Source organism: Lotus japonicus, chromosome 5 (assembly GCF_012489685.1).
Source record: "Lotus japonicus ecotype B-129 chromosome 5, LjGifu_v1.2".
Lineage (NCBI taxonomy): Eukaryota > Viridiplantae > Streptophyta > Magnoliopsida > Fabales > Fabaceae > Lotus > Lotus japonicus.
In genome coordinates this window covers 24,973,188-25,045,276 of record NC_080045.1, presented here as the reverse complement: position 1 = coordinate 25,045,276, position 72,089 = coordinate 24,973,188, and the positions used below count along the sequence as shown (strand labels likewise).

The 72,089-nt window shown below is 37.5% G+C and overlaps 4 protein-coding genes, 1 long non-coding RNA gene and 1 pseudogene across 6 annotated transcripts; 4 read left to right on the top strand and 2 right to left on the bottom strand.

Annotated features, from left to right (window-relative positions):
- Positions 1 to 9,066: 9,066 nt before the first annotated feature.
- LOC130721409 (kirola-like) lies at positions 9,067 to 10,225 on the bottom strand. The gene is made up of 2 exons (XM_057572210.1): positions 9,986 to 10,225; positions 9,067 to 9,552 (listed from the first exon to the last, which is right to left on the bottom strand). The coding sequence occupies exons 1-2, from the start codon at positions 10,167 to 10,169 to the stop codon at positions 9,281 to 9,283; spliced, it is 456 nt and encodes a 151-aa protein (XP_057428193.1). The 5' UTR covers positions 10,170 to 10,225; the 3' UTR covers positions 9,067 to 9,280.
- Positions 10,226 to 23,168: 12,943 nt separating this feature from the next.
- On the bottom strand, positions 23,169 to 24,716 carry LOC130721378 (kirola-like). Its single transcript, XM_057572171.1, has 2 exons — positions 24,468 to 24,716; positions 23,169 to 23,647 (listed from the first exon to the last, which is right to left on the bottom strand). Exons 1-2 carry the CDS (start codon positions 24,649 to 24,651, stop codon positions 23,376 to 23,378), a joined length of 456 nt encoding a protein of 151 aa, XP_057428154.1. The 5' UTR covers positions 24,652 to 24,716; the 3' UTR covers positions 23,169 to 23,375.
- Positions 24,717 to 26,251: 1,535 nt separating this feature from the next.
- Positions 26,252 to 28,729, top strand: LOC130721244 (uncharacterized). Its single transcript, XM_057572005.1, has 7 exons — positions 26,252 to 26,293; positions 26,945 to 27,092; positions 27,347 to 27,488; positions 27,605 to 27,759; positions 27,850 to 27,967; positions 28,063 to 28,251; positions 28,347 to 28,729. The coding sequence occupies exons 2-6, from the start codon at positions 27,067 to 27,069 to the stop codon at positions 28,195 to 28,197; spliced, it is 576 nt and encodes a 191-aa protein (XP_057427988.1). The 5' UTR covers positions 26,252 to 26,293; positions 26,945 to 27,066; the 3' UTR covers positions 28,198 to 28,251; positions 28,347 to 28,729.
- A 6,720-nt stretch (positions 28,730 to 35,449) lies between these two features.
- On the top strand, positions 35,450 to 38,837 carry LOC130720150 (uncharacterized). 2 transcript variants are annotated; one of them, XR_009012954.1, is made up of 7 exons: positions 35,450 to 35,626; positions 35,710 to 35,946; positions 36,399 to 36,488; positions 36,763 to 36,825; positions 36,920 to 36,991; positions 38,113 to 38,190; positions 38,556 to 38,837. It is a non-coding gene; the product is annotated as an uncharacterized LOC130720150 (long non-coding RNA). The 2 variants fall into 2 exon arrangements; XR_009012955.1 differs by having other exon boundaries at positions 38,102 to 38,190.
- A 4,461-nt stretch (positions 38,838 to 43,298) lies between these two features.
- Positions 43,299 to 45,786, top strand: LOC130721125 (putative pentatricopeptide repeat-containing protein At4g17915). The gene has a single exon (XM_057571860.1). The coding sequence runs from the start codon at positions 43,373 to 43,375 to the stop codon at positions 44,891 to 44,893; it is 1,521 nt and encodes a 506-aa protein (XP_057427843.1). The 5' UTR covers positions 43,299 to 43,372; the 3' UTR covers positions 44,894 to 45,786.
- A 13,078-nt stretch (positions 45,787 to 58,864) lies between these two features.
- On the top strand, positions 58,865 to 63,567 carry LOC130719372 (uncharacterized; annotated as a pseudogene).
- The last annotated feature ends 8,522 nt before the right edge of the window (positions 63,568 to 72,089 follow it).

Sequence of the window (72,089 nt, the reverse complement as noted above, 5' to 3'; positions counted from 1 at the left end):
GATCAGCCAGGTTGTCGAAGTCCACTCTTGCTTCGTTGCACACAACCAGTTCTTCAGCTTTCTTGACGCAGGTTACCACATTGGGTGTGTTAAGAATTTCTTGTGCTTCTTCAAATCTCTGAGTTTCTTGGTCTTTGGCAGTTTGTTTGGAGACAGCAGTAACATTTGTCTTTGATTTCCTTGATTTGCCCATGATTCTCAGGTAGTGAGGTTTAGGGTTCAGAGAGAGAGGGGAATATTGGAGAGAGGAGTATGAATGAATGCAATGCACACAAAGAGTTTGAAAAACCGTCTGTGTAAGTGTGTGGAAGATCGTGTGTGAAAAGTGCGTATAGTGGATTTAATGGTAACCGTTGCGATTTTAAGAGGTAAAAAGTAAAAGCAAAATCAACGGTTGTAAAATAGATAGTCTGAAAATAGCATAGTGGAGGAGAGTAGGCATCATCATTATAGCAGATACACCACGCGACTTAAGGAACTATGTCACAAATGAAGTGACACGTGTATTGTTGCCTACCACAGAAGTTTAACCAGTGGGTTAAGTGCTTCTGATCGAGTACCTTCTGAAAAGGGTAACATTTGATGACTTCAGAGGTACCAAAGTCAGAAGTTCTGAGGAAAACCTTACTCTGGACAAAAGTCCATGTTCAGGTTTTCAAGAATAAATAAAAACCTATCTTCTGCTAAAGGCTTAGTGAAAATATCTGCCCACTGATGGTCAGTATCAACATACTCTAATGATAGAGTGCCCTTCTGAACATGATCACGAATATAATGATAATTTACCTCTATATGCTTTGCTCTTGAGTGAAGAATGAGATTCTTGCTGAGTGAGATAGCAGCTGTGTTGTCACAGTAAATAGGAACATTCTTCAGAGACAAACCATAGTCCTCCAGATGATTCTTCATCCATATGGTTTGTGTACAGCACGTGGCAGCTGAGACATACTCTGCTTCTGCAGTTGATAGAGCAATTGTGTTCTGTCTCTTGCTTGACCAAGTGACAAGATTTGCTCCAAGGAAATGGCAGCTTCCAGAGGTGTTTTTCCTTTCCACTCTGTCTCCAGCAAAGTCAGCATCACAAAAACCTGAAAGTGTATACTCTAATGTTTTTCTATACATCAAGCCAAGGTTAGTGGTTCCTTTCAGATATTTGAGGATCCTCTTAACAGCAGTTAAGTGAGTCTCTCTAGGATCTGATTGGAATCTAGCACAGAGATGCACACTAAACAATATATCAGGTCTGGAGGCAGTTAAGTAAAGAAGAGAGCCTATCATTCCACGATAGAGCTTCTGACAAACCTTAGAGGAAACTTCCTCTTTCTCAAGAATGCATGTTGGATGCATTGGAGTCTTAGAGATGTTGCAGTCACTCATGTTAAACTTCTTCAGAAGTTCCAAGGTGTACTTCTTCTGATGGATATAGGTGACTCCTGGTCGTTGATCTATTTGAAGTCCCAGGAAGTATTTGAGTTCTCCCATCATGCTCATTTCGAATTCAGCCTGCATCAACTTAGAAAATTCCTTGCACAGAGAGGGATTAGCGGAACCAAAAATGATATCATCAACATAAATCTGAACTATAAGAATATCATTCTTATAGGTTCTGCAGAAAAGGGTATTGTCACCTTTACCCCTTACAAACTCATTCTGTAGAAGAAAGGAGCTGAGCCTTTCGTACCACGCTCTGGGAGCTTGTTTCAGTCCATAGAGTGACTTCTTGAGCTTGTAGACATGCTCTGGATGTTTGTCATCTTCAAAGCCAGGAGGTTGCTTGACATACACTTCTTCAGAAATGTAACCATTGAGGAAGGCACTCTTGACATCCATTTGATGGAGAATGATGTTGTGATTCACTGAGAAGGAGATCAGTAGCCTTATAGCTTCAAGCCTTGCTACAGGAGCAAAGGTCTCAGTGTAATCAATCCCCTCTTGTTGACTGTAGCCTTGAGCCACCAGTCTTGCCTTGTTTGTTGTTACTTCTCCTTTTTCATTCAGCTTGTTTCTGAATACCCACTTGGTTCCTATGACATGGAAACCTTTGGGTTTAGGCATTAAGGTCCATACATCATTCTTGGTGAACTGATCTATATCTTCTTGCATTGCCAGAATCCAGCCTTTGTCTTCAAGAGCTTCATCAACTGATTTGGGCTCAATGAGAGAAACAAGTCCCTTCAGACTCAGAAGAGTCTCTTCTGAAGGTTTGAGCATAGACCTGGTTCTGACGGGAGCATCTTTGTTGCCAATAATCAGTTCTTCTGGATGAGAGGCAGCTATTCTTTTCTTCTTCTGAAGCTGATCAGAAGTTGTTGGAGCAACTTCAGATGCTTCTGCCTCTGGAGCAACATCCTCTGAGCTGTTCTTTGGTTGATTTGCTTCCGAATAATCAATGCTTAAATCTGCAAATCTTTCAAACAGCTTTGACTTTTCTGAGCCAAGCTTAACATCAAATCTAATTTGGATAGATTCCTCAACAGTTTGATGAATAATATTATAAATTCTAAAACCTTTAGATCTTTCAGAATAACCAAGAAAATAGCATTTTAAAGCTTTAGAATCGAATTTACCCAATTGCTCCTTAGTGTTGAGCATGTAGCAAGTACTTCCAAATGGATGGAAGTAAGAGATATCAGGTTGTCTTCCTTTGCATAGCTCATAAGGAGTCTTCTCCAGAATTGGTCTGATGGAGATTCTATTCTGGATATAGCAAGCAGTGTTGATTGCTTCTGCCCAGAAGTGCTTGCCATACTTGATTCTTGCATCATGGTGCGAGCCATCTCCTGAAGAGTTCTGTTCTTTCTTTCAACAACTCCATTTTGTTGGGGAGTGCGAGGACAGGAGAAGTTGTGAGAGATTCCTTGGGAGTTGAACAATTCTTCAAAAGCTTTGTTCTCAAATTCTCCACCATGATCACTTCTGACAGTAATCACTGAAGTCTGGAACTCCTTCTGAGCTTGAGTGATGAAGTTGGTAAACACAGTGTGTGTTTCATCTTTGTGCCTTAGGAACTTTACCCATGTCCACCTGCTGTAGTCATCTACAATGACTAACCCATACTTCTTTCCTCCAATGGATTCAGTTTTCACTGGTCCAAAGAGATCAATGTGAAGTAGCTCAAGGGGTCTTGTTGTAGATACCACATTCTTTGCTTTAAAGGGCTTCTTGGTGAATTTTCCTTTCTGACAGGCTTCACACAGAGCCTCTGATGAATACTTCAGACGAGGAAATCCTCTGACGAGATTTAGCTTGCTGAGTTGAGAGATCTTCCTGAGGCTGGCATGCCCTAGGCGTCTGTGCCAGATCCATTGCTCATCATTAACTGACATGAGACACTTGACCTTCTGAGATAGCAGTTCAGAGGATTTGATTTTGTAAATATCATTTCTTCTCTTCCCAGAAAACAGAACAGATCCATCTGATTGACTGACAGCTTTGCATCCGGTTTGATTGAAGATCACATCGTAACCTTTGTCAGCAATTTGACTTATGGAGAGCAAGTTATGAAATAATCCTTCCACCAGAAGTACATCATTGATAACTGGAATTTTTCCATCTCCTATGGAACCTTTTCCAATGATTTTTCCCTTCTGGTTTCCTCAAAAGCCAACGTCTCCTCCTGACTTAAGCGGTACTAGCTTTTGGAATATAGACTTTATGCTCGTCATGTGTCGCGAGCATCCACTGTCCAGGTACCATGACAGGTGTCTTAACTGAGCTGCATAAGATGTCTTCAACAGGAATAATTTTTGTCTTAGGTACCCTTATCTTGGGTCCTTTCTTGTTAGTTTTCCCAGAAGTTCTTGGAACTTTGGGTGCAACAGGAGGATAATACATAGGAACCTGATTATAATATTTAGACATGTCAAGTTTCAACTTTCCCTTTGTTTTTACCACCTTTGGTGTAACCTTTTCTGGAATGACAGTGCCAGCGAGAACGAAATGCTTATGCAATGGTTCGCGTTTGGGCTCAGATGACTCATCTCTCATGGATTGAGAGTAGCCAAGGCCACTGTTCCCATTTCTGCTTATGCCATAGATCATTGAAGCCATGAGACTTATGTCTATGCCCTTGGCTAGGAACCTTTGAAACGCTTTCTCATATAATGTCTCATGCTTAACATCAGATGATGCAAGTTGATCTTCTAGCATGACATTTTTAGCACGAAGAAAAGAGTTGTCATTTTTAAGAGAATAATTCTCTTCTGTGAGTTCAGAGGCTGACTTCTCATGAACCTCTGATGAACTGGTTTTAACAACATACTTTCTTTTAAGCTCTTTATGTTTATTTACTAGAACATCATGTTTCTCCATTATTTCAGATAAAGCAGTTCTTAGCTCAGATGGAGAAAAATTAGAGAATACCTCATCGTCATTCTCAGAGTCTGAGCCATCTTCTGAAGCTTCAGCACCTCTGCTGGTGGTAGCCATCAGAGCCTCCACAGCTTCATCTTCTTCTGACTCAGCTTCATCAGAGTCAGTAGCATCGAAGGTCACGAGAGCTTTCTTCTTGAAGACTTTTCTTGGTCTCTTGTCCTTCTTTAGCTTGGGACAGTCACTCTTGTAGTGCCCAGATTCCTTGCACTCGAAGCAAGTGACTTCCTTTCCAGATGATTTCTTCTGACCAGATGAAGATTCATATCTTCCTGAACTTTTCTTTGGTCCTTTGCCCTTGCTATGTATGTTCTTCCAGAGTTTGCTTAATCTCTTTGTGAAAAGAGATAGCTCTTCATCACCAGACGCATCTGATAGCTCTTCAGAGGAATCTTCCTCTTCTGCCTGATAAGCTTTCGCTTTGTCAGACTTTGACTTAAGAGCAATAGATTTGTCTTTCTTTTGAGGCTTGTCCTCTTTGAGTTCAATCTCATGGCTTCCGAGATGACTCACGAGCTCTTCTAACTTCAACGAGTTCAGATTCCTGGTGAGTTTCAGTGCAGTGACAAAAGCCCTCCACTCCTTAGGCAAACTTCTGATGATCTTTTTGACATGATCACCAGTAGAGTAACCCTTGTTTAGCACCCTGATTCCAGCAATCAGAGTTTGAAACCTTGAGTACATCTCCTCGATGGTTTCACCAGATTCCATTTTAAACTGCTCATACTGTTGTATGAGAGCAAGAGCCTTGGTTTCCTTGACCTCTTCATTTCCTTCATGCGTCATGACCAAGGAGTCATAGATGGATTTTGCTGTTTCTTTGTCAGAAATCTTCTCATACTCAATATATGATATTGAGCTGAATAGCATAGACTTCGCCTTGTGATGATCCTTGAAGCGCTTCTTCTGAGCGTCAGTCATTTCAGAACGGGAGATCTTCACTCCTGAAGCATCTACTGGATCAGTATAGCCTTCCACGACCATATCCCAGAGATCTGGGTCAGTGCCAAGGAAATAACTCTCTATTCTATCTTTCCAATACTCAAACTTTTCACCATCAAAGATTGGTGCTCTGAGTTGCTTGTTGTTGTTGTTGTCAGCGGAAGTATTGGCTTGGGCCATCGTTTGTTTTTCACACTAGGTTCTGGATCACTGAACACTGTTAGGTGTTTAAATCAGAACCGGAGCTCTGATGCCAATTGAAGGTGCGAAAAACACTAGAAAGAGGGGGTTTGAATAGAGTTTTTGAATAAAGGATATACTTTTTGAACTTTTTCCAAACTCAAAAATAAGAACTAGGTGCTGAAGGATAAGAAGTGAAGCACGCAAATATTTTATCCTGGTTCACTTGAGATAAAAGCTCAAGCTAGTCCAGTCCACCCGTGAAGGTGATTTCTTCCTTCTTCTGATGAAGGCAATTCACTAAAATTAATGAGTGTTACAACTGCACTTTGCTACCTGCTAAGTGACTAACAATGCACTGATTTTCTCACTAGTATCCTCTTAAGAAGCTGATCTACCGATCCTCTTAAGACTAGCTAAACACTAAATCAACCTTGATTCAGTCCTCTCAAGATCCGACCAACCTTGGTCTCTTAAGGAACTTTACAAAGTAATGTAAAAGGTTTCGGGTTTACAAGAAATGCTTCTAAAAAGCTGATAGTAAACTCAGATGTTTGAGAACAGTGAAGAAATAATGCTAAGAGATTGGTTCGTATAAGTTGAATGATTTAAGCAAAGTTTCTTAGCTTCTTTCTTCTATCTTCAGCCTTTAAATACTCCAAGGCATATGATGTAGCTGTTGCTAGGGTTTTGTCCGTTGGAGTGACAATCTTGTAAAATCAGATTGCTAGGCTGCACGAGGTAGGTGGCGGACAGACTGAGGCTTGTACGATTTTGTACTATGACAGCGACCTGTCCTTTCACCAGCTGACTTGAGATCTAGAATGCTTCAGATGAACGCTGGTGAAGCTTCTGATCATAGTCAGACGGAAGCTTGGATCCTCTGACCTTGCAACTTCTGCTTCTGAACAAGTTCCTCAGAACTTCTGAACGTCAGGGCTAGAATAGCTTTGGTCTTCAGATGCCAACTTCTTTCAGGTCTTCAGAACTTGAGTCTTCTACTTCTGGACCATTCCGCTGGAACATCTGGTCTTCAGAACTTCTGACTCCAGTTCTTCAGTACCTCTTGAGAGCTTCCATCTTCAGAACTTCTGAAGGATTTGCCACTGTTCTGACGAACATGATAATCTTTAGAGCTCTCTTTGGTTCTACTTATTCTAAATGAATAGGCTTGGGTCAGATTCAGAACCTGTTTGTCACAACTTAAAAAGACAAACGTTAGGGTACCACAATTGTTCATCATCACAAACCTTAATTGTAATCATCAAAATATAAAGATGCAACCACTGATCAAACCTTGATCTTACAGTTAACATTTTAGTATGAACAATTATGGTACTCTAACGTGTTTTCTGAGTGTGCTCTTAACAGGCTCTGACCTTAATTTAATCTCACACAAATCAGAAGCACTTTGCTTAAAGAGTGACCCTAGCAACACTTTCGCAATCTCTATGTTCAAACTGAACAGTAGAAAAACTTCAGAAGATCTGAAGTGAATCAAGCTCTGACGTGGACTCAACTCACTTGAAGTTCTGAAGATCCAGACGTTCTGATAACCCAGACACTCTGAAGGTTCAGAAGTTCTGATGGTGCAGAAGACTCTAAAGATCCAGAAGCTGAAAAGTGAAAACTCTGAAGTCCAGAAGCAAAATGGCTCTGAAGACCAAGTACTTCTCCTCTGAGTTCAGAATCAGAAGGTACAACGGTCAGAGGATCCATGCTTCCCTCTGACTCTAATCAACAAGCTTCACAAGTTCCAACACGAAGCATTCCTCTTATCAGAAGTCAACTAGGTTAAAGGTCACGTCACTATCCAAAGTACAAAAGCAAGTGTACTATCCTGACGACCTAACCTAACATTCTCAGCCACAGCAGAAGCTGGAAATCCCAGATCTGCCCTCCAACGGTAGCATTCCCATGCAATGTTCAAACCCTAATCCTTGGAGTATATATAAAGGCTAAAGAGTGAATGATGTTGTTAGAAGAAACTTACACGTGCAAGCAATATTCAAATCTTCTAAGCATTCTTTCTTCATAGAACTTATTGTGTTTACTACAAGCTTTTCAGAAGCAATTTCTTTGTAAACAATACTCTTTAAACAGTTGTTTAGTTTACCTTTAGGAGATCAAGGTTGATCGGATCCTAGAGAAGACTAAGAGAGTGAATCTTAGTGTGAGCTAAGTCAGTGTATTGTTAGTCACTTGTAGGTTTCAAGTGCAGTTGTAACAAATCTCTGATTAGTGAATTGCCTTCATTCTAAGAAGGAAGAAATCACCTTCACGGGTGGACTGGACTAGCTTGAGTGATTCATCAAGTGAACCAGGATAAAATCCTTGTGTGCTTTTCTCATCTCTTATCTTAAGCACCTTACTTGTGTCTCGACATATTTGTTAAAATCTTAAGTGGGAAGTTTTTATTCTGAAAACGCTATTCAAACCCCCCCCCTTTCTATCGTTTTTCATACCTTCAGAGGGGGGGTTGGAGGGATGAGCATAGTATTATTCTAGCTAGGTCGATTCTTGCTTGTTGTGGGTGTCTCATGGGCTTATATGGCAGAAGTAAAAGCCATTCTTAATGCCCTTCTCTTCTGCAAAAATCATGGCTTCAAAAAACATAACTGTGGAGAGTGATTCCACCCTTGCTGTAGGGTGGGTGCTGACTAGAAGGAATCGTCCTTGGAAGCTCCTTAACGAACTGAATTTGATTGACCAACTTATGGTCGATGTCGATTGCTGTGGTGTCTACCATATATTCAGAGAAGCTAATACTTTAGCCGACACCTTAGCCAAAGAAGGTTGTGATCGCAGCACCCCCCCTCTCAGAGATTATCCCATCAAGTCTGGGAATGACATAAATACTGCTAACAGTTTTGGATTTTGTTCTTGTGGGGCTTTTGTCTTGGTGCGCCGTGTGCTGACCCCTTCTTGCTGTTGGATCCTGGCATGCTAGAGCTGCTGCAAGGTTCCAGATTTTTGCTGCAGAACGAGCTGCCCTGTTTTCCTCTGGAGCATTTGATTTTTCTGTGCTGCTGTTTCTGCTTTTTTTCCTGTTTTGCCTTTTGTTTTTTGGCTGTTGCAAGGGGTTTATACCCGCACTTGCTATTTCTTTTTGTATGACATTCCTTTTTTTATATATATATGATTCAGTTTTCTAAAAAAATATAAACAGTCGACTATACGTATTGTTGGGGTTGTCTAAATGACCCATGAGGAAGTTTGAGTTAAATAATCCATCATCCAATCACATTGGAGATAAGTGAGTTGGAAATAAATTAATAAATAAAATATTGAAATTCTAACACACTTATCTTCAATGTGATTGGATAATGAGTTATTTAACACAAACTTTTCTTGGATCATTTAGACAACCTCGTATTGTTCCTTTTATTTTTTGGTCAATGATACGTATTGTTCCTTGAGTGAAGAATAATACAATTAGTTTTCTCCCTTGTAGTATCTTGCATTTACTGTTATTGTTCTATCTTCTTCATCATATTGAATGAAGATTATTTGTAGTTGTAGGTTATGGGAGATTAATTGAGACAGTTCTACTATCCGGTTTTCCTAATAGAGTACACACAAATATCCATTTCTTCATTGCATTAATATTATGGCGAGCCTCTTAACATAATTCAATACATCTTTAAGCCATCACCGAGATGCATCTTTATTCCGTACAAACAAACGATCAGCAGAAACAAACACCAATTATATAAATAAGCACTTATCCTCAAACCAAAGCCATTTATTACTTAATTATTTGTTTTTTCCCTCATGACTAGTGGAGCTATGGCTTGATAAGATGAGCATCAACATCTCTAGTGAGCTTATTAAAGTAGTCCATGTAGCCATTTGGAGGTTCAATGTCCTCACGGAGCTTCTCATATTCAACAGTCCATTTAACAGCATCATGACCATCATTGTTCTCAATCACTTGAAAGATGAGCGTAAACTTCTTATAGTGCGAACTGACATCTCCACCAAACAGGGTATATTTGTTTGTTTTGTTCTGTTCATCAATGGCTTCAATTCGCTCCAGGCATGTGATCACCTTGCCATCTGTTGTTTCACATATTAAGATCAAAAACAGAAATGAACTTTGTTAGAAATAGAGAAAAAAATAGAGGGGATCGATTCCACCAAACAAATAAATAAGTTAATTAAATTCATAACTTGGGGTAGGTAAGTTGGTCATGCATGCAGAGTGAGTGTGCGTAAAGAACTTTTGAGTTTGATCCTTCACAATACATTTAGAAAAGGGATGAAGAGTATTAACTGTGATTACTATCAAATCCGGAATAGTCAACATTTAAAGGGTGTCCAAGAAACCGGGTGTTTATACAAATTAAATTAAAAAAATGTATATCAAATTTTGAAAACTAGAAGCATAAGATACACCAACTATTTTGACGTTATACCTTAAGAAAAAATAGTCAAATGATCACTTATTTTCTTTTGTATATTGATTTAATTAGAAAATGATCTTAAGTACCTACGACATAAGTCCATTGTTTAACGGAGCCAATGCCATGCCAATCGCCTTCATGAACCTTGGTTTCATGCACACTGTCGGAGATCTTTTGAGCATCATGAAGCTGCTTTGCGAAGAGGTTATAGAACTTGACAGCTGGGGATTTGAGCTCAATTTCAGTAATAAGCTTACCAGCAAGTACCATGACTGGAGAAAAATAAGTAATGGAAGGAAGAAATGGAACAAAGAAGGATGAGAGATGAGGAAGGTTATGCAGCCTTATATAGAAAAAGAAAATGTTGAAAAAGGTATTAGGATGTGTTTGGTTCAACAGATGTGGGGTGGTATATTAGAAAAACAATTTTATTTAATAACAAGATAATTATCAAATATAGTGAAAATGTGGGGTGGTTTTGTATTATGTTATGTAGTCTATTTGTAGTCCCACATTGCTTAGAATTAGAAAGAGTTTGTCTTACTCTTGCTATATATATAAACACCTCATTGTAATCACTATTTGCACCAAAGAGAAATATTACTACCTAGTGTAGTCGTGGACGTAGGTACACACATTGTGTTCTGAACCACGTTAAAAATTCTCGTGTGCTATTTCTTTCTCTCTTCTCTCTTTTCTATTATTTCTTCCAACAAATGGCATCTAGAGCTTCAGGTTCGTGGGATAGATCCTCAGTTTAGAGGAAGAAGTGAGAGCAATGGCAATGGAAGAAGGGAAGGTGAAGATTGAGAGGTTCGATGGCAGAGACTTCGGGTTTTGGAAGATGCAGATGGAGGACTATCTGTACCAAAAGAAGTTGTATCAACCCTTGACAGGGAAGAAGCCAGACGACGTGAAGCAGGAAGACTGGAAATTGTTAGATCGACAGGCCCTTGGTGTGATCAGATTGACATTATCCAAAAATGTTGCGTTCAACATAGTGAATGAGAAGACTACTGCAGATCTGATGAAGGCATTATCAAATATGTACAAGAAGCCATCTGCCGCCAATAAAGTACATCTGATATGACGACTATTCCATCTCAGAATGGGAGAAGGTAACTCTGTAACTGATCACATTAATAGTTTTAATACAATTATTTCGCAGCTATCGTCGGTGAAAATTACCTTTGACGACGAATTGATGGCCTTGAGTCTATTACAATCCTTACCGGATATTTGGGCTGCAACTGTCACTGCGGTTAGTAACTCTTCAAGGGATAACAAGCTGAAGTTTGATGACATCAGAGACCTGATCTTAAGCGAGGATATTCGCAGGAAAGATTCAGGAGAGTCTTCAAACACTTTCGATTCAACATTGAATACTGAAAGTAGAGGAAGAAGTAGCCAGAAGAGTCACAATCAAGCCCAAGGCCGAGGCAGATTAAAATCAAGAGGAAGAAGTCAGACAAGAGTCAAAAATGACATCACTAGCTGGAATTGCGACAAGAAAGGTCACTTCACCAATCAATGTAAAACCCCAAGGAAGAAGAAGAATTACCAAAAGAGACAAGATGATGATGAATCTGCTAATGCAGCAACTGAGGAAGTAGCAGACGCATTAATTTGTAGCTTGGATAGTCTTGTTAATTCATGGGTTATAGATTCAGGTGCATCTTTTCATACTATTCCTTCAAAAGAATTATTATCTAACTATATCTATGGAAAGTTTGGAAAGGTTTATCTTGCATATGGAAAACCACTTGATATTGTGGGAAGAGGTGATATTGATAGCAGATCCTCTAATGGAACTCTCTGGACATTGCATAATGTCAGACATGTCCCTGGAATAAAGAGAAATTTGATCTCCATAGGCTAGTTGGATGATGAGGGTTATCTGTAACACCCCGATTTCGGTGGCGTCACTTTAGTAACCAAAATAAACTTAATGCGGAAAAACGTAAATATTTTTTTTTGATGACAACTAAGACTGAAATAAATAAAACCCAAATGCGAAAGGTAACAGAACTAATACACAATACATATAACATTCCCCGCTGTAAGTAACGACCTCGTCACGAGTAACCTCCAGTGACGGAAAGTAGAAAAGTGTAACGCCCGTAGGCAAAATGTACAATCTCCAAAGTGATAGGTCAAGTGTCAGCAACACAAGCCCTCCAAAAATAAGAATAAGTCAGAGCTAGGACACTAACACCCAACCTTAGTAGACTCTAAACACCCATCCCCCATACTTCCATCATCGACTCTCATCTGGTCATGCATGAAGTCCGGGTCCACGTCAAAGGCTCAGTAGTAGTCATTTCGCTCCGGGTCTTCCCCGCACGACGAAGAATCACGAAAGAATCCATCGACGACATCTGACAAAAAGGGCATACATAGCCCCCCAAACACAGGTAGCACGTGCAAGGGTCAACTTACGGAATATAGTGTAGAGAATACAAGACAACAGGTAAAGTATAAGGGGTATATATATATATGTTATATATATACATATAAGTTCTGCATTGTCTACCCTAAGGTTTAAACATAGCATGTTATCAAAACTCTAGTACAATTCCATCATCAAAGCACATAACGATATTTATCAACATCTACTCATCAAAACACATAACGATATTTATCAACATCTACTCATCAAAACACATAACGATATTTATCAACATCTACTCATCAAAACACATAACGATGTTTATCAACATCAACTCCTCAAAACACATAACGATACAATTAGAGTGCATGATATGTCAATGCAACGTCACTCTCGACGGTTCCAGAAGAAGTAGGCTGGGCACGATCGAGTCGGTCCTAACACTGGCATTGTGTCGACCATAACCCTCGACTGTCACTTACCACCTTAACATAGCCGGATCAGTCCTAACCCTGCGGGTCGACTTTTCCCACCGCTATGCCCGACAATCAACAGGTCGATCCTAACCTCACGGTCGATCATACCCCCGTCGATGTCCGAATTACCCGAAGGTATAAACTGTACCCGAAGGCATATACTGTACCCGAAGGTATAAACTGTACCCGAAGGCATAAACTGTACCCGAAGGCATATACTGTACCCGAAGGTATAAACTGTACCCGAAGGCATAAACTGTACCCGAAGGCATAAACTGTACCCGAAGGCATAAACTGTACCCGAAGGCATATACTGTACCCGAAGGCATATACTGTACCCGAAGGTATAAACTGTACCCGAAGGCATATACTGTACCCGAAGGTATAAACTGTACCCGAAGGCATAAACTGTACCCGAAGGCATATACTGTACCCGAAGGTATAAACTGTACCCGAAGGCATATACTGTACCCGAAGGCATATACTGTACCCGAAGGCATATACTGTACCCGAAGGTATAAACTGTACCCGAAGGCATAAACTGTACCCGAAGGCATATACTGTACCCGAAGGCATATACTGTACCCGAAGGTATAAACTGTATCTCATGATGATCTCCAAATCATCCGACTCATCTCCATCCGATGGTCAAAAACTGCTCAGCGAGCAAAGAGTATCGACATACTCGGGAACTATCAATTTCCCGGCTTATCCCTCGGATAGCCCAACGACATAACTGCTCCCACAGCACAAGAGTATCAACATACTCAAAACTTCTCAACTTTCTCAACACTTGGATCCGACGACACTTCCCGTTTTCCAAAACTAAGATCTTCATCCTAAGCTTCCTTTCGAGTTTATTATCATTATTTGAAGATTTAGAGGTTGTATAATGTCTTATGAGTTTTCTTTACAAAATAATATCCTTTTAATCTTATCGCGAATCTTATAAGTTCCCGGGATCTCCAAATCCCAAATGACTCCAGAGAATGTCTCGATCCATGAAAAACCATAACAAGGCCCGAATCTCATTCGTCCTATCAAACTTTCTCAAAACTCTCAAAATAAAATCGGCATGACCTGCCCGCTATTCTCACTACTCAGAATCACAGATATGAGTACAAGACATAGTTTAAATCATCACCGTCATCAAACATGTCATATAACAATACATCTCAGAATAAACACGTAGCACTTAGCATATAAATCATGCACCACACATCCTAGATTACCCACATAGCACATAGCATGTAATTCACTCTCAAAAACATTCAGTAGATGAATCATCTACATTGTCAGCCGAAGCCTCAGAAAACATTTTACCAGTCAAACACAAACAAGTGCATAAACAATAAATCAAGTCGAATTCATCGACACCTAAAGCATTAACTAGCAAGGTAAGTTGCCCTTACCTCTAGTTATTCCAGCGTTCTCCTCAAACGTTCCTTCACAATGAGCTCCTTGATCTTCAGGAAATTCCTCAAAAGCACCTTTAAAGTAAAACCACAGAATTCTATCAAAATCTATCGGAAACTAAGCTACCAATACTTACTAAGGTTACCCGAAGTAGTACATACTCCGAGGTACGATAATCTAGCGCGAAAGGACAAGTTTTCGAAAAAAGAATTTTCCTCCTCCTCCCCTATAGGGCTCGGCCACTTTTCACAATTGTGGGATTCGATTTTTCTTCGATCAAACTTGGTTCCTATGCTATCATTAGCCGTAACTAAGGGTATTCTAAACTCGGAAAAATTATCGGATCAAAAACTGTCGCAGGGGTATTTTGGTCATGATTTTTAACTTAGAAATTTCAAAACTGAAATCCCAAAAAGCAAATTTGACAGGGACGTTACTAACGACGTTTATGACAACTAATCCTACTAGCACTAAGCTAAGGCGATAGTTTTCAGCCTAAAGGTTGAAGCTTTACTCCAAAAACTCCAAAAATGGGTATTTAACGCTAAAATTGATTCCGGCGGAAATCCGGCGGCATAACGGAAAATCTAATCCGGCAGAAGTGATCTTGGGCATGTAAGGAAGATGTTTCGAATCAAAAATGAAATATTCAGGATAGTTTTGCAAAAACCTCAAAACTATCAGCTCAGAAAAGTCTACAGAAAAGCTATGGAAAAAGCGATCAGAGGTAAGGATTAGCGACTATACCTCGAAACCTTGAAGTAGCAATTGATTGATCGACGATCAAGCAAGAAATGAAGAAAATCTCTCCTCCTCCTCTCCTATGCAAACTCGCGGCCTTGAATGGGTTTTTGGGTGAGTTTTGTGATTTTTTTCTCATTTCTTGGCTATATATAGAGGTTGGCAAAACGCGGTAAAATGAAAGTTTCGCGAATCTGATTTTTCCGGCGTCATTCTCCGTGAATTCTAAGATAGGTTTTGGCGAAAGAATTCCAAAACTAAAATGAGGTCTCCTTGTATTTTTGGCGACTAATGCATAATCGGTATAAAACTATTTTACCCGATAAGTTGCTTTTTGCATCGGATGTCGGAATAGAAAACTTCCTTCTGAAGAAAGATTAAAATCATCAAGAGAAATGGGTGTACGCGTGTGGAATCTTCATTTGAAGCTCTGAATAGAAAAAGTCTTCATTGTCGAGAAATTCTAGGGTTTTGAAATACCAGGGTTTCGGTTTCGGCAAACTTCCGATGATTGGAATCGGACGTTCGTAGATTCTAGAGTTTCGCCTCAAAACGATTGTGATATATGGAAAAAGAGAAGTTCTAACATTTCTCTGAAGATTTTTGGAATTAACTTCCATCGTGCCTAAAAGTGAAAACTAGCTATATTCTAGGGTTTCTGACCTAGGTTTAAACGTATAACGATCGTGCTATAACTTTTATCGATCATAATGCAATCCTTGAACTTTTCCTGAACTTTCTCCTTCATAAATTTATTTCATTTGGTAAACTCTTGTTCAGGTTTCCCTTCACCATACATCAAACCTACTTGTGAATAAGAATTTATTCACTTGGTATAAACTGAAAACTTGGGCCTTACATTATCACACCACTTTTGGGGGTGGAGCTTGGAAGGTGATGAAAGGCAATCTGGTTATAGCTCGTGGAAAGAAACGATGCTCCCTTTATATGGTTGCAGAGGAGAACATGATAGCAGTAACTGAAGCTGTCAATAGCTCATCTATATGGCATCAAAGACTTGGACACATGAGTGAAAAAGGAATGAAGATCATGACATCAAAGGGTAAGATGTCAAATTTGAAGCATGTTGATATTGGTGTTTGTGAGCATTACATTTTGGGAAAACAGAGAAAGGTTAGCTTCTCAAAAGCAGGCAGGAAATCATAATCAGAAAAGCTTGAACTGGTGCATACAGATGTGTGGGGTCCTGCCCCAGTGAAATCTCTTGGAGGCTCACGCTATTATGTCACCTTTATAGATGACTCAACAAGAAAGGTATGGGTTTATTTTCTCAAAAATAAATCTGATGTGTTTTATGTATTTAAAAGGTGGAAAACAGAAGTTGAAAATCAGACAGGCTTGAAGATTAAGAGTCTGAAATCTGATGATGGCGGGGAGTATGACAGCCAGGAGTTCAAAGAGTTTTGTTCATAAAACAGGATCAGAAGGATCAAGACAATACCAGGTACACCTGAGCAAAATGGTGTCGCGGAAAGAATGAACCGGGTCTTGAACGAAAGGGCTAGATGTATGCAGATCCAGTCCGGGTTGCCAAAAATGTTTTGGGCAGATGCCATTAATACAGCAGCTTACCTGATAAATTGGGGACCATATGTTCCTTTGGATTATCAGTTGCCTGAACAGGTATGGTTTGGAAAGGAGGTAAGTCTTTCACATTTGAAAGTCTTTGGTTGTGTCTCTAATGTTCTTATAGACTCCGATAGGAGAGACAAATTGGACCCCAAGGCCATAAAATGTTTCTTTATTGGTTATGGGTCTGATATGTATGGCTACAGATTTTGGGATGAACAAAACAAGAAAACCATTAAAAGCATAAATGTCACTTTTAATGAAAGTGTGCTTTATAAAGACAAGTCTTCTGCAGAATCTGAGTTCAAGTAAACAGCTGGAACTTTCTGAAAGAGTGGCATTGGAAGAAATTTCAGAAAGTGATGTAGTCCAAAGGAACCAGATTAATCCCGAGAACGAGGATGATGGGGTAGAAGTTGAGCTAGAACCAGAACCAACAACAGTAATTGAAACTCATATAACTCAAGTGAGGAGATCTACAAGAACGTCGAAAGTACCACAAAGGTATTCTCCTTTGTTGAATTATTTGTTGTTAACTGATACTAGAGAGCCAGAATATTTTGGTGAAGCCATGTAGGGGAATGACTATATCAAGTGGGAGTTAGCAATGAAAGACGAGATGACGTCCCTTCAGAAGAATGGAACATGGTCTCTGACCAAGTTACCAGAAGGAAAGAAAGCTCTGCAAAATAGATGGGTCTATGATGACCCTAGTTTAGTAGTGTTTTTAGGGTCATTTCTTAGTTTGTTTTGAGTCTTTTTGTTGAGTCTCATGTAGTGTTTCATGCATTCTCATGCATTTTTATCTTTATTTGTGTTTTTACTTTGTTTTGGTAATTTCATAGTTTTATAGGGACCTTTCATGCATTTTAAGTTAGTTTAGGACTTGCATATATTTTCTACTTGAATTGAGGGTCTTTTGTACTAATAATCTCTTGGAGTTCCTAGATATTTTTCCTTGCTTTGTTCCTAAGTAATCAGGTCTGAAACTGCTGAAGAAAGAAGGTCAAGAGGCTTGGAGAATTGAAGGGAGACATAAAGAGGAGTTAAGAAGAAGTTCAAGAACCTTTCTAGCACGTAGAGAGCGCTCAGGCGCTCGTGTTGAGCGCCTGTGCGCCAATTGGGTCGCTGTATATTTCATGCTAGAGAGGAATTGGCGCCCAGGCGCTGGGAATTGGCGCCTAGGCGCCAATTGCCTTCCAGGGGCCATATTTTGAGCTGGAATTGGCGCTCAGGCGCTCTGAATTGGCGCCTGAGCGCCCAGACTCGACTGTTTTGCCTATAAATTGGTTTTTAGACATTTCTCTTGGAACCTTTTGTCATTTTATCATATTTTCATAAGTTAGAAGAGAGGGTTTGAGTTCTGGAGCTTGAGGAGCTTTCTCTAAGCCTTATGCTCCAGGTTTCATCTTTACTTTCTTGTATGGATTTCATAGCCATGATTGGCTAAATCCCTTTTGCTTTGGGTTCTTTGTAAGACTTATGATGTTTTAATCTTAATTCCTATTTCTTTCATGAATCCTCTGAGTAAACCCTTGAATCCCATATCCAAGCTTTATGTTTCAAGTTAGAACATGTGCTAGCTTTATACTTTTCTATAATAGAACGGAAGTTTGTTATAGATTAGGGACTTGTTGTGGGATTACCTCTTCTATACTTGCTACTAGGAATAGAGGAAGGGTTGGGGTTTGTTGGCCTGAATTGCATGCTTAATGCCTTTAGCAAATGTTTAGGTTATCAAGGAATTGTGCCTATCTTTTGGCTTGAAAGGATTGTCTATGCGAGGCATCGATAGATGATTGATTAGGCTAGAACATCAAGGAGAGACTCAGAGTTTTGTGGATAGAATAGGTTGATTAGAACTGAATTAGTCAAGTGAGAACCCAAGGCATGCTCACCATTGTCCTCACACACTTATATTTCAATTGCTTGTTAATTAATCACCAAAACAATCAACCTTTAAAACTGAATTTTACTCGCTTTCCTACCGTGAACTTGAGGCTTAAACTGAATTGCCACACCAATTCCCTGTGGTTCGATAAATTAAAACCGGGTAGATTCTGTACACTTGCAGATTGACCAACAGTCTATAGACTAAAGGAAGAATCTTATGGCAGCGGAAGGTACAAGGCAAGGCTTGTAGTGAAAGGGTTTCAGAAGAAACTGAGAATTGACTTCACAGAGATTTTTTCTCCAATTGTCAAAATGACCACTATAAGAGTTATCCTGAGTATTATAGTTGCAGAGAATCTTCACTTGGAGCAGTTAGATGTTAAAACTGCATTCCTACATGGGGATTTGGAAGAAGATATTTATATGATGCAACCTTAAGGTTTTGAAGTTCCAGGCATGAAGAATCTTGTATACAAAAGCTTGTACGGTCTGAAACAGGCACCGAAACAGTGGTACAATAAGTTTAATGAGTTTATGAGCAACTCAGGTTTTAATAGATGTGACCTGGATCATTGTTGCTATGTTAAGAAATTTGCTGACAGTTATATTATTCTTGCTTTGTATGTTGATGACATGTTGATAGCAGGATCAAATATGACTGAAATTAACAAGTTGAAGCAACATATGTCATAAAACTTTGAGATGAAGGATCTTGGTCCAGCCAAACAAATCTTTGGTATGAGGATTTCCAGAAATAGATCATAAGGTATTCTGAAGCTGTCCCAAGAGAAATATGTTGAAAAATTACTTGATAGATTCAATGTTGGAGATGTCAATACCAGAAGCACTCCTTTGGGAAATCACTTAAAGTTTTCAAAGAAGCAGTCCCCACAAATAGATGAAGAAGAAAGTCACATGTCAACAGTTCCATATGCATCTGCAGTAGGGAGCTTGATGCATGCTATGGTTTGTACCAGACCTGATATAGCACATGCATTGGGAGTTGTCAGCAAATTCATGTCAAACCCTAGGAAGGAGCATTGGAAAGGTGTAAAGTGGATACTGAGATATCTGAAGGGTTCTTCAAGAATGTGTCTATGCTTTAGAAGAAATGATCTCACATTACAGGGATTTTCTGATGCAGATCTAGGAGGAGACTCAGATGGTGGAAAAAGCACCACAAGTTATATTTTCACCTTAGGAGGAACTGTTGTGAGTTTGAAGTCTAAACTTCAAAATAGAGTTGCTCTCTCAACCACTGAATCAGAATATGTCGTCATTTCAGAAGCGGCCAAGGAGATGATATGGCTGAAGAATTTTCTCAAAGAATTGGGAAAAGAATAAGATGTTCCTCCATTGTTTAGTGATAGTCAAAGTGCTATCTGCCTTGCAAAAATCATGTCTTCCACTCCAGATGCAAGCACATACAGATGAAGTATCACTTCATCAGAGAACTTATAGATGATGAAGAACTATCTTTCCTGAAGATCTTAGGATCAGAAAACCCAGCTAAAATGTTGACCAAGACTGTTACAGCTGGTAAGCTGAGGCTTTGCATTGCAGCTGGACTTCGAGGATAGTTGATGGCGAAGGCGCTACACTAGGTGAAGAGCAGAAGAGCTTACTGTTTACTAGAAGTTACTACAATTAGACTCCAAGTGGGAGAATTATTATGTTATGTAGTCTATTTGTAGTCTCACATCACTTAGAATTAGAAAGAGTTTGTCTTACTAATTCGTGGACGTAGGTACACACATTGTGTTTTGAACCACGTTAAAAATTCTTGTGTGCTATTTCTTTCTCTCTTCTCTCATTTCTATTATTGCTCCCAACAACTTGTTGGGGGAGACAGGGGAGCTCATAGGCCGAGGAGCAAGACACCAAGAGATATCGACGCCACATCTTAACCCAAAACCTTAAGGCATTAGGTTTATGGGGCACATCTCTTATAAAGTCTTCTCCTCACCCAAACTTAACCAATGTGGGACTTCAACTCCGCACTTGAATTTTCATAATCTCCCCCTCAAATGCGAGTAACCACCACATTATCATGCCCCCCCTCCGCGGAAGCTATCCACCCTTGTACCGTCGTTCGCTGCTCAACGGAACTCGCCGCCTAGCCACACTGCTAGGAAGACTTTCGACACAATGAGCTGTTACCAAGGTCCCACGAACCATCGGCTCTGATACCACTGTCTCATCCAAGTATATATGGTTCATGGCTGTTGCGAGTAATATCTGGTTGAGGTTCATGGCTGTGACACGAATGGCAGAGTGGTGGTGCCTCTATAATGATGAAGAGGTGCTGCTGGAAGATGGTATATTGCCATGTCCTTTTTGTTTAATGTGATGGGGGTTTTTCTTGTTACTTGCACATGAATTCTGTTTTCGTGGGGGAACTTTTATCAATTGGAATTGTGTGACCCGAGTGGTTATGGTAGGAAATCAACTTAGCAGTATGGTTCATATTTTTATGCAGTGTTTTAGTGTTGGTGCAATGTTTGGTTGTAAGGCTTATGTGTTTCAGCTTTTGGGGTTTGTGTTTTAGCTTTGTGGTTTGTGGGGCTCTTGGAGTTTAGCGTACTCTTTTTCCTTACTTAGGTTTTTATCCCAAATAAGTTTTTCCTATTAAGGTTTTAGTGAGGCTAGCCTGGACTAACATATATCCTACTCATGAGATGGTTGTTCTCATGTATTCTATTTCTTAATAATGTATCTGATTTCTTTGTTGTAAAAAAAAATCAAATAGTGAAACTTAATTTGTAGATTATAAATTGTAACCCACTCTGTTGAGTGTTGATGATGCCTTCAATCACTATCATGCGTTTAGGTGAATCTTTCTTTTGACATTTTGTTTAGGTAAATCTAATCTTATCTAATTGTTTACCAAATCCAGCACAATTCTTACTCATCAAAATGTTTAATGTACAAATAATTGCAAATTTTTTAAAAAGAATTAACCACTTTATATTAAATATTTTTTTTTTTGCATCAAAAATATAAATTACACCTTTTAGGGATTGATCATGTAATTTTTCCATCCCAACCTATATATCAATCAGCTCTTACCACTTGAGTTATCCTTTAAGAACCTGTATATTCACATTATTTATACTGTCTTGATTGAAGACAATAAAATTATTAATATTTCTTAAATAAGGTCTAAGATTTGGATTTCTGTTGATGAAAGATTTGTCAACGATAATTTATTTTACTAACCCACTCTGTCGAATTAATCATAATCTACAGTTTTTGGCTCATATTACAAATTCAATCATTTTCTAGAATATAATACGAAATCAGGCAACCAATAATGCATATACAGGTATATATAAAAATATGTCCATACTTATTGTTTTAGGGTCAGGAAAATAACAGGTAAAGTATGTTACACGTGATGAGACTTTACTTCTCTTTCCCAATGCAAAATGTTTTTCCATGTATAATATATCGACATTCAATTAGAAACCGTTAATAGAAGGACCAAAAAAAAAAACCGTTAATAGTGTATTAAGTTAAAAAAATGTTATCAGTAATTTTTTTTTAAGCAGGGGTTAGTTATTAGTAATTATAAATACTCATTCTCAGGGTTCGAACCCTATACCTCCATCTCCAACACTTATTTCTACTCTTAGCTCAACCAAGTGAGCTACCCCTAATTTTCAAACTGCATTTTAAATATATCTTCGCGGATAAAATACCAAAATGTATTTCTTAATATTATGTTACCGAAATGTAATATAAATAAATACATTCTAAGTTTTAGTTCCTGATAGCTTTTTATATCACAATGTATATTACTGGCCGTCAAAAACCACAAAAAATACTTGTATGTCGATTAAGTGTCAAACTCGTCATGGTTCAAAATTTCAAATATCAAAACGGTTTCTCAATACATTCTACCAAGACTCTATGGAGGGATGATTTTCCTACTTTGTTCTTTAAAAATATTATGGTGAGGAGAAATGTCACGGATTGTACCTAGATATCCTTAATGGTGAGTCTGTCTCGAAATAATTCAATCAAACTCTAATTGTTCTTATTCCGTGGGTGAAGAGTCCTAATAATGCAAGCCAACTCAGACCAATTAGTCTATGCAATGTGACTTTCAAGCTTGTCATGAAGATTTACAAGTTTTTAAAAAAATGTGACTAGGTGAGATTTGAATACATGACCAAAAGGGTATATTAGTGAAAATGAACTAAGCATGACATTGAAGTTTTGGTGTTTGGCTTAACAAATCCAACTAGTGACCCATTAAACCAACATCTATGATTGGTCCGGGTTTTAGAATACTGGTTATGTGCTCTGTTATTGAACTTGGATGGACCATTTAGTTCGACCATTCTGATCGACTAGAAATCGGACCCATGACCGATCTATTCAGGTGTTCAGATCAGATATATGTTCTCAAACTGTCATAATCAGATTAAACCAGTCTAAACCAAGTCGAATAAGTCAACTCATATGGTTGAACCGACTGATCATAGTAAGATCGTTAATGGTTAGTACGTTTAGTTAGTGGTTTGTTACAAGTGAACAAGTGTTAGTCTTTTACTTGTATATAAACAGAGAACCATACGCGCGTATTGTTCCTTGAGTGAAGAATAATACAATTAGTTTTCTTCCTCAGTTTTCTCTCTTGCAGTATCTTTCATTTACTGTTATTGTTCTATCTTCTTCATGGAATGAAGAGTAGTATTTGTAGTTGAAGGTTCTAAGAGATTAATGGAGAATTCCTACTACCCGATTTTCCCAATAGAGTACACACAAAAATATCCATTTATTCATTGCATTATGGCGAGCCTCTGAACATAATTCAACACTTCTTCAACCATCACCGAGATGCATCCTTATTCAATACAAACAAACGATCAACAGGAAGAAAATAAGCATCTCAATCCTACATGTTAAACTTCACAACGATTACTTAGATAAACACTTGTACTCAAACCAAGCCCATTTATGTTCTCAAGCCTTCATAAGATGAGCATCAACATCTCTAGTGACCTTATTAAAGTAGTCCATGTAGCCATTTGGAGGTTCAATGTCCTCACGGAGCTTCTCATATTCAACAGTCCATTTAACTGCATCATGGCCACCGTTGTTCTCAATCACTTGAAAAATCACTGTAAACTTCTTATAGAGCGGACTGACATCTCCACCAAACGCGGTATATTTGTTTGTTTTGTTCTGTTCATCAATAGCTTCAATTCGCTCCAGACATGTGTGCACCTTGCCATCTGTTGTTTCACATATATATTAAGATCCAAACAAAAAAAGATATGTTAGCTAGAACTAGAAAAGAAACAAATTGAGGAGGTCGATTCCACCAAATTAAACAATCAAATTGGTGGTGATATTAAGCTAATTAAACTCATACCGTGGGTAGTTGAGTTTAGCAATATATGAAAACCGAGTGTGCAGGAATAAGTTTTGAGTTTGATCTCGACAATATGACAATGTGCAATACACGCTCACCATGTCCTAAAATTTATCTTTTTAGTGGAAGAATTAGAGAGTCGAAGTCTTGACCATTTGGTCATAAATACTATGAGATACTCAAAGGATTGGCTCAAATGGTAAGAGTTATGAGACATAAGGGTTGAGTGACATGAAGGGTGAAGAGTCCAGGATTCAAACCATGAGGAAAAACTATTTTTTTTTTTTCTTTGGCCACCAGTCTCCACGGGGAAAGAGGTCCCACGTGACTAATCTGGCTCGGGATACGATAGTGATGTACTAACAACTAACTTGTGTCTATAAAAAAAACCATATCAAACAATAATTATCTCATAACTTTAAATTATTGAGTAAAAACTCCAAATTTATGTCATCATTTATAACAGGATGAAAAGTCTTAGTTAGACTAAAATCAATCAAATTTGGAATATTCAGCATTTAATGGTGACCATGGTTTATACAAATTTAAAAAAAGCAAAATTTGAAAACTAGACCATAAACCTGATAGACCAACTCTTTTGACAGTATACCTTAGCAAAAATTGAAAATCGACCATGTATTTTCTTTTGCAATTTGATTTAATTAGAAAATGATAAGTACCTATGACATAAGTCCATTGTTTAACGGAGCCAATGCCATGCCAGTCGCCTTCATGAACCTTGGTTTCATGCACTCTGTCGCAGACCTTTTGAGCATCATGAAGCTGCTTTGCGAAGAGGTTATAGAACTTGACAGCTGGGGATTTGAGCTCAATTTCAGTAATAAGCTTACCAGCAAGTACCATGACTGCAGAGAAAAGCAAGTAATGGAAGGAAGAAATGGAACAAAGAAAGGGTGAGAGATGAGGAAGGTAATGCAGCCTTATATATATAAAAAGAAATTGTTTTGGAAAAGGAACTGCATAATGTTTGTTTTGTTGACACTTTAGTTAAAATGTAAAACATGTGATAAACGAGAGAAATAAGAATAAAAGAGAGATATATAAGATGTGATATAATAAGAAATGAAGAGAGTTAAAAATAAAGTGAAAATGTAGTCAAAAAAATTAAAGTGTGAATCTACTAACTTAAGAAGTAAAATCCAGTTTCACTGTTCATGGCCATCTTTTTTTTTTGGGTATCAAGTGAAGGTTTGTTGGGCCTATTGGGTTGTCTGGGCTGTATGGATACTAGCAGTCTGCTCACCTAGGGTACTGTTCATCGTCAGGAAAAAAGTGAGCATTACGTAACAGAGAAAAAGAGTGAGAGATTCAAGATGAAAGAAACAGAGTGTTTCCACTGATATTATTCACTGCTTCGTCGAACAAAAATTGATGATGAAGATTGCAGCGCTGAAGCCTTGATCTAGCGAAGGAGACCCTTTCTGTTATCAGGGATTTCCAAAGAATTGTTGAGAGATTCTGTCATTGTGGCTTCTGGTCAGGATAGTGTCAGATTATGTTCATCTAGGGCTACCGCATACGAACCTACCAGCTTTCTTGCCTAGACTCGAACTCCTACTGCTCCCACTTCCATTCACAGTTGTATTGCTTCATCCTGTACTTCCTCGCTAGCTATCATCTATCTCCCTATCTCTGTTTTCCTAGATGATGGTACTTTCAATCTCCATCAACAGCTGTGGCTTCTGCTTTACAGGTTGTGCGTCTAAACCCTACCTCCCCATCTAATTCCTTTACAGCTTGTCTGATTTGATTTGGAGCATGAGTAGTTCGTTGCTATATATTGAACCATTCATTTTCACTTTGTGGTCTCAAGCCAGTGCCCTCTCTTTCTCTTTGCTATATTTCTGTTGATTTTATTTTGTGTAAATCTCTATTGGAGATATGAGTGGCCATCGCACAGGTATAATTTTAATTTGGTATGATGATTGATTTTGGGATTCCATATACGCACAGGTATATTGTTTGTCCATGGGTGCAGCTATTAGGAATTGAAATTTAATGAAATTGTGTGGTGGGGTTGGGCTTCTTGGTTATATCTGATGGGTTGGTAGGGAGGTATGGTAATGGTACCATCTTGAGGCTATTGTTTTCTGGGTATAATAGGCCTCTGGTAACCTTGCAGTTTGAGAACTCCTCCCTTTTCTGGTTTTTCTTTTTGCTGATGTATTCTTTCTATCCTTTTTTCTTTTTGCTGTAATCCTCTTCTATTGCTTCTCCCTTATAATGCAATTCTTTGGCTTTCAAAAAAAAAGGACTTTAGAATTTATCCTTGACAAACTTTAGAAGTAAGGGGTTTTGTCTCATAATTTCTTCTTCACTATTTCTTTTTAGTTTAGGAGTGTATCACAGGGAATGATTTTTTTAGTATCTTGAATAATTGCAATGTTATGCCAAGTTTTCGATGCTATTTTTTATTAATTTGGGCTTGAATGATGGCAGGAAGGAAAGACATGGTGTGTATGCAAAGCCAGCTCATCAAAAAGAGGTGCAGATTTTTATTTCTGTAAATGGTTAGTCATGCCTTTGAATGAATAATAGTTACTTTATTTACAATTTCAAACACATGTAGTATGTATAACTTATATCTCATCATATATCAGTTGGTCTATTTATATTACCTTTGTCTATTTATTTTTTTTCTGCTACCACTTAATCAAGTGTGATTATAACTACAAACACTTAATGCGTCAATTGCTAATTTTAGCAGGTGATTCAAGAGAGTGGGAGCACACACACACTTCTACAAAATAGCATGGATGGAGATCATTTTATGAGGTGGTGATATAGGTTGCCTAACTGCATCACATGATCACCTGCTAAATCATCACCACTCACCCACTGAAACGATTTTTATATTTGTTGATTATGTATAACCTGTGGCTGTGAGCATCATGAATATACATGCAAGTCTTTTTGTAGTGAAGAATTTTCTTTTCTGAGTTAATTTACTAAATTTCTTGAAGAACCATCTGCCACCCTTTGAATAAATCATTGGCTTTCATGAAAAATATAGGTTGAAAAGGGCTACTTGGTCGATCTTAGAGATGAGATTATTTAAGTTCAATCATCATGAATTTCCCTTTTAACTTTACTGTATAATTTTGGGCTGAAGTTGTTTTTATTTTTCTGGTACAAGGGGAAATCAAGTGTGCTTCATTTGGAAGCTATCTTTATGTTGTGAAACAATTTGTTGTAAACGATGGTGTTCGAACACCTGTTGTTATATTACAGTTTGCTAAGATCAAGACATTCAAGGGTATGCCAAGAATTATTTTCTTTAGATGGTAGGTGCCATTTCCTCATATGCATGAAACTAAATTGCAATTACTTCTTTTATGTAGGTTTTGTTGTTATTCAGAATTTCATGAATGCTACTATCCTTCTATGGAACCCCCCCCCCCCCAATAGTTGAAGCGGTTACAATTCGTGATGGGTGAGTTGTATGTGTATAAAGACAGTACAATTTCCTCCACAGCATTGTTTGTTATACCATATTGCTTAATAATTTGTATGATTTGAATGATTATGATACAACAAGGTTGGCTCTTCATGGCATCGAGGCGGACATGCCATTGGCTGAATCGGAAGATGATGATGATGTTCACATACTAACTCAAGAGGAGGAGTTTTTAACTCTTTATCCTAGGAAGGATCTGAAAGAGCTCAATGAGACTGAGGAGGTTGTTTTAACTTAATCACTCTTAGTTTGTAATTGATTCTTTCCATTTAAATTGAAATTTTATTATCAATTCATATCACTATTCACAGTTTATCACGAGTGCATTCTTTCATGTAGGATGGTGTGTTTACGGTTGTAGCACGAGTTACTAGCCTTGCTGAAGGGGAGAAGTGGTGGTACTCTGCATGCAGTTGCCACAAGGCAGTAACAACTGAGGATGGAACATTTTACTGTTCTGGATGCCGCAAACCTTTACTGTCCGTAACTCCTAGGTGATGCAGTGTTCTGGTTTTTATGATTTTGTTTTAAAATCATCAAACGCAGTTGTTGAACTAATTGTTTTCTATTTACTCTAATATCAGGCTCAAACTAAAGGTAGAAGTTGAGGATGCCTTTGATTGTGGTACATTTGTCATATTTGGCACTGATTGCCAACTACTTCTTAACAAATCATGCAAAGAGTTGGTCATGATCTCAAAGGTTTAATGTGATATATGAAGCATTTTTTATTGGAAGAGCTGGACATTACTTGCTATAACTTGTGCTCATAAGTTCTGACTATATATTGTTTTTAGGCGAAGTCTCCATATGAATACCCGGCTGAGATTGAGACTATCATTGGTAGAGAACTCTTATTCAAAGCTGAGAAGTCAATTGGCCATGGGACCAAGTTTGATGATTCGTACAAGGTTAAGAAAATATGTTCCTAATTCGCTGTGATTGAGAGTTTCAAGGACAAGTCAAAGGTTCAAACCCTAAGCAAGGTATTCATTTCACTATCTTGCATGATTATGTGCTGATTATTACTATGTTGATTAATATTACTCACTGTTTTGTTGTATTTGTTCTATTGGCTTAGATGATCACTAAGGGTAAATTTCCAAAATCCAGTGGTGGAACTGATGATACAATTGGTGACTATTCTGCAAAGTTGTCCGAAATAGGACCCAATGTTGTTTCACTTGATGAAATTTCCCCTCGAGAGGGATCTGTCGCATGCTCTTCAGTCCAAAGTGTTGGTAGTGATGTTAGTACTACAATGCCTGCTAAGAGAATGAAGCTGCGTTCTGTCAAGCTGGAGAAGGAGTAGAAGTTGCAGCTTACTAATTTTTTTAGTATAAGTTAGTATATGTTAGTAATTGAACCCATGTTCCTAGAAGTTAGTTTTTTGTAACCTACATGTGCCTTTATTATTTACTAATGCGTAGAATTTTTATATAGATATATATATGGGGTTTGTGACATCCTTTGTCTTGATAGATTTGGTTTGGTTTGTAAGATGAGTTGATCTAAACTCATAGTTCACTCTTCACTTTTGTATTGACTTTTCATTAATCTTGATTAAGATCAGTTTTAGTACAAAGCTTGCTCCAATTTGATTTTTTTCATTTTTTTATTAATTAGTTTTGTGTATGTCACTAATGCAGTCACTGTATATTCCTGGTTAGTAAATTGTTGAATGCATTTACACAAACCGTGTCAAGCAGCCACATCAATTTCTCCTTGCCACTTTGTCAATTGATCAATAAATTTTATTTTGTTATAGTATAAAGTTAATTACAATTAAAAAACTCCGTAAAATACAACGAAAAAAGACTTTAAACATAATTTTACTACTACTACTATATATCTAAATCTATGCCTTAATTTAATTAAATTATAAAATTACGTCTAACATGTTTGAGTATTGAAATGTATAATATGGTTCAAGTTTTTTTTGGTATTGTCAATGTCAACCACATAATGATGTTTATTGTATAATGTGCATCATTTTTAAAAAAACAATTTAATTAAATGTAATAAATTAAGAAATTAAACTTCCGTGCAACGAACGGGGATAATCCTAGTGAATCAAAGTTGTAGGGATTAGGATCCTTGAGTTATGTGAAACACTTTTTTATTTATTTCTCTTTTTTAAATATTTTAAGAGTTTCGCGTACTTAATAAATAGTATTAAGAAATGGATAAACATAAAGTTTTAACATCAACTCTCTTTAGAAGAGGAGGGCTAACAAAATTATACGGGAATTGATCCTCTTAGGTAACATAACCACATGAGAGAGATCTCATCCATTGACATATATATTAAAAAAATAAAAGAAATATTTTTTTATGTCATGTCACATGAGAGAAGACATTCCCCTCTAAGACACTTACTCTAATTTATTAGGAGGGAAGGGTAGCTCACTTGGTGAGTTAAGGAAAATGAAGGGATTTGTAGGGTGAAGGGCTAGGGTTCAAACCCTTGCGAAGAAGGAACTAATTTACTAACAATTAACAACTAACATTTGCCTATAAAAAAAAACTTACCCTAATTGATTTATTTTATTTTTAAAAAGTAACACATTTCTCGTACTTCATAAAAATGTGTTAACTTTTCAAAACAGGAGTGTTAGCAAGTAGCAACACACTTTTATGGACACACTACAACGCTCACATTGTGATTGATTTATTTTTTTAAAAGACAAGTGCTAGCAACACACTCATTCTGATTGGTTTTATTATAAGAGCTAGAAATAAATGACGCAGTCCACTTCAGTCTTTTTTTTTTTAAGCAAAATTGTATTGTGGAGGTATTAGGGTTACCTCAACCCATGGTAAGTACAATGGAATAAAAACAGAAAAAACAGAGAATGTATAGAACCATCCCAGAAAACCGAGACAGTAAGAGTGAGTAAGACAACATAGGAAAAAAACAAAGGCAAAAACTGGCTAGTTCTTATCCAGTATCCAATAGCCTAATAGACATCCCCCGAAACCATGGAATGTGACACAACAAAACACAAAAACGAGAATCCAACCACTAGCCTTCCTTGTATTCTTACTTTCTTAATTGCAAATTCCTCTGTCAGGCCTTCAAATATTTTGCAGTAAGTAGTCATTTTGTGAAATCTGTCCATCTCTCAAGCACCAAATAAATTAGATGAGCAACTCAGATTTCCCAAGCAGTACCGTGGATTGGTAATCCAATCATAGAATGAAAAATTGAAGTCTTTGCACTTTGCCCTCATCCAACTCCAAGCTCTAAATTGTGCCATGTCAAACACTTTTTCAGAATCCTTTGTCCCATCTCTGAAAATGATGATGTTCCTTGTTTGCCATAATGTCCACACTATTGCAAGCCAAATAGTCTTCGCTCCCCTCCTCTGATTTGTTGTCCAGAATTCTCCCCCATGTTGCATGAAATGCAAACGACAATGTGCTGGTAGTGCAGTAAGTAGGCCCAACCATCTATAGCATTTCATCCATATCTGAAACGAAAAGGGGCAGACCAGCAGTAAATGTTCCAGAGTTTCTTCCTCATTTTGACACAAAACGCAATTAAGAGAACTCGCAGCAGGTAAAATTCCCCTCCGTTGTAGGCTTGTTTTTGTTTGAATTCAACCCCATAGAATCTTCCATCCAAAAGCAATGACATTTGATGGCTCCTTACCTCGCCATAAAGTTTCGAATGCTGGTTCAGCTTCTTCCAATTCCCTCCTTTGTAGCACATTGTAAGCTGAATTTACACTATATGATCCCTCCTCATCAGCCAACCAAATCCACTTGTCTTCTTTTCCTTCAGCCAGATTGAGCAAAGACACACAGGAAATAAGATTATTCAGCATCTCTTCCTCTCGAGTCAGTAAGGTTCTTCGTCAAGTGAAGGACCATTGCCATATACCATGTTCCCACTGTCCAAGATCAGAAATAAAAGAGCTTTTCTGGTTAGAAAGATTAAATAACCTGCAAAATTTGTCCTTCAAAAAATCATTGCCTATCCAGCTATCTTGCCAAAACCTGGTATGCCTTCCATCTCCCACTATCCTCTTCACGCTTGTGTCAAACCATCTTCTACCATTGTCCTCATTACACACCCAATTAATGTCTTTCCACCAATGAGATGAGTTTCTTTCAACTTCAGTGTTTTCAAATATTGACGGTAATTTGTATTTTGCCGTTAAAAACTTTGCCCACAAAGTTCTCGATTCTACTAGGAGCCACCACCGCCACTTTCCAAGTAGAGCTTTATTGAAATCTCCCCATTCTCTCAGGCCCAAACCACCTATGTCCTTTGGCTTGCAAACCACATCCCATTTTATCCAAGCCACCCCGTTAGAACCCTCCCCAACTCCCCAGAAAAATGATCTCATGATTTTGTTACATGTATTCAGCACTCTCTTTGGCATTCGGAAGAAGGAGAGATAAAATAAAGGCAAGGAAGATAGCACACTTGCTATCAAAGTTATCCGCCCTCCAAAGGAGATAGATTTTTGTTTCCATCGTGAGAGTCTTCCTTTAAGTTTGTTCACCACTGGATCCCAAAACGCAAGCCTTCTTGGGTTTCCTCCAACCGGCATACCAAGATACGTGAATGGGACTTTCATAACCTTACAATTGAGAAGATTTGCGAGCCTTCCAATGTATCGTCCCTCCATCTCAATCCCCGCCAACTTACTTTTGTGGAAGTTAATCTTTAATCCCGACACCAACTCAAAGCATTTCAGAACACACTTTTTATTGTTAAGGCATTTAGCACAGAAGCCTTTCCAACGTAAAGTGTTTCATCCGCAAACTGTAATAAGGAAACATTCACCGGGTTTGCCAAACCAACTTCATATCCTTCAAACTTTCCAAGAGACGCGTCGCTTGTTGGAATAAGTCATTTAGACCCTCAGCAACTATTAGAAAGAGAAAAGGGGCCAAAGGGTCTCCTTGCCTCAATCCTCTTCCCATTTTGAATTCCTCGCCCAGGCTTCCATTCACAACAAGAACAGACACTCTTGCAGATTTAAGGCAGTCTCAATCCATCCCACCCATTTCTCTGGGAAATACATTCTTCTCATCATGTAGCTCAAGAAACCCTATCCCACCGTGTCATATGCTTTCTCAAAGACGACCTTGAAGATCATCGCTTGCTTCTTCTTGCACTTGGCATCATGGATCACTTCATTTGCTACCACAATACTATCAAGCATACACCTCCCTGCTAGGAATGTCGATTGCTCCTCCCCAATCACTTTAGAAAGGACCTCTTTCAGCCTGTTTGCTAAATAAATTGCCACAATTTTGTATATGCATCCAACAAGAGAGATAGGCCTATACTCAATAAGGCCCTGGGGTGAATCACATTTAGGAATCAGTGTTATGAAGGATGAGTTGCTCCCAGAAGGCCATGCATTATTGGTAAAGAATTCATCAAGAACTCTCTTCACATCTCCTTCCATGATATGCCAGAAAGTTTTGATAAACTGGAAATTGAAGCCATCAGGCCCCGGACTCTTGTCGCCACCAAAATCCCATGCCGCATCTTTTATCTCTTGTAATTCAAAACTGGCACATAGACCATCCCTATCCACCTCTGAAATAGACTTGAACGAAACACCATCAACGGTCCACTTCAGTTAGGAAAATGTTTAGTAGAGCACTAAGGGACACCAAGAGTGAGAAAGTGTTTTGGTCGGCCGAAATGGCCATAAGGCCTAATCTCGTTCTGGACGACCCAATAGTTTCAAAACTAAGTGAGTGTCATATATAGATCACAGCTCGGACGACTAAAACGAAGATTTATATCATCCAACAGTAAGCCGAGCGGAACGAAACTGACAACTTAATAAACAATTGCCAGACTACTCAAACATAACCATCGTTTCAAAAGTAGTATTCAATGACTTCATTTAGGATCAATGCCTCACTAACAAGTCTTACTATGCCCATGAATACATGTTTGATTGTTCATTTATATAAGCATTATGCATTTTCTACTTGAATATTATTATCCTCAGACCTTGAGATTCTCTCTCGTACATAGAATCTAACTTGAGTGTTGAAGTGCCGATTGCATGCAGGTAACCCGTTGTCGTTCTCCTCCAAGCTCCTCCATAGACATTGCTACCAGCACCAGTGCTTTCAGCATGTATCCACCGTACATAGATCAATGGTGGTTGAAGTTATATTTCAGGAAGAACATTTTGGCATTGTATTTGGGAAATAATCAAATTATGTCGCAATGGTAGGGAGTAGGGACATGAAGGAGACAACCTTCTGGTGAAGGTGAACCCTCAAAACACCATTCACCTAGAATGCTTCATTCAGAGCATGTGAGGAACCAATTCCACTAGAACATATTGGGAATCATATCCCAACTTTGGATGAATTCGCCAAAAGAATCGAGCAACGAATCAACGATCTAGAAGATAGGCACCAAACTCACTTTTTAAACAAAGAGAAGAGAACACAAGTGAAGAGAATGTGCAGTCATGCCATTAAAAAGGAGGAAGTAAGAAGGAAACGTTCGAGAATCTTCTTTACCCCAAACTTATTAAACTTAAAAATAAAATAATAAGGAGAATGCGATCAGGTGCGAAACCTAGAATAAGGTGTGAAAAAAATGGCTACATTGAAAGTCATGACTTTCTTACACTTCTTTATGATTAAGTCATAACTGCAATATATGGTTTCTCTCTAATAACAACCCTTCGAGTTTGAAAAACTTAAGAGAACCGAACTATTGAGAATAATTCGTAAAACATTTTATCTCCATCAAGAGTTGGCTCAAATAAATAGTTAACCAAGACTGGGTTAACGTGATTAAGTAATTTTTGTCTCAGATTACTTGTATTGTATCTCAAACTAACAATTTTCCTCGTAAAGGCTCCACTTGTAATAAGCATTTGCTTGTCAAACTTGACACTGCATTGCATTACATGCGAGGATGAGGATCTCATGTTTATCTGGCCCTAACGGCCACTAATATCATATTAGATGGCCCAAATGTTTCAGAACTAGGCTAGTGGAACGGCTCCAGTGAGGACTACAATCAGGAAATTCAAATGTTTAAGGGACCCAAATGCAATTTTGCTATACCAAGTGACTAAATTCGGTTGAGGATATGACTGAAAGTATAAAACCATAACTAACCCTATATAAATTTAGTTTCCGAAGGATAGCTCAAGTGGTAAGAGCTAGGGACATAAGGGTTGGGTGAGATGAAGGGTGAAGGGTCTCGGGTTCAAACCCGAAAGAGGGACTAATTTACTAACATTTCTAACAAATAATATTTCCCTTTCAAAATAATAAATAAATAAATAAACCCTATATAAATTTGTTATATTACACAGCCCTATTTAAATATCACTAAGCATTATATTATTCCACAGTGATCATGTGCATCGTAAAATCACTCATTCGTCTTTGTAATAAATAAAATAGTTTTATTTGAGCATCTAAGAACTAAGAAACAAGAGGATATCTTGATTTGAGCAATGCAAAATGCAAATCACCAAAGGGAACATAACTGATAAACACAATTATATTGCTGGTCATCTTGGAAGCATTGTGCTAAGCACTGTGCTGCTGATGATGCCTTCAATCACTATCATGCGTTTAGGTGAATCTTTTTCTTTTTTTGACATTTCGACAATCGACATTTCATTTAGGTAAATCTAATTGTTTACCAAATCCAGCACAATCTTACTCATCTAAATGTTAAAAATAATTGCAAATTTCTAAAAAAGAGTTAACGGTTAGAATATAATATAAAATTATTAAAGTGGTATTCACTCAACAGTTTAAATTTTTGGAATAAGTAGTTATTTGACATGTTATCAGAGTCTCTACAACTGAGAAGTCTAGAGTTCGATCCTTACACGCCTCACTTTCTAATTAAAAAGTGAAATTTAATTAAGCACAAATGTGATTTACGACGGATTTTAGCGAGGGACAAAAATTCGTCGCTAATAGCGACGGAATTACCGACGGATCCACGGTTTGGAAATAAATATACTGTTTTTAAATTTAGCGACGGACAAGAAGCCTCGCTGTTGTTCCGTCGCTAATTCTATTTTAATATTTTATATTACAAATTAGCGACGGATTTGTACCGTCGCTGATGACCGGCCGTCGCTAATTCCGTCGCTAAATATATTGTTTTTAAAAATGAATACTTTGTCCCAAACACTTAACCAATCCATTCATTCATGCTCTCTCAAAAAACCTCGTGACTGACTCAGAAACTTCTCGACTCTCACATGGTCGCCGCCCTCATGGCCGACATCTCCAACTCATGCTCCGCCGGAAGAGGAGCATACACCTCCGCTCACAACAAAACCGTCTACGCCTCCTTAACCGGCTTCCGCCGCACCGGACTCTCCTGACCAGGTACATCTCCTTCTTCCTAACCTAGGGTTTCTTCATCATTCCCCAAATTTTCTTCTTCGATTTGAGTCTTCTCGAATATGCAGAGACCAACTGTTGAAGTTACTGGTCACAAGGCTCACGGTCCTGTTCCTCAACCTGGATCTGAACCTCGTTGTTCTTCCCTCCTCTCATCTCACCTTCCCTTCCCTTCGCGTGTCTGACTCCTCCCTTTTCTGCTTCTCCTTCTCCACCGCTCGTCGCTCGCAAACCACCACAAGCTTAAGGGAAAACTCGTGAACCCTCATCCTCCATCGTCGGTTAACGAAACTGAAATTTCTCAGGTAATTGAAATTCTTCTTCTTCTGTTCACCATTTTATTTTGCTAGTGAGACCATTGTTGGTGAGTGGTCCGGTGATGTTGGTTTTTGAGTCTGGGTTGTCGAGTGTGAGTTTGAATTGGTAGAGGTAGAGGCCTTCTTGGTTGAGGGAAACGAGAGGAGGAATTGGAGTTGGTTGCTCATTGTGGCACCGAGCAGTGATTGAGAGTTGAGAGCGTGGTGGATTCATTTATCTTGAGGAAACATGTTGAGAGAGGGAGAGGGAGAGGGAGGGAAAAGCCTAGGTGCTGATATTATTATTGGATATAACATATGCAAATTTGACTTGCCATATCTTATTGAGGTGTTGATTTAACTTTGACATTAAATAGTATGCTTAGAGGTGATAGTTGGAAGTTCTGAGCTTTTGGTTATGATTCATGTTACAATTTAATGTGTTCTTTTCTTGATTTCAGAGAGCTGCCACCTTGAATAGCAGAATTTCCAATCTTGGGCCGTACCAGGAACAGTAGAGTTCGAGTAAAAGATACAACTTTCTCATCAAGGTAGAGATATAGTCACTTGTTATGTAATTGTCTCCCATTATTTTTGTAGTATACTATTTGTATTTCTGATATTTTTGTGGGTTGGTAGGTTTCATTTAGTTTCATCAAATTTTTTGGAAGCAGGATTTTGGTTCCACAAGTGATTGCAGTCCTTAGTACAACATTATATGTCCCTATTTTTTTGTGAATTTGGGAATAACTTTGTTTATCCTTCTATGTTTTGGATTTTCAATTAGTTCAACCCCTTAGTGATACTTGCTGGTTTTGCAAGCAGTTAGGGACCAGGGAAAGTAAAGAAGTTACAGTTGAAGGGAGAGTGCAGTTTGATTTGCTCCAGGTTCTGTCAATATTTAGTTTTGCTCTAATCAGCTGATGCTTGAAAAATTGAAACTTATTGCGAAATAAGTTTATTCGTTATTTTTTATTTACAGGTTATGCAAAGAGACTATATATTAAGTTCTTATTCATTGAATTGTGTCTCGGCTCACTTCCTTTCTGAGCAGGTAAAGTTTTGCTTTTAAGCAATGATATTTATTCTTCAAATACAGCTGGGAACTATTTATATGTCTTGAATTAATTCGAAGGAACATTTCAGAGAGAGCATGGTGGATTCATTTGATACTGTTAGAATATAATATAAAACCATTAGAGACTGTGGTGGAACTATTTGATACTTGTTGAATATACCAATTTATCATTGTTTGCAGCTGTGAACAAGGGAGTTTAAATTCGAGGGTTTATCATGTTCTTTGTTGCAATTAAGTAGTATTTTTATGCTGTTAACTTTCACTCTATTTATGTCATAGTTATTTCAGGGATTCTTTTCTATCTTCCTAGTTTTTATATCTATTGCAGTCTTCCCTTGGTACTATATGTTTCTCTGTTCTGATTTTTTAAGTGTGTTTTGGTTATATATGTTCTTCTCCTTCTTAGATTGATATGTGGATGTACTTTTGTGGCAGTCTTCTTCTAGTTACTATGGTTTCTCAAATTAATGGACAGATTAGTAGGTGTTTTTTATATTTATCTCGTGTGCTATCATAGTGTTAAGCATCCCCTGCTGCTTCAACTATTACTTGAGTTAGGAATGTCTGATTTAGATGCAATTTGGTTGTTGAAAAGTGGTACACATTTGAGCTGATATCATTTTGAATTCAAGTTTTATCTGCATAATTCCACTGCTGATCCAGTTTTGGTAGCAATTAGTATTCGCTGAATAAATTTGAGCTGTTGAAAAGTGGTACACATTTGAGCTGATATCATTTTGAATTCAAGTTTTATCTGCATAATTCCACTGCTGATCCAGTTTTGGTAGCAATTAGTATTCGCTGAATAAATTTAGTTAGACATATTGGGTTTGGACGTCATCTGTTGTGTTTGAAAAAATACAAACTATGCTTTAAAATGATGTAAGTTTGAGATCATGATTTATTTTCATTCTATACTAGATTTAATCAAAATTTAGTCTTCGTGTGGCACATAGTTCACATGTTGTGTTGTTTCTTGAAAAAAAAAAATCTCTTTGCTCTTCCATGTTGCTTCCCCTTAAATTTCGCCTCCTATATCTCTTTGTTCTGTTATTGTGTTTCTTATCTTCCCCTTTAATGTGAAAGATTGTTTGCAGATAAAATACCTTGGTGAGGATGGTGAGAATGTTCCTGTGGCTGGAGTTGTAGCTGTTTTCTCTCCTTGGGACCTTTTGGTTAGTATTTTGATTTTAAAAACAAAACTTCTGCAGGACAAATGGCATTGATTAATGTGCATATGTTATGAAGTATCACCCCGATATATCTTTCATCTGAATTTGTCTGTGTATCCAATCGAATATGTGTGTGTGCATAGACATTAAATCTTTAAATAATATAGTCCTCTATATGACATTGTTTCTTTGTCTTTGCTATTGTTTCTTGCCCCCTTCTTTATTTTGGTTGATTTTAGTTTCCTAGTTTTCTTGTCTCTTTTTCTTTAAAAAAAAATGAGTGTTACCAAGAGAGCACCATGGCATAATTGAGTATTTGAGTTACCAACTCATGCTGATTTTGATTTCCTTTTTGCTTATTCTTCAAGGTGGGCAAAGCACATTAGAAAGCTGTCAAGTATTACAGGTAAGGTTTCTTAGTTTCCATCCATTGCTCTGTTTCCATTAGTAGAAACAACTGTGTTGTGGACAGCAAGGGGCTTGTGTAATACATTTTATTGTATAATGTGCTTTACTAAGTCCATGCAGTGAAGCTTAGGTTATAGTAATTTTCATTTCTACTTTGATTGAATATTATCAATGTTACATATTTTTAACCTATTACATAATTCTTTTCAATTCATGTAGGTTCTGCATCATAAACAATTAAATTCCACAAGGCATAATTATATTGAACTTAAATGGCATGTTCGTTTTTGTATATAATATTCATACTTCAAAGTTAGGACTTATTACTATGTACTGAAGCTATGAAATTAGTCAGTTCACTGCTTAAAATAGAGAGGGAAATTAGCGACGGAGTTTGTCCCTCTCTACTATTGATAAATTAGAGAGGGAATGGATATTAAAATGACAGCTAGTTAGCGACGGACACTTCCGTCGCATACAGCGACAGACTGCTACGTTCCGTCTTCAATAGCGACGGAACGTTTCGTCGCAAATAGCGACGGCTAGTTATTTTCCGTCGTAAATAGCGACGGATTCATGGGGTAATCCTGTAACCTATTTAGCGACGGAAATATATACGTTAGCGACGACCAGTTTCCGTCGCTATTAGCGACGAATTATATTTTCCGTCGTTGATTTTTTAGCGACGCCACTTATCACGGCGGATGACGTTCCGTCGGTAAATCTTTAGCGACGGATTTTTCCCCTCGCTAAATAGCTTTTTTTTAGTAGTGAGGCATGCCTGTGCATTTATCCACGCTTTAAGTCCAAAGGGATCTTGTGTGAGGAAACGTGTTAAAATATAATATAAACCAATTAAAATAGTCATTACCCAACAACTTAAACTTTTTTGATAAGTGGTTGTTTGACATTAACCACCCAATATATTAGTCTATGCATAGCATTATTTGAAAGATTTGTCAACGATCCTATAAAGTATATACCTATCCCACTCTATCCAAATTAATCTTGATCTAAAGTTTTTGGCTCATAATACAAATTCAATCATTTTGTAGAATATAATACGAAATCAGGCAACCAATATAATACAGCTGGTATATATAAAAATATGTTCATGCTTATAGGGACAGGAAAATAATATGTAGTCTGTTACACGTGATGAGGCTTTTCCTTGTCTTTCAAAATGATTTATGAATCCCGGTATAATGGCAATATTTAACTGATATATGCATGTTTTAGTGGTTAAAAACTGCTTAGTAATGTGTTAAGTTAAAAAACCGTTAGCGGGAACTAATTCTTAGACCATATTTTAAATACATTATGTGGACAAAAACCCGGAACGTATTTCTTAATATTACATTATCGGAATGTAATATAAATAAATAAAATTTTAGTTTCTGATAACTAACTTTTTGACAATGCACATTGCTCGTTGTTAAAAATTGGCAAAAGTTACTCGTATGTTGATTGAGTATCAAACTCACCAGGATTCAACTATCGGGAATGTTTCCCAAATACATTCTGCGAAGGCTCCATGGAGAGATGGTTTTCCTACTTTGTTCATTAAAATATAATTGTGGAGATGAATGTTATGGATTTGTACATAGCTATCCTTAATGGTGAGTCTTCCCCGAAATAATTCAATAAAAATCTCATATATATATTGTTCTTATCATGTGGGTGAAGAGGCATAAAAATGCAAGCCAATTCAGACCAATTATTCTGCCCAATGTGACTTTCAAGCTTGTCATGAAGATTGTTACAAATTTTTAAAAAATGTGTCTTGGTGAGATTTGAACACATGACCAAAATGGTAAAAGGGTATATAAGTGAAAATGAACTGCCAGACATTTAAAGTTTTGGTGTCTGGTTTAATAGATGCAACCAGTGACCCATGGATCTAGCACATTGACAAAGTCGATGACCGGTGTAAGTTTTAAAACACTAGTTAGGTGCATTGTTATTAAACTTGGATGGATCAATTAGTTCAACCATTCTGACTGGAAATTAAACTCATAATTAGTCCAATCAAGTGTTCAGATTAGATATGTTATCAAACCGTTCAGAATCAGATTAAACCAGCCTAAACCAAGTTGAATAAGTCAACTCACATGGTTAAACTGACCGAGTCAAACAGATTCAAACCAATCAACTCACATAGTTGAACCTATAATTTCATGCTTGCAAAAATAATTCAGATCGTTTGCCCTACCTTGCATTCAAATAAAATAGGTGCACCAACGGATGGTTGGTTCAAGTGGTACATGTTTGATTCCCCCTAAGCAAGGTCTCGGGTTCAAGTCCTATGGATGGAAAAAAAACCCCGCTTGGAGAGTTAGCCCCACCATGATGTGGATGTTCCTGGTTCGAACATGATTGTCTGCGAAGGAGGGCACCTGTCTTACACCAAAAGAAAATATATAGGTGCAACCTTTATTATATACTCCATATGTTCCTTTTTAAGTGTCGTTTTAGCATAAAACTTTCCAACTAAGATAGTAGATTGTTAGAGTTTTTTTTTTTCATTCTACCCTCTCACATCCAGTCATAAGTCATAAAGCTCTCCAACCAAGATAGTGAATAGTTGGTATTTTTTCCACTCTCTCATATCATTGAAGTAATGAGAATGAGAGTTATTGAGAAATGAGAATTTTATGGAAAATGTGAAGTGGAGTTATTGAAAAAGGGTATAATTGACAAATTGTAACCTTAAAACATCAAAATATCAGTTAAATATGAACAAAAAAATTTCTAAAATACCACTTAAAAAGGAACGGAGGGAGTATTAGAGTATTATAATCCTATTTTTTGCACTGGTAAAAAAAATTAGAATTATTTCTGAGCGGTACATAACCCAAACATATAAAAAAACAACTAGCATGTGTCATCCATGCATGGCAATAAAACCCGAACATGTGGGTACCTGCTCAAACTCGAACCGAGTTTGACAAGGGAATCCTCTTTGGTCGAGTTTGGGTGGGTTGTGCCTGCTTTTCAAAGTTGATTTTAGACTTTTGGGTTATGTTTGGTATTATTGATACTTGAACTCGTCGATATACACGAAATCACAAAACTACCCTTATATAATTTAGAAAAGCTAGGGTTTTTCACGATGCAATTTTTCTTTTTTTGAAAATAAATTATATTATTCTAATAATAATTTTGGATGGTACAAATGTGAAACCAGTGTTCATAGGCAATAAGGGCACGTTTGGTGGTCAGGATAAGATATGATATGTGAGCAGGAAAACAACAGGATAGGATAAGAGCAGGATAGACTCTTATCATACCTTGTGTTTGAGGTGCACATGATAAGGACATGATATGATAAGGAAAAATGTTATATTTGAATAAAAAATACATTTAAAAACTAATCATTCTATTAAATTTAATTTGTTTACATTTTCATGAATGAGTCTATATTTTCAAATAACTAATATATTTAAATTTTATTAAATAGCCTATTTTATTGTTTTGAAGATAGCCTATATTTTAAATCAAATTATGCTATTAACCAATTGGTTTTTCACTTAGTTGTGTCATGTGATAATTAACAATAAAAGTTAACTAAATTAAGATTATTATAATTTCAAAAGTAATTTATATTTAAATTATAAATTATTATATAAGTAGATAAATAGTTTTAAATAATAGGAGATGATAATAGAAAATTAGTCTATTACTATTAAAAAATAATATTTGTAATTAATTAGTTTTCACTTAGTTGTGACACGTGATAAATAATAAAAATTAACTAAATTAAAGATATTATTATTTCAAAAATAATTTATATGTAAATTATTGTTAATTTTTAAATAATAGGAGATGAAAATATTAAATTATTCTATTACTATTAATAAATCAATATTTGTAGTCTATTTTACTATTTATGAATAATAATTAATGATTTTATTTATTTTTTATGTTAGTTAAATTAATATTTTTTATATTTATTAATGAATATTATTATAAATTATATATTATTAAAATAAATTAATTTGGAGTTAGGATACTGAAAAAGAAAATATATAACTGGTATCATATCATGTTATATCCTAACTCCCCTCTCATGATAACTTTTATACATGATGGACATGATAGGATAGGAGACAGGATAGTGTTATCCTATCCTGCTGGTGCAACAAATAACAGATAACAACAGAATATGATTACTATCATGCCTTATCCTATCCTGTTCTGACCACCAAACAGACCCTAAATATACAATCATAACATTCTACTCATCATTAATACATTTTGCACACATAGATATGACTAGACAAAAATAAGCTACTCCACATAGATAAGACTAGTGATGAAAGTTAGTTCTTTTCATCATCATGAAGAATTCCTCTTAATCAACCTCTCGATCTTTATTTTGGTCTGCAATAGTTGGTTGGCATTGCAATACAATCACCTTAATATTCATGATTTTAGCTATACACTACTCCAATAATTCTTTAATTGTTCTTTGATTATGTTTTAAGTTCATTTTCTTTTGTACATGATAACCCTTCCAAACCTCAAACTTACTAAATCCAGGAAAATATATAAGAATGATATATTAATACAACATGATTTTTTGAAGAAAAAAAAAGTTTATGCAACAGATCGGGTCGGGTCAGTGCAGGCCTGGGAATAAAGTGGGTTCAGGGTCGGGTTTGGGGGAACCCGGAAAGGGGATCCGAACGCTTCCCAGTAGAAGCATGTTTTCACGATTCTCTGCAGATGCAAACGTAAGAAGTAAGAACTTTCGAAGTTTTCCAGGTCGTGTCTTATGAACTTGTCTGCTGCACCTGCACTTCACTTCAATGCTGCTTACCCCTTCACTCACCCTGCGATTCTCAACCACGAGAACCCCATCACCTCATTCCTCACGCAACGCATTACTCACTCAAAGAATGTGACTTTCCGAATAATGGTTAAGGGGAGGAGTCTATCCACCAAGTTCCTCAACATCTGCATTGCCTCAATGTGCAAGGCCAAGCAACTCGACAAAGCCGAATGCGTCTTAATCGACGGTGTAAAGCTCGGCGTCCTCCCTGACGTTGTCACCTTCAACACCCTGATAGACGCGTATTGCCGTTTCGTAAGCTTCGACGCCGGCTGCGAGGTTCTGGAGAGAATGAAGGAGGCAGGATTAACCCCTGACGTGATTTCCTACAACTCGTTGATGTCTGGTGCTGTTAGAAAAGGCCTTTTTCCAATGACCCTCCACATGTTCGACAAAATGATTGAGTCAGAGATACGCCCCGACGTGTGGAGCTATAACATCCTCATGCATTGTTATTTCCGGCTGGGAATGCCTGATGAGGCAAACCGTGTTTTCAAGGATGTGCTTCTTAGCGCGGAGACTGACCCGAGCACTGCGACGTACAATGTCATGATTAATGGCCTATGCAAGAATGGTTATGTGCACAACGCGCTGTCGATGTTCAGGAACCTCCAGAGGCGTGGGTTTGTCCCTGAGGTTCTGACTTACAACGCGCTGATTAACGGGCTATGCAAGGCGCGGAGGGCGAACGAGGCGAGGAGGTTGCTTAGTGAGTTCCGTGAGGCGGGGCATGAGCCGAACGCGATTACTTTCACTACGGTCATGAATTGCTGCTTCCGGTGCGGGCGGTTGGAGCAGGGCTTGGAGATTTTGACGGAGATGAGGAGCAAAGGCTACACGTTCGACGGCTTCGCGTATTGCACGGTGGTTGCCGCGTTGGTGAAGACTGGAAGGGTCGTAGAAGCCGATGAGATCGCGGAGCAGATGATGAGCAATGGCGTGGAGCCGGATTTGGCATCTTATAACACGATGATATACCTCTATTTCAGGCAAGGGAGGGTGGATGAAGCATTGGAGTTGGTGGATCAGATTGAGAAAGAAGGACCCGGTAATGATCAGTACACGCATACTATTATCATACATGGTTTGTGTAAGGCTAAAAGATTGAACGAGGCTGTGCAGCACTTAGACCACATGAACTCGTTAGGGTTTGGTTTTAACCTCGTGGCATCGAATTGCGTGCTTGATGGGTTGGGGAAAGCTGGTCACATTGATCGTGCTTTGAAGTTTTTTGAAGGCATGGAGGTTAGGGACTCTTTTACTTACACAATCTTGGTGCACAATCTTTGCAGGGCTAGGAGGTTCCTCTGTGCCTCCAAACATTTGGTCGCTTGTTTGCAATGTGGTTTTCAGGTGCTGAAGGCCACTCGGCGAGCTGTTATTGATGGTTTGATTAGTGATGGGTTGAAGAATGAAGCAAAGAAAGTTAGGTTGAAAATACGGAAGGCTCAGTTGTTGCGTTGAATTGGAATTGCAGATTGTTGCCTTGAGCTTTGGATGTATGTGTGTGCATTGCTGGAAGAACCTTTGTTGAGCTAACAAAAGAATGAAACATTGATTCTCATCCATTAGCGCCGTGATTTGATCGCCATGACCAGCACTCGACGGAGATTGTTATCATTATGCTACAAGGCATTTGGTGATTTAGTAAGCAAACCGCTATGGGTGTGTTTGTTTTCATGTTGCAATGCCACATTCCATGTAGGATTTCTGATTTCAAATGCACATTGGACAGATCTCACTTGTTGGATTGCCTGAGCGTACATTCACGTCCCTCAAACAGTTATCAAACAAGCACTATATCTTTTAGTGATTTTTGCTTTGCCTGTTGGAAAAGATGCCTTTGTTATATTGTAATTGCTTAGTGATATTGACTAATAAAGTTGAAGTTCTCATGAGTGAGATGGATACTATAACAGGAAAACACAAAATTTGAATGAATTCAAAATGACAATTTCATTCTTGGGGACATGATGATGTGGCTATTCAGATATTTGAAGATTCTCTCTACTGCTGTATGGAACACATGGTATTGGTGAAAACTGGGAAGCATTTTGTATTCTCCAGTCCTTCATCCACTAACCCTTCTGGAAGCTAGTAAGTGTATCAGTCTCAAATAAATATATGTTCCTATAAATGGTGTGGTCAATTGTTCTACTGAGTTGTGATCCTATGGAAAGTCTTGCGTAGAAATTCCTGTCAGGGATTATTTATTACAATTTTATATATTTTGTATTCCGCTTGTCTACCGACTACCGGGGAACAACTATCAAAGTTGAGAATCATTCTACAGGGGAACTCTCCTAATGATAAAATTGAGTTTTGGAATGAAAATGTATTGAATTTGCTATACAGTATAAAATACCATACTTCAAGTAAGTTTTTCTTTTTGTGTATGGTTTGCATTATTTGACCAGCCTCATCAAGCTTTTACCATTGATATTAAATTCATAAAAGAAATACACTATTATATAAATGAGGTCTTAATTAAATGGCATATTCTGTAAGCAGTGAGTGAGATAGGCTGAGTGTGACTTTGCTCACTCTTAATATTGTTATTGTGGACAACCCAGACCATAGTTAAACTTTCATGCTGAAAGTATATGTAAAAGTGGTCTTGTAAGAGAAATGACTCTTGTAAACACACTCTTCAACACACAATGTTGTTCAAATGTATTGTCTTTTTTTAAAAATAAATCAATCATGTGAAGTGTGTTGGAGAGTGTGTTGCTAGCACTCCTCATCTTGCACTTCTCTTCATCACAAGTACATCTGTTAAGTTGATTTTAACTTGGTTACTTTTGTAAGATTGCATTTAAAAGGGGATTAACTAAGGCTAACAGTTTTTTTATTTTGGAAATCCAAATATATTAATTATAATAAGGAAGGAAGAGGCTAAGCTCGAGAATAGTGTTTGAGGATAACAAAAACAAAAAAACTCCAAACATACACAGAGATACACAACCACTTAATCACCCTAAAAAGTATAGACAAAGAGAACTCCCTAAACCAGAAGACAACACCAAGAGCAAAATCATCACTCAAGGCAGCCACCACTCCTCCATCTCCTGTGACAGGCCGCGAATAGCCGCCTCGTCCCCACCATCAAAAGTAAAACCCACAAGCATGTCAACCAACCACGCCTTCGTGGCACGCGTCCAGTAACGACTCCTTCGAGCGCTCCCTGATTCAATCGGAGCAGGGCAACCCAAGGGCATGATCACACTCGAGGAGGTACCTCCACCATCAACCGCAACCGAACTCTCACAAGTCACCGAGGGCACCTGACGGGGCTTGCGACCTCTCCTGACCTTTTTTGGACGACCTCTCCGACGAGGAAGAGAAGTAGAAGGTGCATCAGGAACAAAAGCATCCAAAGACGGCGCAACCAAACCAACTGCCACATCAAAGGGCCGATGTTGAGCAACCCCACCATCTTCAACCGGGACCAGACACTCGGGCATAGAGGGGGACAAACCAAGCACCTCAACAGCAGCACTAGGATGAACCGAGTCATCCGCCTCAGGTGAAGGTAGAAGCGAATGATAGGGTAGTAAATCAACCAGAACACGGCCAAGAAAGGCATCCATCAAGGAGATATCAGGGGAAGATCTCAGAAAAGACAAAGGGAACCGACTGTCAAAAGACAAAGTCATAACAATCTTCTCTTCTCTAAAGACAAGGCTACGCAAGAGGTTTACCAAACAGCACTACATAGCAGGTATCCTATTTCTGATTAAAATGGCTTTTGAATTGTTACTTTCAAACTCGAGCTCAGTGGCAAAAGCAAAAGTGTATCATATTACCACGGTTACTACTGTATCCAGATACATTTGAAATCTTTGTTTGTCCACAGAATAAATGAAGCTGCTTACAACATTGGCTCAAGAATGGGACTGATTCGCATATCCCCCAACCTCAAGAAGGGCGTGGAGGCTTTGATCTCCCTGTTTTTTTCTTCATTAACAAGGCCAATCTAAGCTACACACTACATTTGAAATGTCTGTCAGTAAAACCAATGTAACTGGTTAGTGGTTACACTATTGGCTCAAGAGTGGGGTTGAGTGTTCCAAACCTCATGAGGAGGGCCTCTGTTCTACCCTTTCTTTGTTCATTAACATGGCCAGTCTATGCTGCACTACATTCCATTGGCATTGTTAGAGACAGAATACTTGTGATACCAACAATATGGTGTAATATATCATCCAAATAGCAGAAAGAGAATTGGACATCTAGTTGGAAAATATGGTTATGGAACACTATTATCTTGAGTTCAAATTATATTATAAATATTATGTTATAATCTTTGCCCTATAGCCACTACAAAATCTGGGTATTAGCCATGGATTGTTACCAGCAAGTTGCAGAGATTGGAATTTAAGACTACGAGGCCAACATCAAAGAGAGTCCAAGATCAAAGAATATGATGTGCATACAATGGTTTCTACCACTCACATACATATGTATCACATGTCTGAAAACAAAACTTTAAAAGCTTGGGGGCCATGGCACCAATGTGTTCCCCTCCCTTGGCCACTACTCCCAACCTTCCATCATAGATGTGTAATTTTTCCACAGTTATGTTATTACAACCGCATATACACGTAAAACACTCCCATTCTCAACATTGTTTTAACCTCTAACTAGGGTAGTTGTTGTCCTTCCAAAATTTGTGTAGAGAGATTCTTCAGTTATGAATGGTGGTACTATGTGGCAAATGCAGTAGGAGGCACGATGGTGCAGTGAGTTTTCCCGGTGGGAAGGTAATTTTAAAGAGTCTTTAAGCTAGTCAAATAAGTTTTAATCTAGCTGAAATGACATGTCAAATATAGCTTAAGTATGGAAGAGCAGAATGAAAGCAGTTATGACAATACTTAAGTTACAGAATGATTAAATATGTATTTATATAGTTTGATATGAGTTATAATGAGTCAAGTTAGTGTGTAGCTAGCTTTCGGGCTAGTTTTGCTTCAATGGTCTTGAATCATTAATTCTAACAACTTAAGCTCAGTTTGTATTAACATTAAAGTTAACATATACGTAACCTCCTAGTTCCTTTCACGTTTGGACTATTGGAAAACGTGATTTGATGCTCCAAAGCAACACAAATGCCCGTTCATTTCTCACCCTTAGTATTAGGTTGGGTCGGATGTGGAAGTCCTTTCATCCAATTCAGCTCTCTTTTTTTTGGAAAAAATGTGATTTTTTTTATTAGAATGTGTGTTAAATGTGTATCCAAACATACTTAATCTCTAATTGGCTAGTTAGAAAGATGAGTGAAGACTTTGACATGGTTGTCTTCACCAACCACTAAAGCATTAAACTGTATTTTAATCATTAATTTATTAAGTAGTTAATATCCCATGGCTTATAAAAAAAAGTAGTTTACTTAATTAGTTGGTTAATTGAATAATAATAATGATAAAAATAAAAATAATAATAGTAATAACATAATAATAATAATAATAATAATAATAATAATAATAATAATAATAATAATAATAATAATGGTGGTGGTGGTTAAAGGTAATTTTATGCTATGTTTGGTTCTGAAAGAAAAGGAAGAGGAAAGAAAGGGAAATGAAAAGAATGGAAGGTGAGATGATATCAAAAGTAAAATAAATCAAATAAAATAAACTAAAAAGAAAGGGAAATGATGTGAAAGAAAAAAAAAACAAACGAAACAAAATTGTTAGGCTTGCACACTTTTTCATTCTATCAAATTGGATTAGTAGCTCGTTCAAAAAAAAATTGTTTCAGTGGCAAGGACAATGATTAGTAGCAAGGGCAATGTGGGACCCGCATGATTTCTTTCTTTATGTAGCATCCAAACACGAGAAGGTTGATATTTGTATTTTCTTCCCTAAGCCACATTTTTTACTTTGTTTCCTTTAAAACAAACTGACCCATAGTCTCTGTGTTTGAAAGTGAATTTGGCTTTAGTCCCTTCTCCTTTCCTCCATGAACCATAGTTCACCTGCTACATTTTTGCAGCTTCTCTAATTAATTTTGTTTGCTTCTCTATTCCCTTCGCATTGTTCTGCCTAAATTGTTATGCATCTTCTTTACAATATCCACTCTATCACCATGGGGGCTACTGCCCCCACTACTTTTCTTGAAAACACATACTACTACAAGGGTATAGGACTAATATACTATGCCCCGACCTTAGTATCAGACAAATATTGTGCCCCACACTGGAGTTTAATGTATTAATGTTCCCTATTAATGCATTTCACTTGTCTCTGGTTCCAATGCCCAACTGATCAATTATGATTTTTAACTAGAGTATTTTGGTTATAGAGTATGATTGTGCACAAGTGATGATAGGGATTATTGTAAGGCTTTTAGCATTTTTTTTCCTATCCCTTTCCTAGTTTGTATTATCTCTTTAGTTGTTTGAATAGAGTCTTTAGTTGCATTTAGTGTTTCTATTAGTTAAGAGTCATCATTTGCATAGCAGTCCTTTTTGAGTCTTTAATTGCATTATTAGTCCATAGTTAATGAGTCTTTTTGCATTGAAGTCCTTGGTCTAGATTGTTAGAGGAATTAGGGGCATTGTTGGAAGAATGTTGTAGCTTAATAACCTGAACATTGATAGGCATTATGTGCATTAGATATGAGGTTTTGAGTTACAAAGAATGGTTTCATGTGTATTCAATGTGCAGCTCTTGAGTTAGTGCCTTTTGATGATGATTCTCTTGTCCAAGGAATCATATTTATGAAGAATAACCAAGAGTTGATGAAGCATAAAGGCTAGCAGATTTCAGAATGAAGAATTGAAGGCCACAAGATCCATTGAAAAGGGGGTTACAAGCTATTAATGAAAAAATGAGCTGAAGAAATTGGAAGATTCCCCCAGCAAGGTGTGCACGACTGTGCGTGCAATATGTGTGCAAGGTCAGAGAGCTGGAAGGATGAAGGAGCAAGGCACGCATGTAGTTTTTAGTTTCTAACTCGGTCATGATTGAGCTGGCACACTCGAGTCCCCTATCGAAAATGATTGTCATGGACGCCGGATATTTCAATGACCATGAGGCTTTCGGGATTCTGCAAATGTCTACACAAGGGTGGCATGACGTGGTTGTAGTGCCACCTTAGGTAATCGTCAGCGTAAATTCCGATGAAGCATTATTGCGCCTCGAAAAACATGGCAACTGCGACAAGAACGGCTTGGAGGAACTCACTCCACCCAAAATGTCTCAAACTTTCCTCGATCAGTTCATCCAATTGTCGTTGCGTCAGCTCTTCAGGTTCAGGGTGGGAAGCCACCTCCATTTGAGTGTCTTGATGCGTCATCTCTACAGTGTGAGAAACCGGCTCCATTGGAGTTATCGCCTTGTTCTCCATTTGAATTTCTCGTTGAACACCGATCACTTCATCCCACGATGCAGAGAGAGATGAAGAAGACGCCTCCATGTGTACTTTGTTTTCTATTCTTTTCTTAGGATGTTGTTGCAGAGGCAAGAGTCTTGGGTGGTGGTTAACTTATATGCGCGAAACCAAGCAATCCGAGCCCGGTCTAAACAAATAATAATAATAATGATGATGATGATGATGATGATGATGATGATGATGATGATGATGATGATGATGATGATGATGATGATGATGATGATGATGATGATGATGATGATGATGATGATGATAATAATGCAACCAAGGTGGAGTGAGTTCCTCCAAGCTGTTCTTGTCGCAGTTGCCATGTTTTTCGAGGCACAACAATGCTTCATCGGAATTTATGCTGACGATTACCTTAGGTGGCTACGCAACAAAAATACAACCACAACATGCCACCCTTGTGTAGACATTTGCAGAATCCCGAAAGCCTCATGGTCATGGAACTATCCGGGTCTATGACAATCATTTCCGATAGGGGACTCGAGTGTGCCAGCTCAATCATGACCGGGTTAGAAACTAAAAACTACAGGTGTGCCTTGCTCCTTCATCCTACCAGCTCTCTAACCTTGCACACAGTGCACGCACAGGCGTGCACACCTCGCTGGGGGAATCTTCCAATTTCTTCAGCTCATTTTTTCATTAATGGCTTGTAACCCCCTTTCAATGGATCTTCTGGCCTTCAATTCTTCATTCTGAAATCTCCTAGCCTTTATGCTTCATCAACTCTTGGTTATTCTTCATAAATATGATTCCTTGGACAAGAGAATCATCATCAAAAGGCACTAACTCAAGAGCTGCACATTGAATACACATGAAGTCATCCTTTGTAACTCAAAACCTCATATCTAATGCACATAATGCCTATGAATGTTCAGGTTATTAAGCTACAACATTCTGCCAACAATTCCCCTAATTCCGCTAACAATCTAGACCAAGGACTTCAATGCAAAAAGACTCATTAACTATGGACTAATAATGCAATTAAAGAATCAAAAGGGACTACTATGGAAATGATGACTCTTAACTAATAGAAACACTAAATGCAACTAAAGGCTCTATTCAAACAACCAAAGAGATAATACAAACTAGGAAAGGGATAGGAAACTAATGCTTAAAGCCTTGCAATAATCCTTATCATCACTTGTGCACAAGCATACTTTATAACCAAAATACTCTAGTTAAAAATCATAATTGATCAGTATGGCATTGGAACCTGATTGATATTTGACATATCTTCTATTTCTGAGTCACATTAACACGTATCAAACGAAGAAACCATGACCACGCATCGAGTGTTTCTCCCTCCAAAATTGTAAAAGCTATAGGCAACACATGATTTTTCTCGCCCTGTGTTGTGGAAGTTAGCAAAATTCCTTTATACTTTCCATAGAGGAATGTGTCATCAATCTGTATGACTGACTTGTAGTAGTCGAAAGCGTCACAACATTGTTTGTACGTCCAAAACACCCGACTAAATTTTTTGAAACCAGCAACAACATTACCAGCACAGTCGATATAGTCAGTCGTGGGAAACTCATAATGGGATCTAGGGGAAAAATCTCATTGTATACTCCAACCACCTAAGGAGAAGGTCGTATAACTTCCCAATCATCGAACACTTGTACAAGTGTGATGACCCGGATCTAGTAGTGTTTTTAGCAGTGATGACCCTCTTTTAGTGTTGTTTTTAGGGTCATTTCTTTGTTAGTTTTGAGTCCTTTTCTTTTGTATCATGTAGTGTTTCATGATTTCTCATGCATTTTTATCTTTATTTGAGTTTTTGTTTGGTTTTAGTAATTATGCAGTTTTATAGAGACTTTAGTTTCAGTTTATTAGAGTTTAGGAGTCTTAGGCAATTTCCACTTGTTTGGGAGCCTTTGTGCAAAACTGACCTTTAAGTTTCAAGATATTTTCCAAGCTTGTTCATCAAGGTTTCAGGTTGAATCAGCTGAAGAGGGAAGGTCTAGAGGCTTGGAGAATTGAATGGAGGCTTAAAAAGGCTTGAAGAGGAGTAAAGAGGAAGTTAGAAAGGTTTTTCAGCGTGTTTAGAGCGCCTAGGCGTGCTCCATTGGCGCCTAGGCGCCAATTGCTATTTCCAGGATTTTGGAATTGGCGCCTAGGCGCCAATTGCCTTCCAGAGGCCATATTTTCAGCTTGAATTGGCGCTCATGCGTGCTGAATTGGCGCCTGAGCGCCCAGACTCGTATTTTTTTGCCTATAAATAGGTTTTTAGTGGTTTTCTTTTGTAATCTTTGATACCCATTCCATTTTTACATAAGTTTAGAAGGAGAGTAAGATCTAGGAGAGTGAGAGAAGGCTTCCAAGCTTGTAATTCAGGCTCTTTGCCATGCTTGGCTAATCTCTCTTCTTATGCTTTGTTTTTCATGTAAGACTTTTCATGTTTAAGTTATAATCTTAAGTTCTTTCCCACATGATCTTCTTCTTTCCTTGAATCTCATTTTCTGAATATCAATCTAAGCTTGTATGCATGCTTGCTTTATGCTTTTCTATAATCAGAACGGAAGTTTGTTATAGATTAGGGAACCGATTTGGGATTACCCCTTCTATGCTTGCTACTAGGAATAGAGGAAGGGTTGGGGTTTGTTGGCCTGAAATTTATAATCTTTATGCTTCAAACAAATGTTTAAGTACACAAGGAATTGGGCTTATCTTTTGATTTGAAAGAATTATCTATGCGAGGAATCGATAGGTAGTTGCTTAGGCTATAACATCAAGAGAGATTCATTAGTTCATGTGCTTAGAATGATGTGCTTGAATTGACTAGTTGAACAAGAACCCAAAGCATGTTAATTTCTGAATTGTCTTTTAATTTTCATTTTTTCCTTATTACTACTTCGACATATCTCTTTTTCAATAAAACAAACCTTCATACTCAAGGCTTAAACCCAATTTATTCACTCACAATCCATGTGGTTCGATAATTAAAACCGGGTGAATTCGTACACTTGCGGATTTACCAACAAAGTGCTTTCTGATTCGCTTTCCATGCTTTAAAGTATGAGACTTTGTAATTGAGCTAAGCAATGATCCTCTCTTCTATGAAAGAAATAGGGATCATTGGTTGGACACTCACCATGTCTGAGACATTAAAACAAATTTGTAAGTTAATATCTTTTTTAAGGGTAATGATATAATAATCATGAGTCAACATTATATCAAGAATGTAAGAGGACATGAAGTCTGAAGTCATCTTCTTGTGGTCCTAAGATGTCATCACATTGACGCACGTATGTGAACCTCCCATTTGGATATAACCGATTTAATAATTTTCTTGGATATAATTGCCTTCATCCTCCACGGGCACCCATTTATGGCATTTGGAGACTTTGCAGTAAAGTATTTTGGCTTGGATTCTCCCACTTTATATGTTTGATTTAGTTTTAAAAGTAGTGCTTGAGGGCCAACTAGACATCACGCTTGCTGTCAAAACGGAAACTTTCACATAAGTCATCACCAATCTTCCATGACCGAGGCACATCCAGTCTATAATAAAAATCAGTTTCTTCATCTGCGTGATCCCAGTTAATATATGTATAATGCGAAGAAGAACTCCAAAATGGGGTCGTGGTTGGGCCGCCTGCAAAAGTAGAGATTTATATCATGAACGACATACATATTTATAAATAAAACGCTTGATGAGATATGCTGACTGTACATACAATGGTTTCAACATTGACCTTCACCGGTGTCGCCGATGGAGGAGCATGATGAGATGCCATCTAAGGCTGAGGATTAGCATGGGGGCCACCCTCTTCGTGGTCATTATGGTCATCTTCTGAAATAATGACGTAACAATCCACATTATCAATGTCATGGTGGTAGTCATAATCATCGGTCAAATTAACTACGAAATCTAAATGAACGGTCTCTGGTTCTTCATTAACCGTTGGACTGAAATGAGCGGTATATGGTTCAGCAAGAGCCTACTCATCATCATGGCTACCACCATCTTCAGTGGATGTCGGTTGTGTAATCGTCGGATACCTTGGCACTGGTATTGATGAACTTCCAATTTCCGCAATATCAACGTACAACTCCAGCATTGTCATTAAAGACTGCTGACTAAATGCATCCATCATGACACTCACATCTTGATTATAAATTACCTCAAGAGCCGTAAAAAAGACGGGATTTGGTGTAGTCATAAATCTACACATGACTCTCGAAATCATTTGGTTCCTTTGGAGCTTCAACCTCTCGTGAATTTTCTTCTTCAAGCGGTCGAAGGTAATGTTGCGTTTGAGATGCATGGATCTTCTATCACCTTCAAACACGACACCTTGGTTGCCATTGAAAGTTCTACCATTGTAATGCAGAAAAGCAATTATCTGATCCATTGTGAAGGTTTTTTTGGGTTAGAGAAACGTTATGTTATGCTGCAGTGTGAAGGTTGTGAAGTGTTCTCAATTTATAGTATTTTCAATTAGCACAATTCAATACAAATTACAATAAATTCGCAATTATGTTTTAGAACTACAATAAGTTAACGTTTAAACTGTGTCTCCACATCCCTGCACAACACAACTCGCAGGAAAAAAAATGATAACTCAGTCAATCAATGTTGTCATCATTACGCATTGTCACTTCTGTACAGAGATTCCATACAGTTCTAAAAAAACTATGAATTCAAGATTCCATGCATTTCTTAAATAAAACTGTGAATTCAATTATTGCCACTTCAAGTGCAGTGATGACCCTCTTTTAGTGTTGTTTTTAGGGTCATTTCTTTGTTAGTTTTGAGTCCTTTTCTTTTGTCTCATGTAGTGTTTCATGCATTCTCATGCATTTTTATCTTTATTTGTGTTTTTGCTTTGTTTTGATAATTTCATAGTTTTATAGGGTCTTTAATTGCATTTTAGGAAAGTTTAGGAGTTTCATGAAGTTTCCACTTGATTAGAGGGTCTTTTGTGCTAATAATATCTTGGAGTTCCTAGATATTTTCCTTGCTTTGGATGCAAGCTTTCAAGTCTGAAACTGCTGAAGAAAGAAGGTCAAAAGGCTTGGAGAGTTGAAGGGAGGCTTAAAGAGGAGTTAAGAAGAAGGTCAAAGGACTTTCTAGCGTGCATAGGGCGCTCAAGCTCCCATGTAGAGTGCCTGAGCGCCAATTGGATCAAAGTTTCCGTTTTGCTAGAGTGGAATTAGCGCCTGAGCATGCTCTTGGGCGCCTGAGCGCCAATTAGTGCAAAAAGTATATGTTTTGGCTTGAGCAATTGGCGCGCAAGCATGCTTACTCAATGCTTGAGCGCCCAGACTCGACATTTTTTCCTATAAATAGATTCTTTGTCATTTTCATTGGAATCTCTTGTCATTTTTCACATTTCTAAATAAGTTAGAAGTAAGGTTTTGGTTCTGGAGCTTGAGGAGCTTTCTCCAAGTCCTATGTTCCAGCCTTCCAGGTTCTATCTTTATTTTATTGTATGGATTTCATAGCCATGCTTGGCTAAACCCTTTGTGCTTTTGGTTCTTTGTAAGACTTTGGATGTTTTAGTTGTAATTCCTCTTCTATTCATGTTGTTATGAGTAAACCCTTGAATCTCATAACTATGCTTCATCTTTTAAGCTTGAACGCGTGCTAGCTTTATGCTTTTCTATAATCATAACGGAAGTTTGTTATAGATTAGGGACTTGTTGTGGGATTACCCTTTCTATGCTTGCTACTAGGAATATAGGAAGGGTTGAGGTTTGTTGATTTGAAATTGAAAACTTAATGTCTCAAACAATTGTTTAAGTACGCAAGGAATTGAGCTTATCCTTTGATTTGAGAGTATTACCTATGCGAGGCATCGATAGGTAATTGTTTAGATTATAGCATCAAGGAGAGGCTCAGAGTTTTGTGAGTAGAATAGGTTTACTAAAACTGAATTAGTTGAGCAAGAACCCGAGGCATTTTCACCATTGATCTTTTCACACTTATCTTTGTTAGCTTGTTAATTGAGTACTTCAACAAACAATCAAACTTAAAACTGTATTTTATTTGCTTTCCAACCGTGAACTCGAGGCTTAAACTGAATTCGCATTCCAATTCCCTGTGGTTTGATAAATTAAAACCGGGTATATTCTGTACATTTGCAAATTGACCAACATGCAAAGACTCCCTGATCTAGGAAATGTGCAGAGATTCCTACAGTTCTCATTAAAACTTGCGAATTCCATGTGCAATTCACAAAAAAAGTCGCGAACTCAATCAACCTCATACACGTCGGATCCAACGTGTTCAAAATTACCTTTGTTTGTAAATTTAAAAATCACATTTTTTCCTGATTAATTTTTTTTTACATTATTCAGAAGAAAAAAGAAACAGTTAACGAATGCATGACAATTATTGCCTTGAAGGCCAAATATGTCAAATCTTGGATGTTTGCCTCCCTCTTTATCAAATACGTAATGTGTAAACATGTTGAAACCTTTGCAAGTGTCAGATATGTGAAATGTTGATGCTTAGAATTGTTTGCTTATGTAAATATACATTCTAATCGAGGAAATCTCTGGTCACTAGTGCTTGATGATTGTTTCAGTCACTGAAAAAGTCATACATCATTTCGATTCAAATCTTGCAGATGTCGTTATCGAGTTCAGGAGGGAAACAATATGTAACTTGGTAAGCACATCATTTACAAGATTGGAAAAATCATGTGATTAGTGTATATATTTACATGAATGCAGTGTATAATGATGGTGCACTCACCTTTAGTGTGTGATATGTGTGGGTCTAAGACCTCCATCACTCCACAAGAGATGATATCAACTCATAGTCGTGGTGAATATCTTGAACTAGAGCTATCGATCATAAATATCTTGAACTAGAGCTATAGATAATAAAATCCAACAGTAAAGAGGTGATTAATAATTTGATTAGGAACATTGTGCATAAGCCTATTACCACGAGAGTCTTGTGCTCTTTTCACAGTCAGAACTAAATCACTATCTCTGTTCCAAACACATTCAAAATCATGGGTGGATTAAAGATTGGGCAACTATGAATTTTGCAGTCCAGGAATAATCAACTTCTTTCTCCTAGTCACGATCTTATGTGGCCAAAAGAATCCTATGTTGCTGGTAAAACGTTTTTTATATTTTCTTTGGTAAACAATATTTTTAATCAATATACTCTAAGAAAAGAATACCCTAACTGGTGACGTGTCCTGCTCTCCTTTTTTAGATTATTTTAAGTTCTCTTCTCTCCTTCATTCTTTGTTACCGCATAGTGAATCTCTTCCCTCTCTTCTTTTTTTTGTCTTATTCATGTTGCTTTTCATTTCACAGTTTCTCTAATTTATTTGCAATTCAAACCAATTTGATGTACTCTGACACTTTAGAAATAGAAATAATAAAAATATAGGAAAAATCTTATCTATTCCAGATTTCTCTCTAACTTTTTACTCTGAATTCTGCCATCTTCATCCTATCTCCTCTTATTTACATATTTCACTTTTTTCACAATCTATTCATCACTTCTCTCCTTTAAAGAACCGGTGAATGCATTTGTTCTTCTTCTTCCTTAGTCTTCTACAACTCATCAAGGTTTGATTTTTTCCCCTTTTTTTCACATGTAAATAAAAAAAAATCAAATCTTTTTCTTTGAAGATTTGTTTTTTTTTATCAAGAAAGATGATAGGCTTCCTTGAATATGTTTCCCCCTTTTTCTACTCTCTAAAGATTTGACTTTGCTTTGCTTTACTTTGATGTATTTATTCATGTTCCAATGCCTAAAGCTTCCTCTTGGACGTTGTTTATTTGTATGGCACCTTTTATTTATTTTGCTGGGGTTTTTATCTTTGGCAATTCTTTGTATGGTGGGGTTTTGCTCACACTTTTGAGCGGTGCACATTGTTCACTGTTTCACCTCTTATATTTAAAAAAAAATCCCTTCACAAAACATTGTTCACAGTCACTTTTGAGTCAGATTTTGAAGATTGTGAAGATTTGAAGCCAAATATGATTTCCAAAATATTATTCTTTTATTTGGTTTTAGATTTAGAAGCCTTATTTGTGTTGCCATTCTCCCTGCAAGGTATGGCACGTAAGACTAGCTCGATTGCTGAAGTTGATGATTCAAAAGAAACATGGAAATTGGGAGTAAGAATAACTAATCTTTGGGTTGTTGAGAAGTCATCGAAAGTGAATGCAATGGAAATGATATTTATGGATCAAAAGGTAGTTTCCTTAACTGAGGCTTCATGTTCATTTTCTAATACTACACTTATTGACTATGAGATTTTTATGTTCCTACTTTTGCAGGGAGGAAAAATTACAGCTGTAGTGAAAAAATTTGATATTGACAAGTGGAAGTCAATGCTTAAGGAGGACAACACTTATATTGTTCAAAACTTTGAGGTTAACCACAATGATGGTCAATTTAGGACTTCAAATCATCCTTACAAATTAGTTTTCATGAAAGGGACAATAGTGCAAGCGCGTCAAATTCCTGAGATACCTCATAATATTTATTACTTCACTCCCTTTGATGACATCTTAGCTGGAGGTGCATCTACTGAAGTGTTAGTAGGTAATGTGTTATTTGGTGTGACAACGGTTACTTTTTTAGGATTCTTTTTTTAATAGAAGTTATGTTGTAACTTATGTTTTATTTGTAGATGTGATTGGTGAATTGTCAGATGTCGTACAAATTCAAAAGGAGAGTGTGCCAAAAAGGGTGGTATTGGTCTTAAAGGATGAAAGGTTATAAATTTATAGGATTATTAACTCTATTTTTTAGCAACTTATGTAATTGATTAGTACAATTTTAAATTCATTTATTTTTCTCTATTCTCTTGTGAAGGAACAATACTCTTCATTGTACTTTGTGGGAGAACTTTGAAGCTAGGATGATAAGTTTTCTAGAAACACATGTAGAAGGTCCTGTTATCATATTGCTTTCTCTTGCAAAGATAAATTAAAAAAGACAAATGGTTTGTTTTATTAATTTATATTTAAATTCTCTGATGCTTTTTTACTTTGTTGTACTAACTTTTGAAATATGGAAATCACTATTTTTTTTGCAGGGAAATATCCAACAACCATCCAAAACTCAATGTATTGTTCGAAATTGTTCATTGATGAACCTCTTGCAGAGATTCAGGAGTATAAAAATAGGTACAATTCTGTCATCTTTTATTAGATTCGGGTTATAGTTTTATCAAGATGACTTTTTTTGTTATATTTATATTTTTGAGTCTATTACACGTCTCTTTAAATTGCTAACAATTTTATAGGTTGGGCTCAACATGTGTCAATGAATCTTACAGTCAAAAAATGTCTCAATTCTCTTCATGCTCTCAATTTTCAAGTGAAGAGAAATTTGTGCAAAATGATATTGTTAAAAGTTTGTCTTAGCTTAATGAGGTTCAGAAGGTATCTGGTTCAAACATAAATTTTTTTGCATTGTTTTTATGTCATCTTCAATTTTTTTAATACACAACTACAAATTTGATCATGAATTGTATTTGATAGAAATGCTATGTAGTAACTGTTGCCAAAATAGATAAAGTGTGTGTTGGAAATGGTTGGAGCTATGAAGCATGCTTTAAGTGAAATAGGAAGGCAGATTGTTCAAGTCTACCCATTCACTTGTCCAAAATGTGGGAAAAAAAACACTGAAACAGTTCCAAGGTTATATACTTTAATCACTATCTATGTTTTGATGAATGCGTTTTTGCATATGATATGCTTTACTAATTGTATAATGTATGTATTTCCAGATTTAGGGTTGAAGTTATGGTATCCCATAACAATAATAGTTCAAAATTTGTGCTATGGGATCGAGAGTGTATCCAATTAGTGAAGCAAACTGCTATTGATCTTAAGAAGCAACTTCTTGATGTTAGTATATACAATTACACAACTTACACTAAAGTCTTATGCATGTTTCTTTTGGAGATTAATTGTTTCGTCATTATGTAGGAAGGTGAATTTGATGCCATGGCTGTTCCATAACCAATTGATTGCATTCTTGGAAAACTGTTTGCCTTTAAAGTTAAGGTTCAACCCGACTACAAACAGTTTTCTGTCACAGGAGTTTCAGATAATGAAAAGACCATTGAAAGCATAAGGGACAAATTGCAAGTTGATGAGGTATCTTTTGATCCATCTTATGAAAAAAGGTTTGGATTTATAAACTTTTAACACATGATTTTATCTGTAGGATTCCCTAATGAGCAAGAAAAGGAAATCAATTAGCTCCTTCCTCAAAGAAGATGATGCATATGAGATTGTAAGTGTCTTATTAAGATATAAAGCAAGATTGAAACCTCCTCCAATAATTTGGAAGTGTGCCGATTGGTATTTATTTCTCTTAAAAGTAAAAAATAAATAGTTTAACATGATATAAAATTGCACAACCTGTGAGAGACTTGAAGTAATTCTAGAACTCCTCATTCAATTTAGTTGTATCATAATCACGTTCAGCATATATGAGCTTGTTTCCCAAACTATTTGTGACATATCCTTGTGGATAAGGCATTGATGGGAAATCCTTCAGACTTCTTCTATTTGATTGCAAATTATTTGGATCATTTTGTAAATGCATATTCTTTGTGAGTTTCAATACATGACAATAGTCCCAAAGATATGAAGCATTAATTGTTGCATTGACAATATCAGAACGACTACCTTTTGGTATAACTGGAAGAATTTGTCTGAAGTCACCCCCAAAGACAATCATTTTTCCTGCAAAAGGAGCATTTACATTATTAGAGAAATTCATGATATCTCTAAGACTTTTATCTAATGCTTCAAAGCAAAACTTGTGTGACATTGGAGCAAGAAAAAAACCAATCATGAAGGTAGAAATTTGACTTATGCACAGTTTGTGTCAAAGTTTGTTTACAAGGCAAAAAAAAGATGTTGGCAACTTAGGAAGCGGGGTTACACTGTTGGACGACTTAATTGGGTTCCTCCAATTTCTGGTGAACTTTTTTACTTGAGAATGATGTTGGCTGTTGTTAAGGGACCATGTAGCTATGAAGACATCAGAACTGTGGGCGATATTCTACATCCTACTTTTCGCGAGGCATGCATTGCAATGGGATTCTTGGAAGATGATAGATAGTATATTGCAGCTATTAAGGAAGCGAAAGATTCGGGACCAGGTCACTATTTAAGAAAGTTATTTTTAAGATAGCTAATCTCCAACAACATTACTAGACCTGAGAAAGTGTGGCAGCAAACATGGCAATGGCTATCAGAAGATGTTCTTTATCAACAAAGAAAGCTATCAAATATCCAAGGTAAACAATTAGTCCTTTTATACTTCATATACCATATTGTAACACAATTATTTGCTTAAAGTTCATTATAAAATCTGATATAATTCATATTTATTTTCTGTTCTTTTTTGGTAGACTTGCAGCTAGGAAGATGTTCTTTATCAACAAAGAAAGCTACCAAATAATTTTCAATCAAATAGAAGAAGTCTGAAGGATTTCCCATCAATGCCTTATCCACAAGGATATGTCACAAATCGTTTAGGAAACAAGCTCATATATGCTGAACGTGATTATGATACAACTAAATTGAATGAGGAGTTCTAGAATTACTTCAAGTCTCTCACAGGTTGTGCAATTTTATATCATGTTAAACTATTTATTTTTTATCTTTCATATTTTCGTAACACATATTTTAATTTGTTGTTCATACGTTGCAGATGAGCAAAGGGATATATTTGACACAATTATGAAAGCAGTTTCTGACGAGCAGGGTGGGATGTATTTCTTATATGGTCATGGTGGTACCGGAAAAACATTTATGTGGAAGACACTAGCTTCAGCTTTACGTGCAAAAGGAGAGATTGTTTTGACTGTAGCATCCAGTGGGAAAGCATCTTTATTGATGCCAGGAGGAAGAACAGCACACTCTAAATTTGCTATCCCAGTGCCTACATCAAAGAACTCAACTTGCAATATTCACCAAGGAAGTGAATTGGCAGGATTACTGAAAGTGGCTAAGCTAATTATATGGGATGAGGCTCCAATGTCACACAAGTTTTGCTTTGAATCATTCCTCATTGTTAATTTTGATGATCCTATATGTGCTATAGTGCAAAGCACTTATCCAGATTTGGCAGAAAATTACTTGAAAGAAGAATATTTAAATTCTAGAGCTATTCTTGCATCAACAATTGAGGTTGTGGACAAGCTTAATGATTATGTTCTATCATTAATACCAGGTAATGAAAGAGAATATTTGAGCTCTGATTCAATTGACAAATCAGAAGCACTTCAAAATCCAATACTTCATACTCTTACACCTGAGTTTCTGAATTCACTTAGAACTTCTGGTCTCCCTAATCACAAGATCAAATTGAAAATTGGTACACCAATCATGTTGATGAGAAATTTAGACCAATGTGAAGGATTATGCAATGGCACAAGAATGATTGTTACACACCTTTCAGATCATGTTATTGGAGCTAAGGAAATCTCTGGAAAGAACAAGGGAGTTGTGACTTACATTACTAGAATGTGCATGTCCCCATAATTGTCTCATATGCTATGACTATCAACAAGTCACAGGGCCAATCACTAGCTAATGTTGGAGTGTATTTGCCTAAGCCGGTGTTTAGTCATGGTCAATTGTATGTGGCCTTTTCTAGAGTTCAAAGTAAACAAGGTTTGAAGATCTTAATACATGATAGTGAAGGAAAACCCTTAAACAAAACTACTAATGTTGTGTTCAAGGAGGTCTTTCATAATTTAACTATATATATTATATATCGTTAGGGAACTAACTATTCCATATGAATATTATTTTTCAGGTTTTTGATATATATCATAATAAAACTTCATTCCGGTATGAAAGTTGTGCTAATATAACAGCCATATTTGCTTTAGTTTAGAATGGTTAAATATTTACATGTCACAATTATTTACCTGTGCAAATGCATTGTTTTTTGCAACATTATCTACCAAGTTTGCTACTTTTTTACACCATTGAAATTTGGAGACAAAGCTTTGTTTGTTATAACTTTCCATAGCAAGTAATATTTATGTTTTCAAAATATATAGGGTTTTAGGTGCACTTACATGATTACTTGACACGGAAGAAGTATTTTGTCCTCATTTGGGAGTTCTCAACTTCCTAATCCTGTAAGTTTATCTAAATCCATTATAAGATAACATGTTTTCTATTAAGAGTCTTTAAGAAACTTTATTACTAAAATTTTCTCATGGAGCTAGAGCTCATTAAGTTTGTTTGAACTTTCCAAAGCAACATTATACAAGTTGCACTTTCCCTATTATTAATATTCATATTTGAATATGATATAGGCTTTTTGGTATGTTTACATATTGTGGAAGAAGTTTTTTTCTCACCTGGGAGTTCTCAACTTCCTCAGCATGTAAGTGATTCTAAACCCATTATAAACTAGCATATTAATATTGAATGGCAAATTAATAACCACATTTCATATTATTTGCAGGGCCGATGCACCATGTTTTGTTGTCCAAATTTACAACTTGCTGAAGTGTTACTTTTTGGAGATTTAGTTTGTATTTTGAACTCATTACAACAAATGCTTTGTAATTTGGACTAATCAGTAAAATATTCTTGCTAAAAAGTTTATAAATATGAGCTGACATTAAGTTTAAAGCTACTCCTTCTGACTTAAATAATTTATCTTATGTATTTAGCTTGCAATGGAAATACAAGTTTCAGCTCTTGATTCTACAAAGTCACAACAAATCATATGAAATTCAAAATATTGTGAGTTATTTACTATTTCACTCATTTCTTTATATCACTTCAAATCTTCTACTCTTTCTTTTGATCTTCTTATACTACAACTGTACTAAGTACTAACTCATTAAACCATAAAAGCATTTCTTTTGTTGTTGCTTAATCAATTCATGGTTGCTAGCATCAATTCTACTTTACAAGTATCACTTGACTTGGGAGATTTATGTTCTAACATTGTTCAATGTTATCCCTTAATTATCACCTGCTTTCTTGATATTGTTTTTACCTTAGTTTAATATTTCTTTGGTTATTGTAGGGGCTGTGGATGCTCCAATCATTTGCCAAGGTTCAACCTTTGTGTCGTCACTACTCGATTCAAGAAAGGTTCTTCTCAACGATTCAAGTGGCCACCGTATGCATATGGTGTTTGGATTTATCAAATCTAAATCAAAATTACAAGGTTTAAATACTCTGGAGGTTCAAAATTACAAGGTTTTTAATTTTAAATTTAAATGTTTAATGTTATTTTTTTTAATCCATGTGTACTTAAAAAAAAAATTAAAAGCCACGTGGAATAAATGACTCAACAAAAATTGAGCCACATAGGCTGGAAACACGAGTATGGACTTATTCTGATTAAAAAAAATTTCCAGGGATTCGGAATCGGAAAAAAAAATTTCGAGGACTTATTTTCATACGCCAGACAATTTCAAGGACCTCCAGAGTATTTAAGCCAAATTACAATTATTTGTTCTTTCACACATGTTTGCTTGGATTTTTAGTTTACATGGATATAACTGTTTGTAAGGTTATAATGTATTCTGTCATCAAATTTGGATCACTGACCTCATGGGTGTTGTGATTCAATCACTTTTGTTCCACGCAATATTTATAGTAGTAAGGCTGAATAGCATGCTTTTGCTTAGAAGCAATGATTGTTTTTTTTTTAAAATGAAAAGAATATTATTATAAAAACCAGAGCCAAAAACACTCTAGGCATGAGCCAAGTACAATCTGAAATAACAGAACCAAAAGCAACAAAGAAACCTGAGCTGTGCTAAAACCCACCACCAACCCACAGAATGATATAGTCGAAATCCCAAGAAGGAGCCTCATTAAAACCTTACTTGGAAAAACCCAATGGGATAAAAACCAAGCAAGGAAAAAGAGTACCACAATTATGGGATAGTCATTCTGCACTAATACAAATAAGCACTACAATCCTTGAAACAAAAAATTAGCACTATCTCAAACCATGACCCTTTGCATCTCAAAATCTACTTCAATTTGCATCATAGCCAACGTAAATCAGCAGCAACAGCAGGCCAGAACGATTTATTAGCAGCAGCAGCAGACACAGGCAACAGCAACAACACAACAGTCAATTTCGTAACAGTAACACCAACAGCAACAACATCAGCACCAGCAACAAACAGCAACAGGAAAACACATCCTAACAGCAACAGCAACAACAGCAACAAACAGCAACAGTGACAACAACAAATAAAACAACAGCACAAAGGCACCAGCAACAAACAAACAAAAACAGCAAAGCTGGAGAACCAATGTAAAACTGCTCTCTTCACAAACTTCCCCCTTTGTTGATCCGCCTAAGCCGCAAACATTCTAAGAGAACCATGAGCCTGACATGTCAAGTAAGATGGGGATGGTTTTGGCGAATTTGAGCTTCTAAACCACGGAGCATCAACGCTTCCGAGCCTCGCGGTCTCAAACCCAACTGCTTTCCGAGTAACCAAGTTCTCTGAGCCCGTGTCGTCACTCCATCTTCTCCCTGTACAGGCTCTAAAAAATCAACAGGCAAAGGTTTTGGCTTATTCTTGCTTCCTTTTGGTCGACCACGCTGTGAACTTTTTTGTGAGGAATTTGTATTTGGTGTTTCCAAACCCGGTGTTACAGAATCAGTTGGAACTTCACAGCCAGGAGAACACGTAAGTTGTTGATTTTGTGATGGCGTCACAGTCGATGCTAAGGCACACACAGGAGAAGGGATTGAAATGTGATGTCTGATTATCTGGTTTGGAGTGGTATGCACAAAAACGTCCCGGCTTTTTCCTTGTTCATATGCTATTGTAGTCTCAGAAGCTGAGTGAAGGCCAAAAAACTCCTTTTGGTTGCTAAACTGGTGAGGCAAACACGCCTCAAATCCTTGTTTTTTGTTATAATTTTGTGGGCCCCTGCAGAAGGAATTAAAAGGCCAATAATAATTTTTATTCTGAAGCAAATCAATGGAATTGAAAGAATAACCTGTAACTGAAAATCTCTGATTTTGAATTTTTTTATCAAAGATATGATTTTCTTTAATCACCATTCCTTCATCTTTTAAACTCTTCCTCCATTCCTCAATCTCTTCCAATGAATAACCTGATTCAATGATATCCTGTAACTGCTCCTTCTGTTCCTCTTCTGCATTGAAGGCTGCCATTAACACATTCGAATTTGAAACGTCCCCACGCATCTCCTCCTTTGCTGGCGGTTTTCTCAAACCTGCCTCCGCCTCCGGCGGGATTTCACCGTCGCCATGGGTCGCTGGCTGGGCTGCCTCCTCTCCACAGAAACGCAAGCCTTCCAAAGCCCCATCCCTGAAGACTTCATCTTCTTCCTCTGAATCAATTTCAATGGCCGATGCATAATCCTTATCGAGTGTGAATTCTGGAATTTTCGCAGCATCATCATCATTAGCTTCATCCTCTTTTGCCTCATCTTCTGCGTCATCATCCTCTTCTTCAGAGTTGTAAATTTTTACCGGCGTGGACGGCATATCCTCGACAGTACCATAATCATGCGCTTCCACATCCTTCTCAATCAAAATTACACAAGAAGTGCCACCAACATCAACAGACATGGTGAAGCAGTGTAAAAGGGGATGATTCATACGAACTAATATTCTAGCGAAATCAGCCCGATGTCGCAAGACCGTTGCGGTGTCAGTTAAAACGTAATTCCCCAATTTGTTTCCGACAGCAGTAAAGAAAGCTTCATTCCACAATCCCATCGGAACTTGCCACAGACGAATCCAGACAAAGTGCGCCGTGCCGAACGTGAACTCAGAACATGGTTTTATGTCAGTAAGCATCTGCTCCAGGAAAAAAGCACATTCCGTTATTGTGCTCTCCATCTCTTCCTTATTCTCGAACTCTAGTAGCACCTCATTCGCACCAAGCGGGATTAGTCTGAAATTAAACAATCCGATTTGACTGAACTCCTCCTGCAATACTTCAGCCGGCTTGATTGTGAGGGTTCTCGCCTGAGCACATCGTTGAACCCATGTTACGTCCATATCTGATGCAGCAAACTGTAACTGACATGCCTCTGAGTTGCCGGAGAAACGTTCTGTGCCCTGCTGTTTTTGAGGCAATGATTGTTAGTTAAGCTATTCTAATTTATTATGCTCGCTTATATTCAAGAATATCATTAGAAATACACATTTGAACGTAAAACTTACTTATCTTTTACAAATAAATAAATTTATGTGTATCGATAATTATTGTTGGTTAAAATCACAGTGATCGCCGTGCATACCTGTGCAACGGCACGGGTACCTTACTAGTACACCCTCCGGTCACTATTATAAGCAAAAAACAAGTTTCTAAATTCATTCAATAAATGATGTATCTAGTCTATAACAATGACTAAATACATCATTTATTGAATGAATCTAAAAGTTGTTTTTTTGCTTATAATAGTGACCGGAGGGTGTATTAGTTAAAAGAAATACCGACAATCTACATAACCACCATGTTGAAGAAAGTGTAAAGTGACTTCAGAGTCAGATTTCACGATGATCTTCCCGAAGCCAAGAGACAAAAGCCAGTCTCAAGAGACACTATACTTCAATAAAATCGGAGCTTGTTGTAAGGCCCAAGTTTTTAAACTTATGCCAAGTAAATAGAATCCTATTCACGATTAGGGTTGATGTATCGTGAAGGGAAACCTGAACTAGAGTTTACGAAATGAAATAAATTTATGAAGGAGAAAGTTCAGGAAAAGTCAAAGGATTGCATCATGATCGATAAAAGTTATAGCACGATCGTTATACGCTTAAACCTAGGTCAGAAACCCTAGTATATAGCTAGTTTTCACTTTTAGGCACGATGGAAGTTAATTCCAAAAATCTTCAGAGAAATGTTAGAACTTCTCTTTTTCCATATATCACAATCGTTTCGAGGCGAAACTCTAGAATCTACGAACGTCCGATTCCAATCATCGGAAGTTTGCCGAAACCGAAACCCTGGTATTTCAAAACCCTAGAATCACCCGACTATGAGGACTTTTTCTATTCGGAACATCAAATGAAGATTCCACACGCGTACACCCATTTCTCTTGATGATTTCAATCTTTCTTCAGAAGGAAGTTTTCTGTTCCGATATCCGATGCAAAAAGCAACTTATCGGGTAAAATAGTTTTACACCGACTTTGCATTAGTTACCAAAAATACAAGGAGACCTCATTTTAGTTTTGGAATTCTTTCGCCAAAACATATCTTAGAATTCACGGAGAATGAAGCCGGAAAAATCAGATTCGCGAAACTTTCATTTTACCGCGTTTTTCCAACCTCTATATATAGCCAAGAATGAGAAAAAAACACAAATATCTTACCCATTTTCCCCAAGGAGGCCGCGAGTTTGCATAAGGGAGGAGGAGAAGAGATTTTGTTCAATCCTTGCTTGATCGTTGATTAATCAGTTGCTGCTTCAAGGTTTCGAGGTATAGTCGCTAATCCTTACCTCTGATCGCTTTTTCCATAGCTTTTATGTAGACTTTTCTGAGCTGATAGTTTTGAGGTTTTTGCAAAACTATCCTGAATATTTCATTTTTGATTCTAAACATCTTCCTTACGTGCCCAAGATCACTTCTGTCGGATTAGTTTTTCCGTTATGTCGCCGAAATTCCGCCGGAATCAATTTATGCCTTAAATACCCATTTTTGGAGTAAAGCTTCAACCTTTAGGCTGAAAACTATCGCCTTAGCTTAGTGCTAGTAGGATTAGTTGTCATAAACGTCGTTGGTGACGTCCCTGTCAAATTTGCTTTTTGGGATTTCAGTTTTGAAATTCTAAGTTAAAAATCATGACCAAAATACCCCTGCGACAGTTTTTGATCCGATAATTTTTCCGAGTTTAGAATACCCTTAGTTACGGCTAATGATAGCATAGGAACCAAGTTTGATCGAAGAAAAATCGAACCCTACAATTACCAAAAGTGGCCGAGCCCTATAGGGGAGGAGGAGGAAAATTCCTTTTTCGAAAACTTGTCCTTTCGCGCTAGATTATCGTACCTCGGAGTATGAACTACTTCGTGTAACCTTAGTAAGTATTGATAGCTTAGTTTCCGATAGATTCTAATAGTATTTCTGTGGTTTTGCTCTAAAGGTGATTTTGAGGAATTCCCAGAGGAGCAAGGCTTTGATTGTGAAGGAGTGATAGAAGATAATCCTGGAGAATCTACAGGTGAGGGCTTCTCACTGAATCTCTAGTTAATGCTTAGGGTCGATGCTTTCGACATTGATTTACTGTTTATGCACTTGTTTGTGTTTGATTGGAAAAATGTTTTCTGAGGCTTCGGCTGACAATGTAGATGATTCATCTACTGAATGCTTTTGTGATTGAATTTCATGCTAAGTGCTAAGTGGGTAATTTAGGATGTGTGATGCATGCCTTATATGCTAAGTGCTACGTGGTTATTGCATAATATGTTGATATATGATATGTTGGTTGATTGCGCTGAATTAATTATGCTTTTGCAATGAAATCTGAGATTCTGAGAAGTGAGAATAGCGGGCAGGTCATGCCGATTTTATTTTGAGAGTTTTGAGAAAGTTTGATAGGACGAATGAGATTCGGACCTTGTTATGGTGTTTCATGGATCGAGACATTCTCTGGAGTCATTTGGGGATTAGGAGATCCCGAGAACTGATAGGATTTGCGATAAGACTAAAGGATACTATTTTGTAAAGAAAACTCATAAGACATTAAACAACCTCTAAATCTTCAATTAATGATAATAAACTCGAAAGGAAGCTTTGGATTCAAATCTTAGTTTTTGGAAAACGAGAAGTGTCGTCGGATCCGATCGTTGAGGAAGTTGAGAAGTGTTGAGTATGTTGATGTTCTTGTGCTGTTGGAGCAGCTGTGTTGAGTATGTTGATGCTCTTGTGCTGTTGGAGCAGCTATGTGTGGTTGGGCTATCCTGGGGATAAGTCCGGGGGATTGATAGTTCCCGAGTATGTTGATACTCTTGCTCGTTGAGCAGTTTTGACCATCGGATTGAGATGAGTCGGATGATTTGGAGATCATCATGAGTTATGTGTTTGTTGTGAGGATGTGTCTTTTGTCGCAGAATCGACTGTTACCTTAGGGTAAGCTTTTAGAGACTTTAATTTAGCTAGAACACGTGGCGACGTGTCGAGTGAGATTCGGAGACGTTGTTTGACTAATCATCCTGCATTCATGCAACATTAATGAGGTATTAACACAGGACGTACTCTGGACCTCGTCGGTTTCCAAAATGGTCATAAGACCCGGAATGCCGTGTAAGAGCGTTTGTAGACGTCTCTTGTAGCAGACCGAAATGGCAGACCTACGGGTTTACTGCTGATCTGACTACGTGTGGTTGTTGGAGTAAGAGGCACGCGGGCCGAAATGGTCCCACCGTGGCTGGTGTTAGGGCTGATCCGTTTGATGTCCATCCCTTTCTGGAATGCATGTGGTTAACTGGGTTAACCGTCATATCATTTCATGCAACATGCATACTGACTTAGTTGCTGAGTGTGATTGCTATTTGTTAATCCTATTTGGAACATGTTAAGTGTTTTTATTGTCGTTTATGTGATTGTGGAATATGCAACCCTAGGATGTCATCTCTAGCTATAAGCCTAAGTGGCTATCTATTATCTGTACCTATTGGGTTTATTATCTACGTAGTTCTTTGGAGTTGACCCTCGCGTCTTCTGTGTGTGTTTTGGCGGACAACGCCTTTTGTCAGATGTCCATTGCGGACTGGTTCACAATGGTCCACCCTTCGGGGGGGATTAGATACGAGATGATTGACCAGGATGACCCCGGTTCGTGGGTGGTAGACCCCGCTAGCCATCGCGCGACGTACTCCGGGAGGATCATGGAGGATAGAGTAGATAGGGGAGGACTCTTGGTAGAGGGAGTGTTGAGGAGGTGCTCCGTCAGTTTCAACCTGCCGCCCGGCGTGCATTGCGGACCAGGAGCAGGAGGACCACCACCACCACCGTTGTCTTCAGACGAGGAGGATCCCTCAGAGGAGGAGCCAGTGGGAGTGACGTCTTCAGACTCCAGTTCACCTACCGTTGCGATCATTGATGATCAGGGTTCGGGCCCTAGGCCCGTGAGTCCAGCACCGGAGCACATTGCGGTTGCGAGGGGAGGACGGGTAGTGCATATAGACTTAGTCGTTCTGGATTCTGATTCAGACGACGATCATGCTGGCACATAGTTTTTAGTGCTGGTGTGAGCTCCTCGAGATAGGATTAGTGTAGGAGTAGAGTCTTAACTCTGATAGTCATTGCTTCATTGTTTCT

Excerpts from the sequence above, each read along its gene's own strand:
- LOC130721378 (XM_057572171.1), bottom strand. The coding sequence starts at position 24,651 with ATGGTACTTGCTGGTAAGCTTATTACTGAAATTGAGCTCAAATCCCCA. Across the intron at positions 23,648-24,467 it reads ACAATGGACTTATGTCATAG|ATGGCAAGGTGCACACATGT; the intron begins GTACTTATCATT and ends GTGAAACAACAG.
- LOC130721409 (XM_057572210.1), bottom strand. The coding sequence starts at position 10,169 with ATGGTACTTGCTGGTAAGCTTATTACTGAAATTGAGCTCAAATCCCCA. Across the intron at positions 9,553-9,985 it reads ACAATGGACTTATGTCGTAG|ATGGCAAGGTGATCACATGC; the intron begins GTACTTAAGATC and ends GTGAAACAACAG.
- LOC130721244 (XM_057572005.1), top strand. The coding sequence starts at position 27,067 with ATGCCAAGAATTATTTTCTTTAGATG. Across the intron at positions 27,093-27,346 it reads AGAATTATTTTCTTTAGATG|GTTGGCTCTTCATGGCATCG; the intron begins GTAGGTGCCATT and ends TGATACAACAAG. Across the intron at positions 27,760-27,849 it reads TTACTGTCCGTAACTCCTAG|GCTCAAACTAAAGGTAGAAG; the intron begins GTGATGCAGTGT and ends CTCTAATATCAG.
- LOC130721125 (XM_057571860.1), top strand. The coding sequence starts at position 43,373 with ATGAACTTGTCTGCTGCACCTGCACTTCACTTCAATGCTGCTTACCCC.